Source organism: Vulpes lagopus, chromosome 7 (assembly GCF_018345385.1).
Source record: "Vulpes lagopus strain Blue_001 chromosome 7, ASM1834538v1, whole genome shotgun sequence".
NCBI lineage: Eukaryota > Metazoa > Chordata > Mammalia > Carnivora > Canidae > Vulpes > Vulpes lagopus.
In genome coordinates, this window is record NC_054830.1 from 1956636 (window position 1) to 2018195 (window position 61560).

Here is a 61560-nt window from a genome sequence, read left to right on the forward strand (position 1 = left end):
GGGAAGGCTGTCACTTACAGCTGAATACCAAGGGCCCACTGGCAAACGCGGGGAAGCGATCGGGGTACAAAGCAAGAGCAAAAGCTGCTTCAGGCAAGAAGCGTCCACCATAACGGCTTCCAATGATTCTTGCCTCCTAGTTTCCAAATTAATATACTGTGGTCCACTGGTGAAATGGGTGTGAAGATAAAAGAAAACAAGATAAGGAGAATAGAAGGTGCCCTGGGCAGACGTAGGGTGAGGTTTAATGTAGGTGGAGGTCGGGAGAGGCCACCCCGAGGAGGTTTCACTGAGCTACGATCGGAAGTATTAGAGGGAGTGAGTCAGAGCTGTCAAGGAGAAGAGTGTTCCAGATGGGCAGACAGCCCGTGCAAAGGTCCTGTGGTAGCCGGTGAGGAAGAGCAGGAAGATCTGTGTGGCTGGAGTGAAGGGCCTGTCATCGGGATTAATCAGAAGGGTGGTAAAGAGCCGCAGGGCCATTCAGCTCTGAATGGGAGTGAGAGCCTTGGGAGGAGATTGGGCAGGGGAGGGACAGGATTCCACTCAATGTTTAAAGGATTGTCCAGCTGCTTATTAAGAATATATTGTAAGGAGGGGGCGCCTGGGTGGCTCAGCGGTGGAGCATCTGCCTCTGGCTCAGGGCGTGACCTGGGGTCCCGGGATCGGGTCCCACATCAGGGTCCCCGCAGGGAGCTTGCCTCTCCCTCTGCCTGTGTCTCTGCCTCTCTCTGTCTCTCATGAATAAAAAATAAAATAAAGTCTTAAAAAAAAAAAAAGGATAGGGGATCCTTGGGTGGCTCAGCAGTTTGGCACCTGCCTTTGGCCCAGGGCATGATCCTGAAGTCCCAGGATCGAGTCCCACATCAGGCTCCCAGCATGGAGCTTGCTTCTCCCTCTGCCTGTGTCTCTGCCTCTCTTTCTCTCTCTGGTATACATAAAATCTTAAAAAAAATAAAATAAAATAAAATAAAATAAAATAAAATAAAGGATATGTCGTAAGGAGAGGGAAAAAGAAAGAAAAAGGCAACTAAATGCTAAAATGAACACCCCGAGTGTCCGCCACGTGGTGAGCAGACACACACAGCATGTCCACCACCCACGGGAGCATCACTAGGCTGGCAACAGGAGCGAGGGGGCCCACACGTGCCGCCCCAGGGATGGACTCCGAGCCCACGACACAGGAGGCCCCATGGGTGTGAGTCCACGTGTATGACACGTCCAGGACGGGCTTGTCCACAGACAGGAAGGGGGCCCGTGGGGGCTGGAGGCTGGGGGGGGATGGGGGTGACTGCTGATGGGGATGGGGTTGCTTTCTAGGGTAATGGAATGTTCTGGAATTAGATAATGCAATGGTTGCACAACCATGTGAATATACTTTAAAAAATACTGAATTCTACACTAAATAGGTTGATCGCTATGGGAATTATAGCTCAATAAGTTTCTTACTAAACAAAATCATGAGCAAAACAGAGGAAGAGGAGGCTGCAAACACCACCATCCAAGGAAAGGACGTTGTGAGCTACATATGCAACTTAAAATTTTCTAGGGGTGCCTGGGTGGCGCAGTCAGTTCAGTGTCCGGCTCTTGATTTCGGCTCAGGTCGTGATCTCAGGGTTCTGGGATCGAGCCCCACGTGGGCTCTGTGCTCAGCCCCGGGTCTGCTTGTGCCTCTCCCTCTGCTCCTCCCTCTGCTCCTCCCTCTGCTCCTCCCTCTGCTCCCCCCGCGGCTCCTCCCCCTGCTCGGCCTCTCCCTCTCTCTCTCTCCCTTGATCCCTAAAATGAATAAATAAAATCTTTAAAAAAAAATTTTTCCCCAGACACGTCTTTTAAAAAAGAAGAAAAAGTAAAATTAACTTTAACAGTATATTTAACCCAATTTGTCTGAAATAGTATCCTTTCAAATGCAATCAGTATGAAAAATATTCATGAGCATTTTACCCTTTTTCTTTTTGGTACAAAGTCTTCGAAATCCCAAGTGCATTACACACTCAACTCAGACACTTAATTGTCATTGCAAATCTTTGATCTGCATTTAGATTTCGTGAAATCAACCGTCAGACAATTAGATTTGCATACCCAAATTGTCCCAAAAAGAAACATTTTCCTATACGTTTGTGGTGACCACCCCGTCCCCGTGAGCCCAGCACCGGCCAGGTTTTAGCCCCGCACGTCCTGCCAGGCACACCGGGATGCTTTAGTTGCCCTAACCAAAGGTCATTTTATAAATTCAGATTTTAATTAATTTAATTCAAAGAAAATTAGACACCCAGGTACTGGGTTCTGCGAGCACATTTCGATGGCCACGTGGACCGCAGGGCTCAAACGACAGCGGTATTTACAGGTCGTGGTAACGGCAGTGCCCGGGGTCCATGAGCCCAGCAGGACGGTCACAAAGGGAAGCAGACGGGGAGACGGGGTTTGGAGTGATGGATCTGAGCCCTGCGCCCCCACTGCCGAGCCGTGGAGAGAAGCTTCTCCAGGGTCTCCGCACCGGCTGCATCTGCATCACCCGGGAGCTGCTTGGGCCCCTCCGCAGACCTGCCGAGTCGGGCCGCAGTGATCTGTGATTCAACAACCGCCCCCCCATCCAGGGATTTAGGTCCCTACCAGTTTGAGAACCGTTGCCTAGGGGGCACCTGGGGGGCTCAGCGATTGAGCACCTGCCTTTGGCTCAGGGCATGACCCCAGGGTCCTGGGATCGAGTCCCGCATCAGGCTCCCCACAGGGAGCCTCCTTCTCCCTCTGCCTGTGTCTCTGCCTCTGTGTGTGTCTCTCATGAATAAATAAAATCTTTAAAAAAAGAAAGAAAGAGAAAGAAAGAAACAAAGAAAGAAAGAAACCAAGAAAGAAACAAAGAAAGAAAGAAAGATGGATAAACAGAGAGACAGACTGGAGGGACAGGTCCCCACCCAGCACGGGGACCGCAGCGCTTGGCCATCCCAGACGCATGTGACTCCATGTGACTCCGGGGCTGCCGTGCAGGCTCCAAGGACCCTTCGGAGAAGGGAGAAGTGCCTGCCACCCGGAATCCCCCCATTTAGAAGCTTTCCCACTGCGAGGATGTGGGAGCAGCCGGGGCCCCACACAGAGCTGGTGGGAGAGCGAGCCGGTGCCGCCGCCGCTCCGGGGAAAGGCCTGGAGGCTCCGGGAAAATTAGACCCGTGATCGCACCGAACCTCCCGGTTCAAAGCAGAGGCATCCACGTGAGAGAGATGATCGCAAATTGCCGCGCACACACACACTCACACACACACACTCACACCTGTTCGTGGGTGCTCACAGCGGCCACGCGCGCGGCCACCCAAGCTGGAAACAACCAAACGTCCACCGCGGGCCCTGGAGCAACAAACCGGGGCCCGGACACACAAGGAAACACTCATCGGCAGCAAATGCAAGAAACCCCACATGGATGCATCTTAAAAAATCACGTTCGGGGGGATCCCTGGGTGGCGCAGCAGTTTGGCGCCTGCCTTTGGCCCAGGGGGCGATCCTGGAGACCGGGGATCGAATCCCACATCGGGCTCCCGGTGCATGGAGCCTGCTTCTCCCTCTGCCTGTGTCTCTGCCTCTCTCTCTCTCTCTCTCTCTTTCTGTGTGACTATCATAAATAAATAAAAAAATTTTTAAAAAAGTAAATCATTAAAAAAAAAAAATCACGTTCAGTGAACGAAGCCAGACACAAACAGACACATATTTATAAGCCCATTTATATGACGTTTCCAGAAAAGGCAATACTTCCTCCCAGCGAGAAAGCTAGGGACGTGAGGGAGGACGCTTCCGAGGTGGCTGCGGTGACGGTCGTGCAACCGGACAAGTTTACTGAAGACCCTGCAACAGCAAAGCTTGAACCCGGTGGGGACCCCGTGGGGAGGCCTGCGACGGCGCTGTCACAAGACGTGTGGCCAGCACGGGGCGCCAGAGACCACAAGTTCAACCCCTCCAGGCCGGGGTGGGTCTCCTGGGGATCCACCCTCCCCTCCTCCCACCCAGGAGGCAGTGAGCCCGACCCTCAGGAGGGGTCTGCAGCCTCTCCCTGCCTGGGGGTCTCACGGGATTCGTGGGCCACCTGGGAACCTGCTGGAAGCCTGCAGCCGCCCAGCGCTCCCGTGAACCCTGAACCCACCGTGGTCACTCTTGGTCCTAAATGCAGACCAGCCAGCTGGATGGGCGAGTGTCTACATGACAGAAGCCTTGGTACCAGGCCCTCCTCCACGTCCCGGGTCTTCCCCAAGTCCCACAGGAAGGCTCCTTTTGGGGTGAAGTGTAAATTGGGATGAATGTACACTTTGGGATGCATGTGACAAGGTCTACGGCTGGGGGGTGGGCAGATGATGACCTGGGACCACAGCCTGTCCCACTGCACGGAGAGGGAAGCGTGTCAGAACTGTGCCAGGTCCCAGGGAGGGCAAAGCCACTTGGGACCCTACAACTAGGACACAGACATCTGGGGAAAATAAACACGAAAGAGGCACATGGGTGGATGCAGGTGTTACCCACCCAGCTGTCCTTCTGGCTACGTGCACACACGACAGAGGAACTTAGAACAACAAAGCACCGGGTGGTGAGTCGCCCTGGCCCAGGGACACGGGAGACAGTGACGGGGCCTCGCTGATATTTTTTTTTTAATTTTTATTTATTTATGATAGAGAGAGAGAGAGAGAGAGAGAGAGAGGCATAGACACAGGCAGAGGGAGAAGCAGGCTCCATGCCGGAAGCCCGATGTGAGACTCGATCCCAGGTCTCCAGGATCGCGCCCTGGGCCAAAGGCAGGTGCCAAACCGCTGCGCCACCCAGGGATCCCCTTGCTGAGATTTTTTAATGAACTTCTGGATGGCAGAGCATGTTTGCTGGGAAGGGGGGGAGAGAAGCTGCTCATCAGCCCCCCAGATGTGCTCCGGCAAAGCCGCCCCCAGATTCCTGAGCACGAGAACCTGCATGAGATGACAAATGCTTCTCGTTGAAGTCACTAACTCCGGGGACAATTTGTTATGAAGCAGTAGCTAGCTCATACACCTGGATTTCTTTAGAAGCGAGAACCAGGTCCTGGAGATCCCGAAATCCACTCCTGGAATGGGTGCACCTTGCCCCAAGCTCAAGGCCACGGGTGGTTCAGCCTAAAGCCGCTACGTGGCAGTTCAATGGCAGGAGCCTAATTGAGATGTAGGCCTTATGGTGTCAGAGTTACGAGGATACTTCCCACAGCCAGGGTTCAAGTCCGGGCCTCACCCCTTCCTAGGTCCATGGCCCCGGAGGGGTCAGTTAACCTTTCTGGATTCATGGTGGGTTATAGCTACTTAACGCCCCCTTTGAGCCCTAGTAGGGGCTCCCCCTACTAGGGGGAGCCCCCCCTTGAGTGGGGAGTAGAATGGTGCCCTTCAAAACAATCCCTTTGAGTCCTAACCTCCCAATAGCTGGGAATGATTTCAGGTGTGATTAGTTAAGATGATATCATCCTGGAGCAGGGCGGCCCTAGATCCCACGACTGATGTCCTTTAAGAAGAGAGAAATTTAAAAAAAAGAGAGAGAGAAATTTGGGGGCATCTGGGTGGCTTAGCAGTTGAGTGTCTGCCTTCAGCTCAGGACATGATCCCGGGGTCCTGGGATCGAGTCCTGCATCGGGTTCCCCAAAGGGAGCCTGCTTCTCCCTCTGCCTGTGTCTCTGCCTCTCTCTGTGTGTTTCATGAATAAAAATAACGAAATCTTAAATGAATAAAAAGAAGAGGAGAATTTGGACACAGTCACGCGGAGGGAGAACCCCATGTGAGGACGGACAGAAAGATTGGAGGGATGTGTCTACTGGCCTAGGGACACCAAGGATCAGTGGCCACCGCGGAAACAGGAAGGACGGGGATCCTCCCTGAGAGCCTCCCGAGGGTGCACAGCCCCGCTGACGCCTGGATTTCAGACGCCAGAACAGAAGAGCGTAGACTGCTGTTGTTCGGGGCCACCAGGTTCGCGGTCATTGGCTGCAGCAGCCCCGGAAGTGAATTCGAGCCTGCATCCACCAGATGGCAGAAGGCAAACTTCAATCAATTCTGGGTAATTCAATCAATTCACTTTTCCTGGGGCTAGGTCCAAGTTCAAGGGCATTCCTGTGGCATCGGAGAGTGCGGCAGCCCAGAGGCATCCTGCCCCTGAGTCTCACCCAGCCCGGCCACCGGCCACCGCCTTTGGAGGGTGTCTGTCCTTCCGCCTCTTGATAATTCATCTGTTGACCGGACACCAGGGTCCTTCCTTCTACCTGCGGGGGCTCTGCAGCTGCTCCTTTACCTCGGGTCACTTGGCTATAGTCACTTGCCCATAGGGGCTACTGGGACGTCCTGGGGGGCGGGACCAGAACCTGCCACCACCTCCCTGTGGTCACTCCATAGCCCCCCTCTGCAGCCTGGGCTTTCCCTCGAGCCTGAGCCTTCGGTCTGGGCCTACGCCCAACCCCAGTAACCCTGAGCCTCTGGGAGCCTGGGTCAGCCAGGGCAAGCCAGGAATTGCAGAGCTTTGGAAATGCAAACCCCTGCTCTGTCAATCTTTCTTCCAGACCTTGGGCTTCCAAGTCTACCGACCACAACAACTCAAAAGCCAAGAAGCACATCTTTGCTGCCTGCCCTCCTCTCTACGGTGCCCTCGGCTCTTCCAGAGGGCTGGAGGCAGGCTGCATCCCTGGGGGCCAGCCGGGTTACGTGGGGGCCAGTGGGAGGCAGGAAGCGGTGAGCGCAGGCCAGCCGACCAGCTGCCACCCCACCTGCAGGTGGGGCTTCAGCAGAAGAAAGTAAAACAACCTGGGGGGGGAGGGGGGAGACGCTTCTGACCTCTCTGACCTCGACGTGGACCTAGGGATATTTCCTCTTCACAGGCCTCAGATCTGTGCCGTCCCCTGGAACTTTCAGCCAGGCTGGGAATGTTGTAGATTCTCACTGCCCTGGGGTGGATGGTCATCCCCAGCCTTGTGTGGCTACTGAGCGATTGACATGCGGACAGTGAGCCTAAGGAACTGAGTTTTTAATTCTATTTCATTTTAATTTGTTTTAATTTAAATAGCCACAGGTACCCAGTGGATCCCGTGTGAGACAGAGAGCCTCGGATAAACTGGTGTGCCCAGCAACCGCGAGAGGAGGAGAGCCAAGTGCACAGAAGGAGGCAATTAGCAGGCTGGCCCATAAATAAAATACACTTCAATTAAGGGCCAGTGGAGGGATCATGGGCGAAAACCTTTTTTGCGGCTCACACATGGCAGCCCTCACTTCCCCTCCATACACCAGCCACAAAACCCAAGTTGTGTGTTTACATTACAACCTCCAGGGGGGACTGTGCATCCCAAGATCTGAACCCCAGGGTGCCCCTACCCCAGACAAAGCACAGAAGAGGGGCCAGCGGAGTGTTCTCTCTCGCACTCCCCTGGATCCCAAGCCAGCACACCCACCCGGGCAGGGGCAGGCGGGCGCCCCGTGGCCCGTGCGAGAATGTCTGAGAATCCCATCAGCAGTTACCTGAATTTTGAACACAGCAGGACTTACAGCCACTGAGATTACCACGAGATTAGTGCCAATTCAAACCACGTTTGGAGAAAAATGAAATAAGAAAGGGAGGGTGGGGGTGGTGTTGGAAGTTCATTTTTAAAAGAGATGTGAGGGGAGACCTGGGGAGGTGGTGACCTCGGGGTAGACTGCTCAAGGAGGGAGCACAGCCGTGACTGTCAGGGGGAGACTAGTCCCCGTGGAGGAGGAAATGGTTAGTGCAAAGGTCCTGGGGTGGGCAGGACCACAGCACACCTCCAGTAAGCATTGCAAACCGGGCCAGAGAACAACTCTAGAATCCCTGGACACCCCCCTACCATCCCCATCCCTTATCTTTCTATCATCCCAGGCCTGGAATGCCCACCACCACCCCTTCCTACCCTGGCCTTGAAGCTGGAAAAGTTGTACCAGTTTCAAGGCCTCTGCAGCCCCTGCTTTGGGTTCTCAGATCCTGGGCTTGGGGAGCAGTTGGGAAAAATTCACGACAAAAATTCAGAGCCCAGGACTGGGTGCTGGATGAAGGGGAGCTGTTTTCCCCATTAAGGGGGCTTGAAGCTTCGCTTGCACTGCCCGTCATTCATATCGAGGAAAATGTTATCAGCCCCTATCCGGGGATTGGGGTGAAGGGGAAGGATTCGGGTCCCCTCTCCCAGCACCACCTCTCACCCTAAACCACTCCGGGGCGCCGCCAAAACTGATCCGGCTTTTCACCAAACAATGCAACCTCACACCGCCCAGCCCCTTCCGGGGTTGCGCCCTGTGACCCCAAGCCCCACGCCCTCCTTAAATATCCTCGCCCCCGCCGGGACCCCAAACCGCCCGCGGCTCTGCACACCGCCCTTCCCCACAGCGGTAGCGCAAGGGTTAAGCCGAGGCGCCGGGAGCGCTGATTGACAGCCGGGCCGGCGGCTGGGGGGAGCCGACCAATCAGCGCGAGCGGCCGCGGCCCACGTGGGCAGGCGGCCTCACGATTGGCCAGAGCCTGCAGCGGCCGCCCGCGGAGTCCGAGCCCACGTGCAGCGGCTGCTCCTTCATTGATCGTCCTCGTGGTGCAGGTGGCGGCGGGCGGGGCGGGGCCGGGGCGGGCGGGGGCGGGGCCTGGGCGGGCCGGGCCGGGTCAAAGGGCCCCGGGAGGAGGGGAGACGCGGAGGGGTGTTCTCTCCGGGTCTGAACTTGGTTGACCCCTGCAGCTTCGTCCCCGGGTACTGGGCCTCTATCCTGGGGGTGGGGGAGTAGGAGGGCGGGCCTCCGGGAGGACCTCCGCGCCCTGGGCCCGGGAGGCCGCTGAGGGCCAGAAGCCAAGCAATAAAGGGACTTAGGGCCGGAGGAGTGCCTGGGGTGGAGAGAGGTCTCTTTCCTCCTGCCTGAGAAATCCCTCCTAATTCACCTGGCCGACTCTTACTCATCCCTCAAAACCCTTTCCCAATGATGTTTACCCAGGCTCTGGGAAGTTGTCTCAACACTAAGGCTGAGTTTTAGCGTCCTTCCCCGGGGTCCCCAGCGGTGACAGCTCCTGGCAGGGAGTGTAAGTGTTTGGCACCGTCAACGTCCACCTCCTGGAATGACGCTCCTATGAGTTGGGGCTGGTGGAGGCAGCAGAGTTTGACAAATGAACAAAGGGCATAGGGCATGCAGTGGGGTGCCCGAAATCAGGGAGAGGGCTTGGGATCCAGGCCTGGGGCCTGCAGGGGAGGCCAGGGGTGGGGTGGGGTCAGTTCTGCCCCTGGCTGCCCGGCCTTCTGCCCTCAGGGACCTGCCATCTCTCCTTGGGAGTTCCAGGCTAAAGTCCTTTGGCTACTGCCCGAAGATGACCTCTTGGGACCGTTTCAGCCGCCAGCAGCACCCTCCAAGGATGAGGAGGCCTCCGGGAACTTTGGTGAGGAGAGTATTAACTGCGGGGGAAGGGGGCTCAGCTCAGACCTCGCTCTCCTGCTCCTGAGGGAGGGACACGGGCCGGTGGCCAGGCCTTTGGCTGGGGCCGCTGGCCCATCATACCTACTGACAGGTGCCAGGCCACTTTCTTTTTAAATTGAACCTGCTTCTCATCACGCAGGTGATCAAACACATGCCTACGTCTCCGGTTAATACTTTAGGAACAGAAGCCCCTCCTCCTCCAGAGAGGACCCTTTACAGTAGTTGAGGCCGGGGTGGGCGACCTTTCTCTCTCAAGGGCTCTCCAGAGAGTCTGTATTTGAGACTTTAGGCCAAGAGGCAAAACGGGAGAAACTCCGTGGGGACTTAAGTAACCAGAGAAAGCAAATTCCCTTCAGGTTTGGGTTTTTGCTTTTTATGATTTTATTTATTTGAAAGAGAGCGAGAAACAGAGAGAGCAGGAGTGGGAGGAGGGGCAGAGGGAGAAGCTGACTCCCCGCTGAGCAGGGAGCCCACGTGGGGCTGGATCCTGAGATCACGGTGCTCTCCTGACTGAGCCCCCCCAGGTGCCCCTCCCTGCAGGTTTTAGGCGGGTCCCAGCCCACCCTCTGGGGGGCTGATTGGAAATGTGGCCTGAGGGTGGGAGAGCGGGAGGCGGGGGTTCATCTACAGCCTCCTCTGACCTTCCCAGGCTCCTGAACTGAACTACCACGGTGTCCTGGGTCAGCTCCGAGAGCAGTTCCCCAGGTGAGGGTGGCTCTCAGGGGCCCGCGTGGAGGGGGAGAGACTCCCACCTGGTCTCTGGGTGGCCCAGCAGCCCCTGGTCCAAATGACGGAACTTAGTAACAAAGAGCCTTATTGGAGCCTGAAGCAAAAGGAAAGAAGCACCATTACCAATCCGGGCCTTCATTTGAATTTTCCAGTTGTCCTTGTGTTGTTTAGCATGAATTTTTTTGCACCGATTATAGGTTTAAAAACATTGCAGGGAAACGGCATCTCTGATGCCGCTTTGGGGTGGCTCCGTGGAGGGGTGCACAGGGGCCAGGCCTAGGTGGGGTAGTTCTGGCTCGGGTTCTGGGGAGGGGTCTTGAGGGCTCTTCTTCGGTTGCTTCCCCCCCCCCCGCCCCCACAGGTTATCCCCTCACCTGGCAGCGCAGGTGGACAGCATGTACCACACGGTGAGCCACCCCGGGCAGCCCCCAGGAGCCGGGCTTGGGGACACAGTCTCCTCCACTTGTTTCTGCTTCCTTGGGGCAAGCAAGGTCACCCGTGCAGGCCAGCTTCTCCAGGAGCGTTTTTCCTCATGTGTGCACACCTCGATGCCAAAGCTAGACATTCCATATTTAAAGGAAGGGTTTCTTTGGCTGACCACTCATCATCGAGGGATAGGTAACAGGAGCCCCTGCTCATGAGGAGTATATGCGCTGGTGTGGTGCTGGTCTTCTAGAACCTTCCGCAACGATGGGAATGTTCTATACCAACAGTACCCAATATGACATCCACTGGCTGCTTGTGGCTGTTGAGAACTTGTAAAGAACCGATTTTTTTTTTTTAAGATTTTACTTATTTATTCGAGAGAGAGCAACGGAAAGAGAGCACAAGCAGGGGTGAGAGGGAGAAGCAGACCCTGAGATCATGACCTGAGCCGAAGGCAGATGCTTAACTGACTGAGCTCCGCAGGTGCCCCAGGAACTGAATTTTTAACTTGATTAAATTTAAATAGCCACACTTGACTAGTGGCTAGCTCCACGGACAGGGCACCCCCAGGGCGAGGAGAGAGATAAGAAAGTAGAGAAACGGGCTTCACAAATTGTAACCTCTATAGAGGAGACAGAAGATAATGGGATGGAGTGGTACAGATACTGAGCTAAGCTAGTCAGGAAGGGCTAGTCAGGAAGGGCTTCTTGGAAGAAGTGGTGTTCACAGGGAGATGTGGAAGATAAGGAGGTCCTGCCATCCCAGAGAGAGTGGGGAAGGGGATTCCGAACAGAGGCACAGCCTGTGCAAAGGCCCTGGGGCAGGACTGGCCTTGGTCTGTTGGAGGAATAGGCAAGGGGGCCAGTGTGGTTGGAGCAGAAGGTGGAGGGGAGGAGCTGGGAGCAGGTGTGCAGGGCCTTGTGGCTGTGGGGTCTTTGTACTTCACGTGGAGAATGAAATCCGAGGGTCTCCTTGATTCGCTTCCACTCCGTGTGGTAGGTCACCTCCTTTTTGATGAGTGTAGTGACCAGAGAGGTAGAGCAGCTTTGCGGAGTCGCACAGTTAGGGAGAAGCATGCTCGCCATTCGACTCCTTGCTCTCGTCCACTTGCGACAGCCACCTCCGGGTGCAATCCTTGCTGTTCCTTGCAGCTCCAGAAGGTGCGGCAGGATCTCCAGGAACATCACCGGCAGGTGAGTGAGTAACCAGGAGCTGGGGGTATGGCTGGTCCTCCCTGAAAGGTAGAGGGGAGGGGGGAGCGCGGTGACAGTTGTCAGGACTGCAGGGAAGGTTTGGGGTTTTCCGCAAAAGAGGTGGGAGCCCTGGCGGGCTGTGGGCAGAGAGGGAGCGGGGATCGGTGGATGGATCTCTCCCTGCCATGCGCACGTGCACATGCACGCGCGCACACACACACCCACCCCCTACCCCTACCCCTACCCCTACCCCTACCCCTACCCCTTCCTGGTGCATCTCGGTCCGTCCATCCATCCTCATCCTCGTCCTCGAGGCTCTTCCCTCCTGGCCTGCTTCCTGGGTCCCTGCGTGGCTCCCATGAGGCCAGGGGCCTTCCCAGCACGTTGCAGGTCAGCTGCTTCCGCTCTGAAGGGCCTGCTCCGTGCCAGGCACACCCGGATTACAGTCTTCCGTGTGTCTGCGAGTTCTCAAGGGCCTGGATCACACGTGAGCGGGGGCGGGGGTGGGCCCAGCTCCCCGCACAGGGCGCCGGCCCAAGCTGAAGCACGTCCTCCACTCCCGCCCGTCCTCCCGCCACCTGGCCCCTGTCTCCTGGGTGCTGGCAGGACTTTCCGCCTGTGCCAGATGTGACTGGCAGGAGGCCAGGACCGTGTCTGCAACTTAGCAGGGCCTGGGGTGGGCAGTGCAGGGAGCAGGGAGGGACGGATCCAGAGTGATGGGGGCCGGGGGGGCAGGAAGCAACCAGAACACGGTTATTCATTCAACAGATATTTATCCATCACCTTCTTGCCAAGTGCTGTTGTAGGCGCCAGGGAAATTGCAGAGAAGGACACAGACCAACTTCTGCCCTTGGGGTGGCGGGAGCTTGGTAAACAGGAGTGTCAGATGGTGAAGGCTGGACAAGGTGCAGGACGGATTAGAGCGGCCCTAGGGGACTCCTGGGAGGGGGCAGGGGTGGGAAGTCTTGCTGAGGAGGTGACATCTGAGCAAACTTGAAGGCGACCAGAGAGGTCTGGGATGGGAGGACTGGAATAGAGGGCGCGGCCCATGCAAAGGTCCTGGGGTAAGACAGCCCCACTGCCGCCCAGTGTGTTGGAGAACAGAGGAGGCCCTGTGGCTGGAGCAGCGTGAGGAGAGGAGGACAAGGAGGGGGCAGGGCAGGTGCTCAGGAGCATGATGAGAGCCCCACAGGGGCTGTGGGCAGAGGGGGGGCACCTGACTTGGGCTCACGGGCCCTGGAGGATGGGTGAGCTGCTGGGCGCTGAGAGGCTTTGGCGGTAAGGGATCAGGATGTGGATGATCCCGACAGCACTTGCTGAGCGTCAGGATGTGAGGGGACAGGACCCCAAGTAGCTGCTGTTGAAGCCAGGAGCCCAGAGAGGCCCCTGTGTCCCCGCAGCCCCCCCCCTGCTCCCCAGGGAGGGCCCAGCCGGCAGGGGGGAGCAGCGCTTTTCACGCTGAGTGCATTCAAGTGCCAGTAAATTGCGCATTAACGAGCCAGGGCGAACGGGGGAAGGCTCCCCTGGGCCTGTGCGCGGGAGGGAGGCCCCGCTGGGGAACCATCACCACCGCCTGCCGCCCCTGGAGGGGACCAGCCAGGACGGGGGCTCAGAGAGGGGTCCCTGCTGCCTGCCCGGCCCCCCCCTCGCCGTCCTGCCTGCCCGCCCGCACCAGCCCAGGCTGCCCGTGGAAGCAGGTTGACGCCGCCTGGCCCCCCTTCCCCCCCATTCCTCCGGACTTGGGAAATTGGCTTTGCTTCCCGGGGCCTCTGTTTTCTCTCTCGTCTGCAAACTGGGAATGCCCGGAGCTGCCGCGAGACAGGACCGACCGCGTCGCCCTGGTCATTCTTTCTTGGTGAAGCACATGTTTTCCCAGGATCGGGGAGTCCGCCTGGGGCCAGGCAAGTGTGGGCCACTAGGTGTCTGCCACGGAGGGGTGTGCATCGACGAGGCCCAGGGACACCACTTTTTTGGGGTGCCGTAGGCCAAGACCAGACCTGCGCTGGCTTCTCCGGTAGCCACGGGGCACGTGTGGTTGTTTAAACTGAAGTTGACCGTAAACAAGTGGCCCCAGCCACGTTTCCGGGGCTCGGCAGCCGCGTGAAGCCAGCAGCTACTGCATCAGTCAGGGCCAGGGCGCGGCGATCGCTAAATATAGCTGCACACGCACGTTCCCAGGGAGCTCTTTATCAGGCCAAGGAGATGGGTGTCCCCGCTCTGAATTCTTAGGAGCACTGGCCAAGAGGCTCCAGCCTCGCCGGGCACCTGCCAGGGACTGCTCCTCTGGGTACCTGGGCCACCCACATCCGCAGCCACCAGCCCGACGTGGCTGTTGAGCACTTGAGTGGGGCTGGAGAAACTGCGTTTTTATCTTATTTAAGATTTTCTTTCTTATTTATTTGAGAAAGAAAGAGCATGAGCAGAGGGAGAGGGAGAAGCAGGGAGCCCGACGTGGGGCTCGATCCCAGGACCCTGGGGGTCATGACCTGAGCTGAAGGCAGATACTTCACAGGCTGAGCCACTGGGCACCGCCCCCCCCCCCCCCCCCCCCCCCCGCCTCCAAATTTAGTGGGACTTAACTTTCTGTGGCTGGTAGCTGCGTGCAGGGCAGGAGGGGCTCCGGGCACAGCTCGTAGCTGTGGCAGAGGAGGGAGCCCGTATCCTAAAAGGATGGGCAGATGGGAGCCTGCTGGTAGTGGGAGGAGGGAACCTGGATCCCGCAGCCCCTTTCAGGCCCAGGGAACCTGTTCACTTAAATTTGGAATTCCTGGTAGTCCTGTGGCCTGACGTTTAAGCACAGAGTGACGTTACGTGACCCTTCACAGGGCCCCCTCTTGTCCCGTTGCCCGCCCCCCTCCCTAGGAGGTAATCACTGGTTTCTTCGTATCCTTCCAACACCTGGCAAATTTGCGTGTCCCCGCACAGAGGGACAGACAGGCAAACGGAATCGGCTCCTCGAAGCCATTGTAAGCAGGGTGGTGTGGAGGCTTTACTTTTCTTTTCTTTTTTTAAGATTTTATTTATTTGTAAGAGATACAGAGAGAGAGGCAGAGACGCAGGTCTCTGAGAGAGCCCAATGCAGGACTCATCCGCCCTGAGCCCAAGGCAGATGCTCAACCACTGGGCCCCCCAGGTGTCCCTGAGGCTTTAGTTTTCAAGCAACCTAAGAAAAGCAGCTGGAACAGGAACCCAGACCTGACGGTACTCGGTACCCCCCTGCGAATGATGACCGGCGGTTAGGGTTAGGGTTAGGGTTAGGGTTAGCTGCTGAGTCCTGGGTGCTGGGAAGTTGCTTCGCACTCTGTGTAGGGGGCAGGGCTCACGAATCCACGAATCCACCCAAAACACGCTCAAGGCAGGCAGCGTGTCCCCATTTCACGTGCAGGACGAGATCTGTGCCCAGGCCGTCCCCACCCAAGGAAGGCCTAGCTGGGCTGTGTCATGTGTCATCTCCACCCCACCCACCCCCCCAGGCAGAAAGCTTCCTGCGGACCATGGAGATCTGGAGCGGGCCTCCGGGCTTGCAGCCAGGGGAGGTGGGTGCCTGGGCCCTCGGGAGGGAGGGGACCAGCTGGGAGCACGGGGCACGTCCTCCCGGCCCTCACCACCGTGTGCTTGTGCCACCAGGTGAGCCAGGGCCCCTCGGGTGTGCAGGCCGAGCGGGGCTCCTGGGGGCCGGCGAGCCCCAAGGCTTCCCCGCACCCCGGGGCCCCTGCTGCTCCATCCCCCAGGCCCCCGCGGCCGCGCTTGTCAGACGCCACGGCCACAGGGTCACCGCACTGGCCCAGGCGGCCCTCCTGGGACTCCGAGCCCCGCTTCTGGCAGGATGTTCTGACCGAGCAGCTGTGGCAGGTCTTTGCAGGGACCCACGAGGAGGGGGACCAGCCACGGCACCGGCGTGAGTGTCCCCGGGAGTGGGAGGCCTGGGGCGACCTAGGGCTGCTTGGGGGGCAGCACCACTGAACCTCCTACCGGCTTCCCCTCCGTCGGCACAGGGACAGGACCGGCGCTGGGCCCGGTGAGTGACCCCGCGGTCCCCGGAGGGGGGCTCCTGGCTGCTGGGATCCAGGTCCACGGCTCTGGTCCCGAGCCCTGGACGCCCTTAGAGGACCCGGGACTGTGCCCCGAGCCTGCAGCTCCACCTGTACAGGACTTGGGGCCTGTTCACGCATCTCGTCTACGCCGCCTTGGCCTCCGCAAGGCCTTCTGTGTCCACGACTGACCCGGGGCAGGTCCTTTGGTCGGAACTGATCGCCCCCAATGCCCGTGGCAGGAGAGTCAGGACCCAGGGCCACACCCCCCGGGACTGGAACCACGTACCGAAGACCCTCTGGGTAATCCCAGCGTGGGGGGCGCCGGGGGCAGCCGGCCCCGGGGACTCCACACCTGCCACTCACCCCTCATCTCTGCCCAGCTGCCAGCCCCCCCACGGCCTCCCCCAGCCCCCCCAGCTCCCCCGAGGGCTCCCGGGAAGGGAGCGCAGAGCCGGGCACCGGAGCCGAGGGCGTGTTCTCCCGCGTGGCCCAGGTGAGGCCCCATTCCACGTGGCAGGCTCCCCGAGGGCTGAGGACAGGGGCGCGGGGAGCTGGCATGGCTCAGCGGACCCTGGACCCCACAGGAGCCTGCTGGGAGAGCCTGTCCGTTCCTGAAGCCCATGTGAGTCTCTGTGCTGTCCCCTCTCCTCTGTACCCCATCCCAGGCGGAGAGGGCACCGGACATGCGGGTGTCTCCTCCTTCCCCACCACCGTGGGCAGTGCTCTGTCCCCAGAGCTCAGGGGTCTGGGTAGAAACGTGCTGCTCTGGCTGCACTCAGGCTGTGCCTCCCCACATAACCGGCTCTGGGTCCCAGGGATCTGGGGAAAGAACTCCCGTGGAAAGACGGTGTTAGAGCTGCATGTGGAAGTCCCAACCTTGTGGTCTGAGGCTGGGGGAGCCCCGACAAGGACAGGGACGCTTCCTGGAGGGAAGGGGCATGACGGTTAGGATCTTGCCGGATCAGTAGGAGTTTGCTAGGATGAGGCAACGCCTTCCCAGTGGGAGTGATGTTTGGTTATATGGAAGGGAGAATACTTGAAGGGGCATGGGTGCCCCCTGGGGGAAGCCCGGTGTAGTCGGGGAAACAAGGCCTGAGAAGGAACCCCAAATCTGAAAGATGAAGCTCTTCAGGCTCAGGGGGTGCCCCCTCTGGGCAGAGAGGCTCGCATGTAAGCTGGTGACCCCGCGGCCTCCCCTCCCAAGACTCTGGGACCCTGAGGACTTCGAGGACACGTGGAGGAGACCGGACGCCTTGCCCTGGCAGTCCAAGAAGTCAGCCCTCCCCCACCGAGCCCAGAAGATGCGGACGCTCCGGCACGGGGAGCCGGTGCTGGCCACGGCCGTCAGCAGCTTCATGCGCCACGCCTTCACCTGCGGCCGGGGCGGCGTCAAAGTGTGGAGCCTGGTGGGCCAGGGGCTGGAGGACAGGTGTCCTGAGAGCCACCTGGGTGTTCAGGTGAGGGAGGGGCTGGCTCGTGGGAGCAGGAGGGGCTCCCGCTGCGGAGGAAGTTCACCGGCCTCCGCCCTCGGCCTCCGCAGACCCACCGGGCCTACCTGCGCACCTGCCTGCTGTCCTCAGACAGCACGACCCTGCTGACGGGCGGCCACAACCTGGCCAGCGTGAGCGTGTGGGACCTGACCGCGCCCTCCCTGCACGTGAGCCGGGAGCTGCCCTGCGTGGGGCTCACCTGCCAGGCCCTGGCCTCCAGCCCCAGGGACAGCCTGGCCTTCGCCGGCTTCACTGACGGCACGGTCAGGATCTGGGACCTGCGGGACCAGAGCGTGGTCAGGTGAGGCCCGGGGCGGGCGGGCTCATCCTGAAAGCCCCTGCCTGCTTACGTTTGCACCCCAGGGAGCTGAAGGCCAGACTTCAGGTTCTGGCGGGGTTTTTTCCAAGCCCAGTAGTGGCTCTTAAGGTCTGCCTCTGTTTCTCCATCTGTCACCTGGGTGTGATGGAGCACGTGGTATTCCCACGGCTCATTCTGAGCCCTGATGCCCTCCTGACACCCCTTCTGGCCAGGGACCTGCCGGGCCACCCGCCTGGAGCCAAGAGCATTGCTGTCAAAGAGCAGAACATCTGGACAGGGGGTCTGGACACCTGTCTGCGGTGCTGGGACCTGAGGACCACCAGAGAGCCCCTCGAATACCAGTTCGAGTCTCAGGTATGCAGCTGGGATGGGCCGTGCACTAAAGCAGGAGGTGTGGATATTGCAGGAATGGGGTAGCGGGACCCCAGGTCTCTGGTGTTGGGAGTCCTAGGGTGGTGAGAAATGTCATCCCCACCACACCCCCCAGCTGCCCGGGGCCCCCAATGACATGGGACACTTCCATACTCTGTATCGGGCGCGCATAGCTAATAATCCCTGAGGTAGAGAGCACCAAACCACTTTGCAGATGGGCAGACTGAGGCTGAGAGGTACAAAGTTGCCTGTCAGGGCCTCGGAAGCCAGGAAGCTGGCAGGCGGTCCGCCCCCACGCAGGGTCCCTGTGCCCCTGTCCACCTCCCGGTCCAGGACCTGACGGGCCTCTTCCCTGCCGCCCGCTCCCCAGATCATGAGCCTGTCCCCCAGCCCCCAGGAGGACTGGGTGCTGGTGGGCACAGCCAACGGCCAGCAGTGGCTGCAGCCCACCCGAGGCGGCCAGAAGCACAGGGTGGGGTGTAAGGACGGCATCATCCTGGGTCTCAAGTTCTCCCCACTCGGTGAGCGGCCAGGAGCAGGCGGGGGAGTCCTCCCGGCGCCCCCACCCCCAGCGCCCCTCATCAGCAGAATCCACCCAGCGATGCTCCCCCCCAGGCCGTGAGGGGGGCGGGGCCCTGCCCTCAGCCGCCAGGTGTCCCCTCCCCCCTTCCAGGCCAGTGGTGGGTGAGCGTTGGCACCGACGACCTGCTCGGCATCTACGGCATGCCCGCGGGGACCCTGGTGTTCCAGGTACGGCAGGGGCCATGGGGGGCCGTGCTCGGCTCCTGTGCTGAGTGCAGGGTCCTGAAGCAAAGGCCCCGGGGCGGGGGGCCCAGGCGTGAACTGATGGGGAGGTTGGGGCGGGGAACCCCCTCAGCGCATCCCGGCCTCCCGCCTTCCCAGGTGCCCGAGGCTACCTCCATCCTGTGCTGCGATGTGTCCCCCAACAACCGCCTGATTGTCACGGGGTCCAAGGCCCACGCCTCGGTGTACCAGCTCACCTACTGAGGGCCCCGGCGCTGGCGTCTGCACCCTGGATCCTTTTTTTTTTTTTTTGTCTTTTTTCCCTAACAAGGTGGAGGCGTCGTGGTGGGTGGGCCGGGTGTCTTTCCCTTTGCACGACTGGGCCGGCGATCTTTGTCGCCTGTAATAAAGCAACTGGAAAACGCAGAGGGGTCTGTCGTGCAGCCCTTGCCGGGCCCTGCTGTGTAGAGAGGTCTGGAAGGACTTGGCCAGCTGGGTCTCCGCCTCGAGTCCACATTCCCTGAGCACCCCCTCAAAGCCGCTGACCTCCCTGCTGTTGGGAGTAGGGGTGGGTATGGACCACTCCTTCCTGTCCCGGTGAGCTGATCCCCCCTCACCCCTCCCGGATGGGGGTTCCCACCCAGGGACGGATGGGGTCCTTCACCCTCCCGAGAGCCCTGCTGCAGTAGGTGGGTGCATCTCACCTCGGAGTGGACCTAACCCCGGGGGGGCACATGGCAACATCTGTGAACTGGAGCCGTCATTGTGACTTTGGGGGGGAGGTGGCGTGCCTGGCATCGAGTGAGTGGGGAGAGAGTAGTTGACAGCAGTCGCTCGCCGGCTGGCTTCTCCTCCCCCACTCCCTGGGGGGCTTTCACAGCCTTTGCTGGCCCTGTCCCTCCGGGATAAGCGTCCCCGATGGTGCCAACAGGTCTGCTTTCCTTGCCCAGAGAAACTCTCCTCTGCGAAACTCCCCGGAGTGTGACGGGCTTCCCCCAGGGACCCTGCCATCTCCACCCAGGAGGTCCCCAGCAGTGTCCCTGCTTCACCACGGCCCCCCCACGGGCAGCTCCCTCCACAGGAGCTTCCAGAACCTAGACCTGAGGCCGGCCCCGCCCGGGCTGGCCCACGTCCATAGGCTCCCTCTGCTGCAGCCTGGGCTGCAGACCCCGCCGGCCTGGTTTCCACCGGCCGAGCTCCTTCCCTCGGAGCCTGTGCACACGCGGTTCCCTCTGGACCTGCACACTCAGGTGCAGCGGCTGCTTCTCCTCGTTAGCTCTCGGTTTACGCTCTACCGTCACCTCCTCTGGGACTGCTTGCTTACTAGCACCTCGGGGTGGGCCAGGCGTCCTTGTGCACCAGCCTGTCAGCATCACCTGTGGGGGTTGGAGGGAAGCACCCCAAAGAGCCACGTGCTGCATGCAGTAAGTCCCCTGTGTACGCGGGCGGCACCCTGGGATGATCCTGTCCCCTGGGCCGGGAGTGAGGTGCACAGCAGCCCTGGGCCCGAGCACGCAAGGCCGCGTGGGACTCCCTCCGCTGCTGCGCCGGGTGCTGAAGCCACGCGTCGTGACGGCGAATCTCCACCGTCCTGGAGCCCTGCCGTCTCCCAGATGGCGCGCGCAGATCGTGGGGGCCAGGCCTCGGTCCCGGGCATCACCTGCGCCGTGCGGCCCCACAGCACACCTGTCTCCCACCCAGCCTGCCCCCGGTCACGGCCGGGGGAAAGCGATGCCTTCCCCGACCCCCATCCTCCAGCCCAGGACAGAAAGGCAGTTGTGATAAATACATTTATTTCCCCAAAGTCCACCTGCCCATCCAGCCCCCCCGTGGGTCCAGTGAGGGCAGGTGTGAGGGAGGCAGCCAGAGGGCGGACGGGACGTAGCACTGGAAGGTAGGAGCAGAGGGGGGCCGTTGGGGTCTCTGTCCGGGACGCCCCTCCCCCAGGAGCCAGGCCAGGGCTGCAGGCATGGGGAGGTCTCAGTAGACCACCTCATACACGGTGGCCTTCTTGTCACCTGAGCCTGTCACAATGTACTTGTTATTCCCGGAGATGTCACAGCTCAGCACGGAGGATGATTCCTTGGACTAGGGACAGGGATGAGGGGAGGGAGAGAAGGGGGAGGTGAGGCGGGGCAGGTGGGAAGAGGCAGGTGCCTGCGGGGGTGGGGGGGGTCTCTGCCCCCAAGAATGAGCCTTGTTTCACCCAGGGACCCTGCCGTCTCCACCCTGCAGTCGAGGCTGGGGCCAGGATGGGACGCGGGATGGGGCAGCTGGCAGGGGTTCGGGACTCTCCCAGGCCAGGGGGTGGGGGGTGATGACAGGGGAAGCAGGGTGACACATTGTTCCAGGGGGAACATCCACCGAAACTGGGCCTCAGGACAGGTGACGGCGCTCCTGGGAAGGGCAGGACCTCTGTTCTCTTGACACCAAGAGAGATCTGAGGTCCTGCCCTCTTGGACGCTCAGAGCGTGTGTGCCAGGCACGAGGCCACACGGCACAGCGAGGGTGGCTCGCTAAGGCTCACCACGACGACCTACACCCGTAAAGGGCCCAACGAAGAGTTTTCAGGCTCTGCCAAAGGTCCAGATACATCTCTAGCCAACAAGTCCAGAGGCCAAAATAACCTGCGTCACAGTATTCTCCCTCTGCTGTACTGCCCTTTACAAATGTAAAAAAAAAAAAAAAAATCGCCCCACACGCACTAGGATGGCTACGAACAAAAAGGACACAATAACAAGTGTCAGTGAGGATGCAGAGACTCTGAACCCACGTGCACTGCTGGGGGGGTGGAGAGTTTGTCTAGAGGTTACACAGTTGTCAGCAATTCCACTCCAAGACAGCTGCCCCAGACATGAAAACGTGCCCACGGCAGCATGATTCAGTCGCCCAAACGTGGAAGCAAACCAGGTGCCCGTCAAATGGTGAGTGGATAAGCACCATGCAGCCCATCTATACTCTAGAATCCCACCCAGCCCCGGGGAGGAAGGGGCCCCGACCCCTGCCCCCACATGGACGGACCCTGAGGACACCGGGCTCAGGGCGGGGACCCAGACCCAGAAGGACACCTCCTGCAGGACCCCACTCCCAGGAGGTCCCCAGAGGAGGCCCGTCCACACCCGGGACACGATCCAGCCCCAGGAAGGAAGGGGCCCAACACCTGCCCCCACATTGACGGACCCTGAGGACACCAGGTTCAGGGAGGGGACCCTGCAGGACACCTCCCGCAGGACCCCACTCCCCGGAGGTCCCCAGAGGAGGCCTGTCCACAGAGACCGAGAGGAGGTGGTGGGAGCCGGAGCGGTGGGGGGTCCGTGTGGGGAGATGGAAGGTTCTGGAGGCGGTGGTGGGGGTGGGTGCAGGGCGGGGTGAGTGTGCTTCGTGCCCTGAGCTGCGCACTTAGAGTTGGTTACAATGGTGAATTTTATACGTATTTTAAAAGTTAAGAACACAAAAAAAGAACCCAGGGTGCATGCAGATGTGACGTGTGGCCAGTTTGCAGATCCTGCTTTTGCAGCTTCCTGGCTGGGGTGGGGGGACTCGGGGGACATGGTGTACCCACCAACCACCTGGGGGCTCCGGGACACCCTGCCCTGCCCTGGGGGCTGCAGACTGCCGAGTACCTGGAAAATGCTGGCTCCGTACGGCGTCCTCCAGGCATTGAGCAGGTTGTCCTTCCCGGTGCTCACGAACCAGCGCCCTGGGGAGGGGAGGGCCGGGGGAGTTCCAGGAGGGAGGAAGCAAAGACAACCCAGGGCCGGCCTCTCCCTTTCTCTCGGACACCCCTGCTCTCACGAGGGGGGCACCCCCCAAGGGGCTCGGTCTGGCTTCGAGAAGGGGGAGCCCCCGGAAGAGGGCTGCCGGATAAAATCTGGGATGTCCAGTTACATTCGAGTCTCGGGAAAATCACAAATCACTTTTAGTACAAAGGCGCCTCGAGCATCGTCATTTATTCTTTGTAGTCTACGTGCTTGGGATACACTTACACTAAAAAATAAGCCAAGTGATTTTTAGTGTAAGTATATCTCCTGAACACGTAGGCATTTACACAGCAGTGGCCTTTCCGTGTAAGTCTGTCCCGTGCAATACTTGGGAAAATCTCACACTAACGAGTGATCTGCTAAAATTCGAATTCCACCGGGCACCTGTGTCCTGCCTTGTGGGTTGCTAGTGCTGTGCTGTGTGTTGGCAAAGCCCGCCCCAGCGCCCCAGCACCCCGCCCAGCCCGAGCACCCACCGCAGGAGGCGAATTTGAGGGCGAGCACACAGCTCTCGTGAAGGTGCAACTGATACTTCTCTGGCTTGCGGACGTGCAGGACCTCCACGTTGCTGCTCTCCATGCCCACCGCCAGCCAGTCCTGGTTGGGGCAGTGGCCCAGAGAGAAGATCTGGGGGTGCAGAGGGAAGAGGGGGCATCAGAACCCGCTGCAGATATTGGAGGATGCCCAGAGGGGGCGGAGGGGGGAGGTCCGGCGCCCTCCCGCCGCAGCCCCGCATGGAGAGGCAGCTGGCCCAGGGCCTGGAACACAGCAGGCAACTGCATGTCAAATCATTAATATTAATCAGAATTACACGGAACCCTGGGGCCTCACATCCATTATCCGCTCCGAACGCACAACAGCTCTGGGAGGCGGGTGGGCGGGCGTGAAGCCGGCCGAGGACAGCCGCCCCCCTTGAGCAGATGGTGGAAGGCAAGCTGAGGCCCCCCGCTCGCTCAAGGTCACGCAGCCGTGAAGGATCAGGTCCTCGGACTCCCAGCTCGGAACGCGCCCCACTTGCCAACACCTCCTTTTATTTGGATCTGCAGGGGCTCGGGAGCCTCATCACCCCGCGCCCCAGCCGGAGCAGGCCCAGAGCAGAATGAGGCCTTGCTCTGCCCTAAACTTCTCACAATCTAACTGACGGGACACATGTGGCAAGAACCCTAAGTTGACAGCAGAGAGGAGACAAGGTTTTACGTGTTCTCTCCTGGCCGCACAGAAACATCCCTGTATAATAAAGACAGGTGGCCCAGTGGGATGGGAGATACTCACCACGGTGTCCCCAGAGAACAACCCATCTAAGTCTCGGGGGCAAGGGACCGGCCACCACATCCACCTGCACCCTGCCTTCCTTATCAGACACTTTTAAACTAAAGAGAAGGGAAGGTAGAACAGAAAAGGGTTTGGGAGTCAGCTACCCCCAAGCTTCCAGGAAGAGGGCAAAACGGAGGTGGGTTCTGAAGGATGAGCAGGAGCTCACCAATTGGTGAAAGGAAGGGGAAAGCGTGTCAGCTGGAGGGCACAGTAAGTGGAGCAGTCTAGAGGTGTGGCCGGGCATGATGTGTGTGAGACCAGAGCTTGGGGGTCTTAGATGTCAGGCCACAGAGCTCCCACCCTCTCCCAAGGCAGTGGGAGAGAGGACCTGGGTGACTGTGCCCAGCCCTGAGGAGCCCCCTGATTCTGTCCAGCCCTGTCGCTACATCCTTCAGCCCGAACTCCCACAGCGCCCTCGACAGACCTCTGTGCAACTTCTGTGTCGACCTCTGCCTGTCTCTCCAGATCAGTGGCTCCACTATGCTGAGTCCCAGAGGGGGGTGAAGGTGGTGGGGGGTAGGGGGTGGTCAGGAGATTGAAGGCCAGGGGGAGGGGGAACAAAGGAATAAGGGGGTGGCGTGGCACAAGCATCTGGGAAAGCGATCTGAGGGTCTTAGTGGGCTCACAGCTTCCTAGGAATCAGCTCCTCTGTGCTTCCCTGTAGCTGTCCTGGGAGAATTAAGGGGAGAGGCCTGTGGATTTGTCTTAAGGACAAACAGATGGACAGACATCAGGTATTTGAACCACTTGGCCTCTGGAAGTGAGTGCCTTGGGTGGAGAGGGGACTCCGGGTTCCAGAAACTTCTACGGCCCTCCCAGCAGACCCGCTGCAGCACCTGGGAGCTGAAGTCGTGCTGCTGCAGCTGGCGGCCCTCCCGCAGGTCCCAGCAGCGCACAGTGTTGTCCAGGCCCCCGGTCCAGAGCCGAGTGCCGTAGTCGGAGATGTCGATGCAGCTGGCGCCGTCGGTGTGGCCCTGGAACTGCCTGCGGGGAGAAGGGCCCGGGCGTCACTCCGGAGCTGCTTCCGCTCCAGTGCCCTCCCAGGCCACCCCGGGCCCCCACGGCACCCAAGCAGAGGGGGCAGGACCACCCACCTGACCATGGTCTGGTTCTGCAGGTCCCAGACCACGATGTTGCCGTCGCTGCAGCAGGAAAAGCAGACCTTGGCGTCGGGGCTGACCGCCAGGGCGTAGCAGGCGGGGGCGGAGGAGGTCAGCTCGGCCTTGATGCGCGGGGTGGGCGCCGCCAGGTCCCAGATGGACAGGGTGCTGGCCTCGCCGCCCACGATCAGGCTCCGGCCATCCGGCAGCAGCTTGCAGGAGCGAATGTAGTTGTCCCGGTTCTGGGACAGAAGAGAAGCGAGGGCGTGGGGCTGGCCCTCCCGCCCCGGCCTCCCAGCGCCCCCAGAGCGCCCCCAGAGCACGGATCAGATCACCATAGGCTGCGAGCCCCGCCCCCGCCAGACAAGCCCCGCCCACACTCTCCAAGCCCCGCCCTGCCCGACATATCCCGCCCCCAGGGCGCCAGGTCCAGTCTCCATAGGCTGCGAGCCCCGCCCTGCCGGACAAGCCCCGCCCATACCCTCCAAGCCCCGCCCCACGGGGCAAAACCCGCCCCCAGGGCACCAGGTCCAGTCTCCATAGGCTGCGAGCCCCGCCTTGCCGGACAGGCCCCGCCCCCACGGCCCCAAAGCTCCACCCTGCCGAACAGGCCACGCCCCTCGCCGAACAAGCCCCGCCCCGCGCGGCGGCGGGCCCCGCCCTCACCAGGCAGTCCAGCTGCGCCACGGGGGTCTTGGCGCCCGGCTGCCCCACGTCCCACACTTTGACGCAGCCCTTGCCGCCCGTGTACACGTGCTGCGTGGAGCCGCTGATGGTGACCGCGCAGACCACCTCGCCGTGCGCCAGCGTGTGCAGCTGCCGCGCGTGCCGCGGGATGCCCGCGCCCACCAGCGCGTCCGAGGGGAAGGGCACCGGCTGCATCTGCCCGTCGGCAGATACGTGGAAGGAGTAGGCCCTGGACAGGAGGAGGACCGTGACCGCGGGGAGGGTCAGCCCTGGAGGTGGCACCCTCGTGCCCCCGCCCCGGGTGCCCCCACGCCCTCGGGGAAGGAACCCCGTGATCACAGGTGACCCAACAGTCAGCGGGGTGCTAAAGGCCTAGCCCGGTGCCCGGTGCGCGAGCCCTGGGAGATGCCTGGAGGGCTCCCGAGAACGGGGCCCAGGGGTGCCACCAGCCGCGGGCGGCCAGTTCAGCTTAAATACATTTACAACTCCGGTTCCTCAGTGGCCAAAGCCACAGGTGGCTGATGGCAATCAGCCTGGACAGCTGTAGGTACAGAACGTTCCGCCATGGCAGGAAGTTCCTGGGTACTTGGGGCCGGGGCCAGTCTGTGCGCTGCAGGGCCTGCAGCAGGATGGCTGGCCCCAACCCACGAGAGGCCGGATGTGGGCGTGGCAACCCAAAATATCACCAGACAGGCCAAACGTCCTGGGGTGGGGGTGGGGGTGGGGGTGGGGGAGGCAAAACCCCCCTCCCAGCGCCCCCCCATTGAGAAGCAACGGTCTACATCTTGCTTGTTACATAACCCCTCTCTCCAGAGCCCCTCAAAGAGACCTTCTGGAAAGGCAGCTGGGAACCCCAGCCCCCCACCCCACGAGGTAAGCACCTGACAGGAGCCCCGAGCCAATACTCACGGCTTTCCGCCAGGGATAGTGGGCAGGGAGGAGGAGATGGATGACCCTCGGAGATGCGGGTGACACTCAAATGCCATCTGCCAAAATGCCAGAGGGGGTGTCACAGGGCAGGGGACTGAAGGCCACCTCTGCCCTCCCCCAGGCTCACCTGCCGTGTTTCTGTTTATCAGAGGATCCCTCACCGCTCACCAGCCCCTCCCCAGGAGGAGCCCCGTCCTCCACCCATACTGCAGATAGGAGAGCAGAGGCTCCCGCCAAAGTCTCCCTGCCCAGGGAACCTAGAACCCCACAGTTGGCAACCTCTGGCCCCCTGCTTCTTTTTGTAAATAAAGTTTTATTAGCACACAGCCACACCCACTCATTTATATGTTTTCTGAGGAGGCTCTGAGCTGTGAAGGCAGAAGCGAGGAGCTGCGACCTGTGACACAGACCACCCGGTCTCCAAAGTCAAAACTACTGTCTGGCCTCTTGCGGAAAATACTTGCTGAGCTCCGTTCTACAACATCCCTCCCAGGTGCCACCCAGCCTGGGGGCCGGGATGTCCCCAACGACGGCATTTTCTTCTCTCTGGAGGCATCCTGGTCCACTTCAGCCATCTGTCCCCGTACTGCCCTCTGGGGCCCACAGGGGTCTGCCCCCTGCACCCCAGCTCACAGGTCTCATGCCCCATTCCTCCCACTCCTCCTGAGACCCCACTTCTCGTCCTCTCCCCAGTCTAGTCTTTCGTCCGCAGTCTGCTGGAATCATTACAGTCCCTGAAAACAGGACTAGCAATGGCACGTCCTCTGCCAGGGGCCTGAAGGGGACCCTCAGCCCTGGGGCGGGGGCTCTCTGCTCCCGACAGTGCAGCACACTCACTGTTGTTTCTTTGTATTCAGCTTGTGGGCCACTGGGACCCTCGGATCACCCTCCCACATGCATATGCACTTGCCAAGCGGGGCTTCCCGTCCCTTTCCCTATTCCCTTGTCTCTCCTTATGTGATTGGTTTCTCCTCCCGGCCCCCCGCCCCCCGTATCCTGCCGCCCCCCGTATCCTGCCGCCCCCCGCATCCTGCCGCCCCCTGCATCCTGCCGATAGCACCTGGTGCCCCCACACCGAGCACTCACCATGGGGGACCGTCCATACACTACAGAGCCGCTGACCTGGGGGGACAGGTGGAGGCTGACGTAGGAGCTGGGCACAGAGAGGTCCCCGTTAAGGGCGCTGTGGGAGCTCAGGCTGAAGGATGTGGTGAACGGACTGGACAGTGTCAGGGGGCTCCTCAGGGCTGAGTACGAAGAGACAAAGACAGGTCTTCAGACCCCCCGGACCCAGACCCGGCCTTCCACGGCCTTGACCACTCACTGGGGGTGGCTGTGCCCTGGTCCAGGCTCCACCACACCGTGTCATATTTCCAGATGTTTGAGAATCTTTCCCTCTGGCTTTCCTTCCTCAGTTGCTGAGCTCCTACTCACCCTTCAAAACCCCGGGCCGATGTCCAGCAACATCATCAAGCCTCCCCACCCCCACCCCCGGCCCATTTTGCTTCCCTCTGTCTATGCTAGCGCGGGTCACACACGCCTGGGAGCTCCTCAGGGCAGGTCCCAGGGCTGATTCTTTCTGGGGTCCCAGAACCAGCCAGGGCCAGGCCACAGGACAGAAACGGAGAACAGCGGCACCCCCACGTCAACGATGGGGAATCTGAGGCTCAGGAAGTTTGACTCGCCCGCCCAAAGTCGGGCTGATGAGTACCCGAGGCTGGCCTCAAACCCCAGGCCGTCTGACCCCAAGGCCTCTCGGCCCGTGCACTAGGGCTAAAGCTCCTGAGTAAACCAGGGCCTCTCTGGGCCTCGGCCTCCCCACCTGTCAAGCCAAGACCCTGAGGAGGCCGAGGCCCAGAGTGAGGCAGCACTGGGCTCTGAGTCCCAGAAAGGGCCAAGGCCAGGCCAGGGACAGATTCTGGCCTCCCGCCCCTGCCCCACCCCTGGCATCTTCTAGAACCCCCCAGAGAAGAGACCTGGTCTGGCGGGCCCCGGCCCACGCTCACCAACACTGTCGGTGCAAGGCGCTGGCTTGGCAGCAAGCTGGCGGAGGTGACTGGCTGAGCTGGGCCCGGGGGTGGACGCATCCTGGGGCGGGGAGGAGTCGCAGGACTTGGGGGCGGGGGTGCTTGCAGGAAGGTCGTTCTGGGGAGAAAGGTCAGGACTGAACACCCCTGTGCCCCGCACCTTGCTGCCCACGCTCTGGTGAGAAACCAGGTGGGAGGAAGGAGCAGGTGTATGCGAGCTAGGCCCGGGCTCACGGGACGTGCCTGCGCGCCACGGAGCTCCCCGCTAGTGCCCCTCTGCCGTGTCAGGGACACGCAAGGGTCCGCACACTGAGAGTGGCAGGCCCACAGGGGTACAGCGGGCGCAGGGAGGGGCACTCACACCTGCTGCCAGAACCGTGCACGCGTATGATAAGGCATGCAGTGCGTTACACGGCTAGGGGTTACAGGGTCACGAGTGCGGGTGTAGACTGGCCTTGAGCAAGGGGCACACCTGCAGGGAGAGGGCGCACTGCGAGAGAAGGGGGCAGGGTGTGGGGCGGGAGAGCACAGGGTGTGCTCCTGGATAGAGGACAGGGACCCAGGACAGAGGACCCGCACCGGGGGAGGACAGGCACCGGGAGGAGGACAGGGACCCAGGACGAGGGACTGGCACCCAGTAGGGGCCTGCCCACCCTGCTTCTGGGGAGCGGTGTCTCTCGGGGAGGGGTGGACACCTGAGCAGGGGGGAAGCGACCTCGGGGAGGAGCTCCTCGCCTGTCCTCCTGCTGAGCGTCCCCCACCGCCAGGAACCTGGCGACCTCGCTCCGTCCTCGCCTCCCCAAGCCCGCCTTCCGTGCCAGCCGCCCGGGCGCCCACGAGGGCCGTGGGTGGGGACCACGTGGACAGGGAGGCCGCGGGCGCCCCTCCCCCTCGGCCTCCTGGAGTGGAGGAGGTCACAGAAGATGCCACGTGAGCCCCAGCCTCGGCGTCGCCATAGCAACCTGCTGGGAGGGGAGGCCTAGAAACCGGCGCCTCTCCCTCTCCCTCTCCGCCTCTCCCTCTCCCTCTCCCTCTCCGGGTAAGTGGGTAAGTGCCGGCCGGGCCTGGGGAAGATTTGGGGGAGGGGGCGGGACAGATGGAGCCCCGCGTGGGTGCCAGGTGCCAGGGCGCTTCCTACGCGGAGAAAGTTGTTCCCATAGTAATCCTCCTGCCCGGACCTCAGGTGGGGCTGCTGCGCCTCCAGCGCCTCTCAGGGGCAGGGGCCGGGACACTTGCAGGGCGGGAGTCAGCCCTGGGCCCCGATTCGATGGTCACTGGGCTTATTTCCGGGGCTCCCTACTTAAGCAAGCAACCGTCTCCCCAGAAGATGGAGAACGTGTATGTGTTTGGTGTGTGTTTAGGCCCGACGGAGCCAGCCCGCTCGGGAGAAGGACTTGGGCAAAGTCGAGGCGGATTTTAGGAGGGTGACAAATAAGCACAAAGGACAAGCCTCTGGACACCCCGGCCGGGCCGGTTTCCGCCCCCCTCCACATCTCAGGTGTCGGCATCTGTTTCCAGGTCCCCAGGATGCACGAAGTGAGTTTCCAGGCCTCCCCCACTCCTTACCAGGACAAGCTCCTTGGCTCGGGGGAGTGGCGAGCCGAGGCTCGAGGCCAAGGAGGCCGGACTGTCCACGAGGTCCCGACGGGCAGGGACGCAGATGGGGGCCTTTCCACACGGGGTGCTGGCAGGGCTGGGGGGCTCCGACGGCTGGTCCTGGGTTTGAGGAGGTGAGGTTAAGTGGAGAGGAAGCAGGTAAAGAGGGCGAGCCCATCCCTGTACCCCCCCAGACCCCATCCCACCCTCCAGGCTGGGCCCCTGCGATCCACCCCATCCGATGGGATTGAGGATACCTGCACCATAAGCACACATGGCAACGTCTACGTCAGGGCTTGCTTTTGGTGTCCCCCCCGACTGGGGAGCCAGTGAGGCCGGGAAGGGGGCACAGCGCCCCGTCACACAGCGAGGGCGCTTGAAGCCGCTGCCCGCCCCCCAGGGTTCTTGGGGCCTGTGCTATGGAGGGCAGGTTGTCCCGAGCTGTCCCCTCATCCCAGCCACCCTGAACCGAGAGGGGGCCAGGACGCCCCCTTCCCTCCACGTCCAACACTCTGCCAAACCTGCCACTCGCTGTGCCCAGACCTCTGGGCCCTGCCGTCAGACGCTGGACCCCGACTCACCTCGTCCACCACCAGATTGTAGTCACTCTTGTCTTCGTCACTCTCCTGGGCGGGGGGGACAGAGGAGAGGGAGAGAGCTTACTGTGGCCGTGCCCCTGCCACGTCCCCTTATTCGTCCCCAGGAGTGGGGGCGGACACAGGTCTGATCAGGGCTCTGGGGGCTCCAGAGGCCCCTGTACTTGGTTCGGAAAGAAGACTGCCATTTGCTCGGGTCCAGGGGGGCGCTGGGGAGGGGGCATGAGTCCCTCGTGGAGAAAAGTGAGGGGGGTGGAGCTGCATGCCCACGACGTGCTGTGGGGCCCTCCCCGGGTCTCAGTTTCCCCACTCTGTGCAGTGTGGGGAGAGCCATGGCCTCGGCCCTTCCTCAGGCTCCTGGCCTTCAGCTTGCCCCCTCCAGGCAGCCCTCCAAGCTTGCCCGAGAGGGATTTTCTCCTGACGCCTGCCCCTACATCAGTTCTCCCTCCTTGTGCGGCTCCCCACGGCCCTTGGGGGAAACAGTGCTGTCCAGGGCTGCCCCGTGTCAAGCGGAAAGGCCAGGAAGACCGAAGGTACAGCCTGAAGCCCACGTCTTCCCAGCAGGAGGGGCTTCTCTGACCCCCTCCCACCGACCCCCAATTATCTTCTTTAAAAACCAAAGGAGTTGCTGACATGTATAGAACAGCTGTTCCGATTCTTAAAGAGCAAAGGCATCTGTGAGAAACAGAGGAGGACCTGCGGGCTCTGGGGCTGCCAGGCAGGTGGGACCAGGGTGAGGCTGGCCCCGGGGACGCAACAAGTGCTCCCCCTGCAGCCCCAGCCCCAGCCTCCACTGCGGCCCTGCCCTGTGGGGGGGCAGAGGTAGAGACTACAGGTGCGGGGCTCGGGGTCATACAGTGAGGGAGGGGTCCCAGCCCTGGAGGGGGCGGGGGGCCAGGGCCAGCCTCCTGCAGGACAGAACATTCTGGGCCTCCTAGAGAGGCAGGGGAAGGGGAGTCACAGAGGGCTGCACGGGCCGGAACAAAATCCAGGAGGGGGGGCATCGGCTGCCTGGTCCAGGGGCTTCAGACACAAGAGCAACTAGAGCTGGGCTCGGCCCGCAGGGGTCTTCTGATTGCCCCGCGCTCCGTGGGCAAAGGGGAGCTATGGAGGGCCCTGGAGTGAGAGAGTCACGGCCAGAGCTCGGCTCTGGTCAGCTCTGAGCAGCAGGGCTGGGGGCCCGCCCCAGTCTTCTGCTTGCCCCCCACTTACATAAGGTCCCGACAGATCTTTGTCCTCAGCGCGCTGCTTCCCGCTGCCGGCCGGGCCACCGGGCCGCTCCTCTTCCACCACACTCTCAGGGGGTGAGGGAGATGCGCTCTGCAGAGAGACAGGGCCAGGTGGGACAGAGGGTCAGAGCCCCAAGGCCCCAGACCCCATCCTGGCATAGCCAAGCCCGAGGGTCCCCAACACTGTTATTGGGATCAGGGTCTCAAGTTTCCCATCTGGGAAATGGGACCTTCCAAGGGCAGAGTCAATGCTCAGTTCTTGACGCCCCACAGCAAGCTTGTGGGGGGAGGTGATGGTTAATCCCATTATACAGACAGGGAAACTGAGCCCAAGGGAAGGCAGGGCTGTGCCGTGAAGGAGGGGCTGAGACAGGACTCAAAGCCAGCCCACAGGCGCCAACAGTCTGGCCTTCGAAGGTCAAAGCCTGGGTCAGCTGCATCCCCGTCCCCCAGCATCAACCTGCCTGTGGGCCTCAGGCAGTCGGCTCCTTCCCTGGGACTCAGTCTCCCCATCTGTATGACCCTGGGGTCCTAGGATCAAGTCCCACATCGGGCTCCCCGCAGGGAGCCTGCTTTTCCCGCTGCCTGTGTCTCTGCCTCTCTCTGTGTCTCTCGTGAATACATAAAGTCTTTTAAAAAAGAAAAACAATTTAGAAATAATAAAAATTACACACAGGGCTACGGGGCAGCTCTGAGAGACAACATCAGCTGGATGACGGACGCGTTGATGAACGGAAGGGGGGGTGGAGGCTACTCCCCGCACGTTCACTTATTCATTTGCAGAAAGAAGCTCAAGGTGGCAAACTTTTGATAAAAAGAAGTCTAGGGGCACCTCCCACAGCAAAAGGCTCCGGGCGACGCAGCCAGACAGCTGCTGGGGGTCTTGCTCTGAGGACCCCATCAGCTCAGAACCCCCGGCTCCAGCCACCCACGAATACAGAGCGAATGTCACACGAGTTCCTGGGCGTCCTGCAACTTACCCTGCTCGGGGCTCTGTCCACTGGCAGGACGCAGGGGAGGCGAAGAGAGAGGGGAGACAAGGTGAGGGTTTCGTAGCTCGTGGTGCCAGGGGCGTGCCCCTCTGGAGTTTATAGGGCCCCCTTCCCAGCTCAGAACCCCCCTCCTCCTTCCTACACCCCCGTCCTCCCCTGAACATTCAGACAGGTGTCCAGAGACGGGCAGTAGCTCGCCCAAGAACACACAGCGGCTGGGAGGAAAGCTGACCCCAGGCCGGGCGGGCCCGGTCACTCGCTCCCTGGCGCTTCGGGGAGTCTGGTGCTCTGGACAGCCTGGCCTGCCAGTCCCCCTCCGCACCCGGGCTCCCCTGGCCAGCGCCACCCTGTGGGGCCCACTCACCTCTGGGTCCCTCGGCCTCCCCACCTGCCCGGTCTTCCTTGGCGGCCGCAGCCAGCTGAGCCTGCGCGGCCAGAGCTCCGGACAGGGCCAGCAGCCCCGTGGCACTGCTGCCCACCAGGCCAGCAGGGCGAGGGGTGAGGGGTACAGGGGGGGCATGGTGGGACAGCGGCTGGAGCTGCTGCTGCTGGAGAGAGGACGGGTGGGCCAGGGCCGGGCCGCAGCCCAGCAGTGCCCCTGGCCCGAGAGGCAGCAGAGACCGGCACCGGGTGTGGGCATAGGGGGGCGCCCCGAGGCTCCGGGGAGGCCAGAGCCCCCTCCAGCCGCCCACCTGGAACCCCCAGCCTTAGCACCTCCAGGGTGCCCAGGACCGGGAGTGGGGTCTCCCCGGGACAGGGTAGGGGCGGGGAGGACTCACCCCGATGAGGCTGTTCAGCTCCCCCACGGTCACCTGCTTGGCCCGCTCCACGGCCTGTAGCACCTGTTGTTGATGCTGGGAGGCGGGGGTACCGGGAGGGGGTGCTCGGGCTCCCTGTCTCCGGCAGCCCCCATCCACCCCCACAGTGTCCTCCAAGGCCCCAGCTCCCCCCATCCTTGTCCCCAGCGCTCGCTATTTCCAGCATCCCTGGCCCCCACCCCCTCGGTGCCAGGAGCACCCCCAGTGTGACAACGCAAATGTCCCGTCTAAATCAGCACCCGGGGAAAACAGCAGCAGGTCACAAAGTAGAAATTGTTGTCCCTAGTAGCGCGGGGGCCTCTGCCCTGCCACCCTTCTTCCTGCCTCTCCTTGCCTCAAGCAATGACAACACGTCCTCTGTCCCCACTGTGGGGAAGCCACCGGCCGCAGGTGGCTACTGAGCACTTAAGATGCGGCCGTGCAAGTGACGAAGGAACCGTTTCACTTAATCTCATTTAATACAAATTTAAGTAGAAACGTAATGTAATACGTTCAAATAGAAACAGATGAATGTACGTGTGAGTGTCCGCACGGCTGTGGATCCACACGCCCGCGTGTAAGCGTGTCTAGGCCGAGGGTTGGCCTAACCACTTTTTCTGTAAAGGGTCACAGAGTAAATATTTTCGGTTCTCTGCGGCACCTTCTCTCTCCGTATCCTGCCATGCAGACCGTGTGCCTGAACGGGCCTGCCGGTGTCCCCATAAAACCTTATTTATAAGGTGGGGTGTGGACCCCGACCACACCGTCCCGACCCCTGGGCTAGAATGGACTCGCTGGGGCACCTGTGTGTGTCACTGTTCACTTCCTGGTCCGTTTACCATCTTTCTTCCCGTGTTGCTCTTGTCACCGCGGCCACTCGGTCCCCACCCTCTGCTCCAGACACCATCTCTACAGTCTCACGCCAGCCAGGATATCCCTCCTTCCCGAGCTTCCAGAAAATCTCAGATTTGGCGAGGTCCCATCTGAGATGAGCATCTCCCCCTGTTTTTGTTCGCTGTCACAACTAGGGGGGGCTCCATTTACCCACCCTGCAGGGGGACCTGCCCTGGTGTCTCTTGTGGATGGAATGTTCCAGACAGGAAGCAGGGACAGCTGCTGCAAAGGTCCTCAGGCTGGCAGGCCCTTGGAGAATTCTTACAAGGGCTAACTTTTTTTTTCCTTTTAAAGATTTTATTTAAATTTTTAGAGGGAGGAGGATCCCTGGGTGGCTCAGCGGTGGAGCGTCTGCCTTTGGCCCAGGACGTGATCCTGGAGTCCCGGGATCGAGTCCCACGTCGGGCTCCCTGCATGGAGCCTGCTTCTCCCTCTCCCTCTGCCTGTGTCTCTGCCTCTTTCTCTCTCTCTGTCTCTGTGTGTGTGTGTGTGTGTGTCCCTCATGAATAAATAAATAAAATATTAAAAAAAATATTTAGAGGGAGGAGAAGCAGACACCCCACTGACCCGGGAGCCTGATGTGGCGCTTGATCGCAGGACCCTGGCATCATGACCCAAGCCGAAAGCAGACGCCTAACTGCTACCTGAGCCACCCAGGCACCCCACCCCCGCTTTTTTTTAAGTTTCAGTGAGGTGCTCACACTGCTTATTATGTCATCTGCCCGGTTCTACCTTTTTAAAATTATTATTGTGGTTACAGATACGTACGAGTCACCATCTTAACAGTCTCTAAGTGCACAGCTCAGCGGCACGAAGCACACTCACATCGTCGTGCACCCACCCCCACATTCCATCTCTAGAACCTTCCATCTCCTCACACGGAGACTCCCCATCTCCTCCCTCAGCCCCTGGCTCCCACCACCATCTCGTCTCTGTCTCTGTGCACGACGAGACTCCTCTAGGGACCTCCCGGGAATGGAGCTGGACGGTATTTGCCCTTTCGTGACTAGCCAGCTGCACTGAGCACACATAGGGCCAACTCTTCCTGGGTGCTTGCTTAGCACCCAGTGTCGCCCTGGCGTGTATCAGCTTGTCTAAACATGACCACAAAGGCACAGACAAGGCAAGCAGCCAAGGGCACAGAGCCACGACTCGGACCCAGGCGGCCTGGTGGCCGGGCCGGAGCCCCCACTCCTCGCCCTCAGCCTCCACCTCCGTCCATCCCTGAAGCCCCTGCCCGGTCCCCCCTCCCCGGCCCCCCGGCGGAACCAGTCCCCCCTCTCCCAGTCATCCAGCTCCCCGTCTGCCCCCACAGGCCCACTCACCTCCTGGGTCAGGAAGGGGATAATCTGAGCACAGATACCACTGAGGCGCTTCACAATCTCGGCCTGGCAGGAAACAATAGGGAGGAGGCTTGGGCGGGGGGACCCTCACTCCAGATGTAATAAGCCTTGGCAAAGCCCGGGAGGTAGGGGGCCGTCACCAGCAGGTGCAAAGGGGGCCACGCTGAAGCCAGAGAGGCAAGGCTCGGGGGCGGACGGCGGGCTGCGGAGGACGCGGCCTGCGGAGCTGATGCCCAGGGCAGCCGGGAGCCGGAAGGCCGGGACGGATACAGACACAATCAACAGATTCCCAGGAAGCAGCCACCCAGACGCCCAACTCAGATGGGCACTGAGGGGCCGTGGGGTCATCGCAAACAAAGCAGTGGCCCTCCCAGGCCGTCTCTGGGGGGCACAGGCTCCCTCTGCGACCTGGGCCACTGCCAGGCCGAGATCCCAGTGCACCACGCACAGGGGAAGGGCTTTGTGGTGTTGGGCTAATAAAAAGAAACATATATCTTGTCTTTGTCCCACATCCTGGTACAGAGGAGCCCCTAAAACTCTCAGAATTTCCCAGTGATGGGGCGGGGAGCATCTTGCTGTTCTCAACACCTGAGTATGTTAGAGGGATGGCGGTCGAGTTAATCAGCAACGGCGATGATGTAACCAATTGGGTCTGTGCAATGAAACCTCCCTAAAAATCCCTAACGGAGTTGGTGGGGAGCCTCGGGTGGGTGACCGGGTGGGTGACCGTATGGAGGTGCTGGGAGGGTGGCGCACCTGGGCAGGGCATGGAAGCTCTGCGCCCCCGCCCCATGCCTCGCCCCGCGCCTCTCTTCCATCTGGCTGTTCCTGAATCCGATCCTATAGGATAAGCGGGTAATCTAACAAGCCAACTGTTTCCCTGAGTTCTGGGGACTGTTTGGGCAAATTATTGAACCTGAGGTGGGGATTACGGGAACCCTCAATTTATATATAGCTCAACGGTCAGACGCTTGGGCCAGAGACCCAGACTTTTGCTTGGCATCTGCAACAGGGGCAGCCCGGTGGGGCCGAGCCCCGCACCTGTGAGGTCTGAGCTAATTCCAGGCAGACAGTGTCAGAATCAAGCTGAATCGCAGGACATCTGCTGGTGTCGGAGCTGAGAATCGGCTGGTATGCGGGGAAGCCCACACGTTTGGGCGCAGAAGTACAGGGAGTGGGGGGGAGGCTGTGGTTTTACAAGCGGGTGTCCTCGGGGACAGGATCTGAGCCAGGGGAGCCCCGAGAGGCTGAACAGAGTGAAAGCTGCTGCGTGGGGGCCGGGGAGAGGGGCAGGTATGGCATATCCAGGTGTGTGCAGGGTCAGGCTATGCTTTGCCTCTGCTGGGGTTAGAGGGGTGCTGTGTGCCTCGTGCATCTGGACGGGGCTTGAGTTCCCACTGGGAGGGTGGGGGCCGGGCCCTAGCACCTGCCTGCCCCCTCCCACCCTGTAGGATGGTCTATTTCATGCACCCCCAGGACCACGCCCTACTCCAGGCAGGTCAGCCCCCCGCCAAGGCCCACACCAGAGCCAGCAGAGCCCACGCATACCCAGAAAAGCACACCAGGGTGGGCACCCTGAGGCAGCCCACACTCTCAGCCCACTCCCCCTCCTCTTCCCACCCACCCGGAAGGAGTGTTGTTTTAGGCTCCACCCCCCTACCCTGTTCTGATAGTCTCAGGGACAGAACCTAAGACCCCATCAACCTCATAATCTTTCAGGGTCCCTCATCTATCGGAGAACCTTGAGGTCAGTGTCAGGTTCTTGGGGTTCATTTCTTTTTGTTTTTTAAAGTAGGCTCGGTACCCAGCGTGGAACCCAACACAGATGGGGCTTGAACTCACGCCTCTGAGATAGAGACCTGAGCTGAGATCAAGAGTCGGATGCTTAACCGACTGAGCCACCTGGGCGCCCCGTCTTGGGGTTAATCTTGAACAACTGGAGTCAATTTGAGACCCTTCTGGTCTGAGAACCTTGCATCACACTCAGAAGCTGATGAGAGTCTCGGACCCTCAGGGCACTAGGGCCAATCTTACATCCTTTAAAGCATCAACAGCAGCTTGGGGTCCAGCTCAGACCATCAGGATCCATCCTCCAAACATGAGACTCTCTGGGCTGAAAGGACCTCCCTGGGCCGGAAGTCACCTCCACTGCCTGCCCGACCTGGCTGCCAGCCTCTGCCGCAAGCCCTCCTTGACGGGGACACCTGGCTCCTGCCCACTTCTCACCTCTGCTGGACCCTGTCTCCAGAAGTTCAGAACTGTTTTCCTTCTGTGAGGCTGAAATCTGGCCCCCTGGTCCCAGAGATTTCAGGGTAAGACCCGGACTGCCTGAGCGCTGGGTCTCTCTCACAGCTTCCAGACCCTCACCCTTCCTCCTGAACACCCCCCGAGCCCCAACAGTTACCTGTTTATGCATTTCGATGTTGAGCCCGTAGGACATCTCATAATACTGCAAAGGAAGAGCCAGTTGGGAATGTCTACTGTGCCAGTTGGTGCCCAGCCCTGAGCTGGGTGATGCTGGGGCTTCCGGGGAGCCCCCAGGCTGGGGGAATCACAGCAGGGCACAGAGCCTCCCCCCAAGCCCAGAGGGGAAGACCAGAGGAGCAAGCAGGGAGGGCGGCAGGAGGAGGTGCCCAGAGACCCCGGCCCCTCGGAGATGCCCATGGGAGAGGGGACATCCTTGCCTCATTGTTTGTAGGATGGCCAGGAATCCCAACCAGCCCCGTTTACAAGACAGGGAAAATGAGGCCCCGAGGGGCAGGGTGAGCGGGGAGCCAAACCCCCAGCGCTTTCAGTCACAGCGGAGCCCCCTCCCCACCGCCCGCAGCTCCTGGCACCCGAAGCCCCTCACCATGACATAATGTCGTTGCATTTCTGTCTTCTCACTGGCCAGCTTCTCGCATTCCAGCTTGAGGCTGGGAAGGAGAGGGGCATGGGGATCCCACCCTGCGCCCCACCCGGCACAGGCACAGGACGCAGAGATACCCGGTCTGGGCCAGTTTCCAAAGTGATGGCTTTGGCTCAGTCCCCCGTCCCCACTTCCTGCTCGCCGCCCCACCTCCCGTCCAGTCCCTTCCCGCCCCTTCTCAGGCTCCAAGCGCCCCCGTGCTGAGCGTCCCCAGCCACCTCACCTGCGCTTCCACCTGGAAGCCCTCCCTCGGCCCTGCAGGGGGGGCTCCCTCCTCCCCGCACCCTGGAGGCCCCGCCCCCGCCTGGCTGCGCCCGGGGGCCCCCCGGGGGCTCCCAGGTGAGCTCCCAGGTGAGCTCCCAGGTGAGCTCGCGGCTCCCCCGGGGCGCGGCGCCCCCGCCCCCCTCACCTGTGGTACTGAGCCTGAAGAAACTGGAATTCCTCTTTGATGCGGTCGCAGATCTCCAAGATCGAGAACTTGAAGGGCTGGCCCGACTGCAGCGGGGTCTGCGGGGGGCGCGGGGCTGAGCTCCGGGCGCCCGCCCCCACCCCGCCCCCGCGCCGCCCCCGCCCCCGCGCGGCCCGGGCGCCCACTCACCGGGTGCCTGCCCTGGGGGTACATCCTGGCGAGGCGGAGGCCCCCGCGCCGCCGGGGCCCGAAATCCCGGGGAGGGGGGGCGGCGGGGCCGGGGCGCCCGGAGGCAGCAGGAGGGGCGCGGCGGCGCGGGGCCGGGACCCGGAGCGCCCGCGCCCCCCCGAGCGCGCGGGGCGGGGGCGGGGCGGGGCGGGGGCGCGGGGCGCGGGGCCGGCGCGGAAGGTCGCGCGAGCCGCGGCCGGTGTCGGCGGAGGCGCGGGCGGCGGGCCCCGCGCGGAGCCGCCTCCCTCCGGCGGGGCTCGGCCGGGAGCCGCGGGCAGAGCCGCCTTAAGGTGGCGCCGCCGCCCCCCGGCCCGCCCACCCGCCCGCCCGCCGCGCCCCCGCGCCTCGGGCCCGCGCCCCGGGACCCCGCCCCCGGCCGGGCCCCGTGGGGAAACTGAGGCCCGCGCCCAGTCCCCCGCCGACGCCGCCCGCTCCCTCCCTGGAGAGACGAGCGGGGAAGCCAGAGACACCTCGGCGGGTGGGGGGCAGCGTGCTGGGGAGGGGGCGGTTGGGGGGAAGGCGCCCTCCCAGGAGAGGGCTGAGACAGGCTCTGGAGGAGGCCGGGAACCTGCCCCGAGGAGGGCAGACCCCGCTCGCCCCCTGGGCCTCAGTATTCGCATCTGTAAAATGGCAGAGGCTGCAGCTGTCCTTTAATGAGATGGGGCCTGAACAGCCCCCAGCCTGGCCCTGCACGAGCAAACTCCCGCAGGTGGGACTCGGACTCCCCCTGCCACCAGCAGCAGACTGCGAGCTCCTAGAGGGCAGAGCAGGCCCTGAGAAGGGCGGCCCAATCCCTGCCACCAGACCCAGGTCGCTGGGGGCAGGCGCTCCACTCCGGGCACAGACCGCAGCCAGCCTGGGAGCATCCCCCACACTCACCTGGGACATCGCACCTCCTTGCTCCCATCTTGCGTAGGAAAAACCTCAAAGTTTGTTAAGTCGGTCACCAAGCATGCCTGGAGCACCTCCTGCGGACCAGACACAGCTCTAGGCACCGAGGAGCAGCGGACGCAAAATAGAGAGAAACCCCTGCCTCGCGGTGATGCCTGCCCCTGTGTTGGAGGCGGGGGAGCCAAAGTAGACGAAGCCCTCCTGAGCGGATCAGCACCGCCTTCCGGCCAACACATAATTTATTGAGCATCTATTAGGTGCCAGGTATCCTTCCAGGTGCCAGGAACATGAGGGTGACTGAAGGGGAAGCGATTCTGGCCCTCTCCGAGCTCTGCGGACAAGGCACGATCACAGCTTGGCGATTGGGGAACTATTTGTGTGTACAGAGAAAGACTTTGGGGAGCAGTGGTGGAGACAAGAGGGAACCTACTTATCTGGGGTGCCTGAGAGACATGCGACCTACCCAGGATGGGAGCGCAGGGGAGAAAGAGATCCTGAGGACAAAGATGTGTGTGTGTGTGTGTGTGTGTGTACTAGAGTGTTCAATGGCTCCCTATTGTCATCAAAATAAAATCCAAACTCTTCTCTTTTCCCACAAGGCCCTGCACAAACCTCATCTCTGCCCTTCCCTCCCTGGACCCAATTGCCTTCATCTTCACTCTCATCCCCTCTGCTTCCGACACTCTGGCCTCTCCACTCTTTTCCTAACCCACCAGATAGGGGCCTGCCTCAGGGCTTTTACATTTACTGTTCCCTCTGCCTGAAATGCTGTTCCCTTGCTTTGGGTCATTCAAGTCTCAGCTCAGAGGTCACCTCCTAAGAAAGCCCCCTCCAGGCCACCCATTTATACGGTCATTCACTCATCCCACCTGGTTATTCCCAAATCCTGTATCCCGTTCTCCCTCCTTCGAGGTCCCGCCAGAGTGGGTTTTGTTTCGCCAACACCACATTTCCCTGCGGGTTGTTCTATTCGGCATTTGTCTCCTCACTAGGCCGTGTGGGGACAGAGCCGTTTCTTGCAGAGCCTGGCACACAGCAAGTGCTCAATAAACGGATGGGCAGAGGAGCTGGGGAGAAGAAGCAGCTGATCAGCTCAAGCCAGAAGTCAGTGGCCGCACTCCTGCTGGGAAGGGCTAAGACCCGAGTTCCACCTTTCTACAACGCCAGGAATCCCCGGTTCTGGGGTGGGGGTCTGTGAAGTCCTAATTCCAAAACCTTTCCAGGAAGCGCCATGTCACTAGGTGTAGCACCTTCCCCCAGACCTGGGCCCTGGTCCTGCTCCCCCAAGACAGAGCATTGGCCTAGGCCTAGCCCTTTCCCTCCCCTGCACCTGCTCCCTCAATCGTGCTCCCTATCCACATAGCGCCCCCCTCGGGCCTGAGCCCGCTCTTCATCCTCCCCCCTCTGAGCTCCAGCCCCAGCGGCTTTAACTCTCTCGCCATCATTTTTGGGCCTGGCCCTCCCGCATAAAAGCTTCCCATGGGGACACCTGGGTGGCTCAGCGGTTGGGCGTCTGCCTTCCGCTCAGGCTATGACCCTAGGGTCCTGGGATCGAGTCCCACATCGGGCTCCTCACAGGGAGCCTGCTTCTCCCTCTGCCTGTGTCTCTGCCTCTCTCTGTGTCTCTCATTAATAAATAAATAAAAACTTTAAAAAACAAACAAACAAAACCCTTCCCATGGCTTCCTATGGCAAACTTCCTCAGGACAAACCCCAGATCCTCAGGCTGGCCTCAGATGTCCTGCAGCACCTGGCCCGGCCTGGCTTCACCTCCCTCCACCCCTTCACCTACTCCCTCTGCTCCAGCCCACGCCAGTCACATTACCTACTCTGCGTTCTCTCCCACCTCCGGGCTTTTGCTTGTGTGGTTACCTCTTCCTGGAATTTCCTACTGCTCCTTCTCTGCCTGGAGAAAATCCATTTTTTCAAGGCCCAGCCCCAAAGCATCTCCTGCAGGCATCCTCTCCTCCGGAAGGTACCTTCCCCCTCCACACAGTGAGCACAGGCTGTTCAGGTGGGTATTTATTCTACAACCCACCCTCATGCTGGAAGGCCCTGGGGCTCCTAGAGACCCCTGGCCCAGGATAGGGAAGTGGGGGGTGGACAGAGTTAGGCACTGACTCCTGGGTCACGGATGGAGTGAGCGCCTGCAGACCGGAGGGACAGGGCTTCTGCCTGGTGAAGCCAGAGAGGCTTCCTGGAGGAGGGGACCTTGAGGCAACAGGCTTTAGACATTTCTACCAGGCGCACTCCGCAGGGGAGGGTAAATACAGATTTGTGGATTGCCCAGAAGCCACAAGACCACACACACACACACACAGGATCGTGTACGTGATCCGCCAGGAGGGAGGAGACCGTTTGCTGTGAGCTCTGCTTTGGGGGCAGCTTTGAGAATTTGGGGGGCTCAGCTGGGAGCGGTGAAATGGGGGACCCACCGCACCTCGCTGAAATGCACACGCGGCCGGGGCAGGCCGGGCCGGGCGAGGACCGCCGCGGTGGGTTCCGGGCTGGACAGTCTAGCACGACCCTCTCGTTACCCCAGAAGCCTGCGCCCCGCGAACTCGCCCGCCCCCGGCCCCGCCCCCGCCCCGCCCGCCGGGGCTGCACGCCCCACCTGCAGAACCGGGCAAGAAGCTGCAAAATGGGGGAAGGGACTTCACTTCTGATCCCCCTCCTCCCGCCGTACGGAACGGCTCAGCCCCAGTCCCTGCCTGGGTTTTTATGAGGTGGGTTTTTTATTTTTTATTTTTTTTTTTAAAGGAAAAAGCCGAGAAGCAGCGCTGGGACCCCGGATTGCTCGGACCACCTTAAATCAGCCTCTCCGCCTCGGCTACTGTGGAAATTCCTCTCTCCGCGGTGGTTGGCTGCGCGCGCCAGCCAATCGCCTCGCGGCGCTCCCACATGGGTTCGTGACGTCACAATGGGCGTCGGCCAATGGCGATCCAGGAGCCCGCAGCCAATGGTAGGAGGCACTGGGACGGGCTGGGCCAATCAGAGGGCTGCCAGCGGGGTAGGAGCGTGTGGCTCCCCCCGCCCCCGCCAGACGCGGAGAGCCTCGTGGACGCCCGGCCTCGGTGGTGCCGGGGCTGGGAGTGGGCGATCCGGTGCCGTCAGGCTCCGAAACCCGGGGTAGGGAGCCACCCCCAGCCCGGCGGGCCCCTCCTCAAATGCCAGAGCCCCTCGCCCAACATCCTGCCCTGCACAAGCCCGGCCAGCTGGCGCCCCACGGGGCGCCTCTCGCCCTATTTCACAGATAGGTAAACTGAGGTAGAAGGCCCCTTCCCACCCCCCACCCCCGGGAAGAGCCGAGATCTCGCCCGGGGCTGGAAGCTCTCTAGCCCGCGTCAGTTTTTGCCCCCAGGCCAGATGGGGGCAGGGATAAGCCGACGTGGAGGCGGAGGGGAGGGAGGTGCGGGAGTCCCGTGCCTCGGTTTCCCCGAGCGCAAACGCGAGAGGAGGCGGGAGCGGGCCTCTCGGAAAGACTACGATCCCCAGAAGGCGTTGCGCGGCGCCCGCCTGGGCTGTCAATCAAAGTAACGTGGGTCCCTCTCGGGCCGCGCTCCCCCGCCCGCCGCCTCGCTCCTGCCAGCTCCCGCTCCCTCCCCGCCGGCTCCGGGCCCGGCGCGGTATAATTACAGCCCATTGATCCGACCCGGGCCGGGAAAGCGGCTCCCTCGGGGAGGCCAAGCCTTTGGCTTCCGACTTCGCCAACCTCTGCCTCCCGCCCCCCCGCCCCCCCGCCCCCAGCCGAGCTGCTGGGCCACCAGCCAAGCCTGTCCCCTCCTGCCGGCCAGGGCTCTCAGGTGACCTCTGAGCCTCTGTTCCTGCCAAGGTTGGCGCGGAGCCCCCCCAGAAGAGTCACTCACACGTCGCCCTCCACCTGGGAACGTGGGAGCCCTGCCCGGGCTGCTGGCGCCCCCCACCGTGACCTTAAGACGCTCGCGGGCCTCTCTCTGGGCCTCAGTTTACTCACTTGTACAGTGAGATGGTTGGAAGCGACTTGTTGGAGAAACCAGTGCTCTCTGCTGTCCCCAGGGTGAGCAGCCAGGCTAGGCCATGCTGGGGATTCAGGGAGGGGCTCCCAAGTTGGGGACAGCAAGGGGGAGACCAAGCAGAAGACCCTCTCAGCCCCCTGTAGTCAGGGCTGAGGTGCAGGGACCGGGACTGGTGGGAGCAGAGATGGAGCTGGAGCAAGGTCCCTGCTTGGGAAGTTGGGAAGGCTTCCTAGATGTCAGAGGGGGTGTTGAAGCTGGGGTTCCGCAGAGTGCATAGGAGCTGCCTCATAGAGGAAAGCTGGGACAGTGTTAAGTCTTCCCCTGGGATTGAGGAATCATGGGCTCTGACGCCTCACCTTGCAGGGCTCGCCTCTGGCCAGGCCCACGCTGTGAAGTTGCGGGTTGGGGGGCAGGGGGACATGGTCAGGCCCCATGGGGTGAAAGGCCCCAGCTACTACTTTCACGAGGGCCTGCAAAGGCGCGATGGGCTCTGACAGTGGGAGTCAGGGACTGGGCAGCCAGGGGCAGGAAGGAGGCACTAGGATTGGCTGAAGGCTCCCAATACCAGCCCCTGAAGGTGCAAAAGAGAAAAGAAGGGGCCACAGGGAGTCCTGGATGGCCTCTGCTCCGCTCCACGGGGCTCCCCACCTGGAAACTGAGGTTGAGGACAGAATCTTCCAGGAGGTGAAGGCCAATCAGGTATTTTAAAATAACTCCTAGTAAATGGTCCATGTTGGGAAGCCACTGTCCGGCCATTGTGGCCCAAAGGCCTTCTCTCCCTGGCCTCCCGCTTCACAGGGGTCTCTGCATGCACCCTCCCTTACCCCCACCTGTGTACCCTTTAAAATGGCTCAGTCTGGGGCACCCCTGATGGCTCAGCAGTTTAGCGCCGCCTTTAGCCCAGGGCCTGATCCTGGAGACCGGGGATCGAGTCCCATGTCTCCCTGCATGGGGCCTGCTTCTCCCTCTGCCTGTGTCTCTGCTTCTCTGTCTCTAATAAAAAAATAAAATCTTTAAAAATAATAATAATAAAATCAAATAAAATGGCTCAGTCCGTAGAGCATGCAACTCTTAATCTCCGGGTCTTGAGTTCAAGCCCCAGGTTGGACATGGATATTTACTTAAAAAAAATATTTATCTGTCTATATACGCGTATGATCAGACCCCATCCTTTCCTCTGCTCAAGAATCTTCCAGAGGTCCCCATCACCCTCAGAATGAAATCCAAACTCCCCCCTTTGTCTACATGATCCAACCCCTGTCCTCTCCTTGTCCTCATCTCCTTCTCCCTCTCCCTCCCTCCCCTCTCAGGCCTCTTGGTTGTTCCTCTAATGTACCAGGCAAGGTCCTGCCCCCGGACCTTTGTATAGGCTGTTTCCTTTGCCTGGACCACGGCTGACTCTTCTCCCCTTCCAGTCTTGGATGGAGCATCACATGCTAGTGAGGCCTGCTCCGGCCAGCCGGCCTAGGGGGGCCCTCAACCCTCCTACTTGGTCAGCCGCCCTCATTTGAACACTCATCTCTGAGCACTTACTGAGGATTTTACGGTCCGCCCAGGCCCAACACAGAGTCTGCTCCATGTATTTGTTGGGAGCAAATAAAGAGGCAAGCCTAGGGAGGGACAGAGCCCATCCCAGGTCACCCAGGACTTGGGGCAGGGCCCCGGAGCCCCTGACTGCCTGCCCGTTGCTAACCTAGCTTGCGGGGATCAGGGGCCACCTGAGGTCACACTTCCCTTGAAGGCCTGGGTTCAGATCCTACCTTGCTGCAGTGTCCCCGTGATTCTGTGAAAGGAGAGGTAGGAACTTCCTCCTATCGTCACAGGATCCAACAGGGGCTCAGGCAAACCGGCTTTGCCCATCACTACTGTGCCGGTGTGTGCAGGGGGCAGCCCAGCCGGCAGGAGCAGGCACAGGAAGGCAGCCTCGATTTGGGGAGCCCCCTGGTCATTGCCCATATCCCAGACCCCATACCACACACACCCCCTCCACCCTGAGTCTGGGCCTCACCTCTACGCTGCGGCTGCCACGTGCCGGATCCCTGTGAACCCTGCCTCCATCCCTACTCTTGGGGTGCTCCTTGCTGGACCCCCGATTCAGCGTCCCCAGGGGGTGGGGCACAGATGTGTGTGGAAAAGACCATGTGGCCCCATTGGCCTCTGGTTTGCTGTGAGACCTCTTACTCTGTCTGGGCCTTAGTCTGCTCATCCGACAAAGGGGCTGAGCTGCCCTGACAATGCTCCCTCCCGCTGCCCTGAGTGCTGCCCCCCTTATTCCCTCCCCCCATTCCCCCCACCTTGCCTTTGATGCTCACAACAGGCCTGCAAAGCCTGGGATGAGAACCTGCCCAGAACAGGCGGTGCTGCCTCTGTCTGGGCTTCTGCCTGCAGCGCCCCCCTCCCCTTAGCCATCTTCCCTGGAAGGCTCCTGTCATCCAGGTCTTAGCTCAGATGTCACCTCCACGGAGAGAGGCCCCTTGTCATTCTCTGTCTCCTGCCCCTGTTGGATTTCTTTGTAGCCTTTGACTGTTCTCTGAAATTATCTTATTTGCTAGTTTATTTGTTATCTGTCTTCCCTGGATGCTGTGGGCTCCATGAGGGTCAAGAAGTGCTCTGTCCTGGGTCCCTGGGCACCCACCCCAGAGCCCAGTACACAGCAGGCGTCCAATAAATGCCTGCGGCCAGTCCATCTGGCTTGGGAGCCGTGGAGTGGAGTGGAGGCGGCCAAGTCTAGAGACGCCTAAGGACCTGCCCAAGGTCACACAGCCCCAGGGCTTGGGGTGGGCTAGCCCTGTTCAGGGCCCGGGGCCACCCCCTCCCCGCCGCTCAGGTGGGCAGACCAAGTGCCAGGCCACCCGCCGCCAGGGCGGGGAAACCCACCATTCCCCGCGGGGGCGGGTCAGCCCTTACCCAACAGGCCCGATCAGGCCCAGCAGGGCACCGGGAGCGGCCCCGCCTCTCCCCCAGGCCGGGGAAAGAGGAGGGGTGAAGGGGAGGGGGTGTGGGGAGGAGGCAGGGCTGGGGATGGGGAGGAGGGGGAGGAGGGGGAGGGCGAAGGGGGTGGAGGAGGAAGGAGCGCAGGCGAGGAGAGAGGGGGTGGGAGGGGGCGGAGGGTCAAGGGCGGGGGAGGGGCGGCTTCCAGGCCTGGCTGGCGCCCAGCAACTTGGCCCAGGGGCCCCGGTGGGTGGGAGAGGCCTGTGCGGGGGAGGTGGAGGGGGATGGAGGGTGGGGGCGGCTGCAAGGGGAGGCTCCGATGGCAGGGAGGGGTGCACAGAGTGGGGGACACATGGGGAGAGTAGGAGGGAGAGATAGAAAGGGAGGAGAGATCTAGAAAGCCCTCGAAGGATGGTGGGGGGCGGGGCTGCAGAGAGAGAGAGAGAGAGAGAGAGAGAGAGAGACTCTGGGACATCCAGAGCCAAGGGTGGAGACACAGGGAAATGCTAGGATACTGGGAGGGACCCTGGGGAGGGGGGGAGGTGTCCCTGGCGGGTGGGCGGGTTGGGCGCATGGGCCCCTCCTGCAGTTCCCAACGTCGGGCAGCATCTAAATGGGAAGGCCAGGCAGGCAGGCGCCCCCTGAGCCCCTCCTCTGCACCAACACCTGCCGGGGCTCCGGGGGGCTGGCTCCGGGCCACCTTCTCTGCCGCTGCCCGAGGCTCCCGGAGCCTCCCCTGCCCGCCTACTGCGTGCCCGCACCCTCTCAGCCTGGGGCCTCGGCCACCACCGCCTCAGACCCCATCCCTTTTGTCCGGGAGGGAGCTCAGAGTGAGGGGAGAAGGAGAACAAGGGAATATCTGTGGACTTAAGTTGTGAGCAGTGATTGATGCCGCGAAGATAAAGCGGGAGAGGGGGTGTTGATGGCCGTGATGGCAGCGAGTGCCCAGCTCTGGGGACAGCATGTTCCAGGCGGAGGCAAAGGCCCCGAGGTGGCATCAGGGTTGCTCACCCCCCCAGGCACGGGGAAGAGGCCAAGAACTGTTGGGATGGAGGCCTCCACGGGAAGGGGGGCCTCAAGGAGCACCCTCGCCGCCCCCCCACCCTCCTCAGCCCAGCCCCTCTTGCTGGCCCCTGACCTGCTGGCCACCCCATCCTTGAAGCCCCCCCCCCCAGCACTGGCTCCCAGAAGCTCTCTCTTTCTCTTAGACACAATGGCGAGGATCCTGGACCCTGTGGATGGGACCTCCCTGCCTCAGGATCCAGGTTCCCGGCTGTGAAGCTCTTGGGCAAGTCACTACCTGTCCTGAGCCTCAGTTTATCTGCAAAATGGTCCTCCCTTCACAGGTATTTTCAAGAAGTAACAGAGATGAGGTGCCTGGCTGGCTCAGTCCAAAGAGCACGTGACTCTTGACCTCTGGGAGGAGGGGGTTCGAGCACCACACTGGGGGTAAAAATGAATAAACATAATAATAAAAATGAATATATATATACATTTTTTTAATGAATTAGACTAGTCCAAACCCTTGGCCAAGGCTGGGGCTGTGACAGATGTTCACATCGTGGCTGTTGATTTGTCACCCTTGTGACTTGCTTGGCCTTCCTGATTATTTCCGGTGGCTCCTTGTGGGGCTGTGAACCCCTTTACCACAGTGCAGGGGACCCACCTGCCTCTTCTGTGGCCCCAACAACGTGCTGCAGTTTTGCTGTCTGCAGAATGGGCCCGTGACAGCATTTCCAGGTCCCAGGCTCCACCAGCCCTGGCAGCAGGGCCTCTTTCTGTTCCCCCCCAAGACTGAACCGCGGGTGTACCGGGCCCCGCTGGACGGTGGCCACCTCCTGTGTCAGGCCTGGAGTTCCAGCTCCCCCCGGGGGAGGAGGGTTGGCTCTCTGGGGCTGGGGGCTCCCAGACCTAGGTGTCCCCGGAGGTACGGAGGGGCCTAGGGGGACAGGGGAGGCGGGATTCTCCAACACGGAGGACATTAGGACCATTGTAGGGACAGGAAATCGAGGTGCAGGGTGTGTGGGGGGCGCACACCCCTGATGCTCGCAGATCCCCCAGCTGAGAAGCCTGTGCGTGAAAGGGGAGTGGCAGGGGAAGGGGGGGCCTTGGGAGAGGGCAGGGGGCTCCCCTGCAGGGACGCTGTCTGAGAGGGGGTCGGGTGGCCAGATGGGGGCGGCACCCCGCCGCTCCCCGTCCTCAGTCCTGGGGCGTCGCCCCTCCCCCTCCGCTCCCGCCCCCTCCCTCCATCTCCGCCCTCCTCCCCCCTCCTTCCACCCCCTGGGCTTCCTCCTCGCGCTCCCCCTCCCCCTCCCCTCCCGCGCCCCCTCCCCCTCTCCGCGCCGCTCTCCGGGGCCCCCCTGCGCCCTCCCGCCGCCCCCGCCCCCTCCTCCCGCCTCATTAGGCGCGGCCGCGGCGCGGGGCCCATTAGCGGATCAATTAGCCGAGGTCGCCGGCGGCGCGGTCGTTAAGCGCGGGAGGCCGCGGCGGGGAGGGGGCTCCGGAGGCCGTCCCTGCGGTCGCCACCCCCGGGGCCGCCCGGCACCCCGCCCCGCCCCCCCGCCGGAGGGGCTCCTGGGCCCTCCCCAGGTGGGGGCAACCAGCCCTGCAGCGGGACTGGGGGGCCGAGCCCCAGAGGGAGACCCCGAGGGCGCAGAGCCCACCCCCGTGGCTGCGCAGGGCGCCCCGTCTCCGGAGGAGCCCCCTGGCTTGGGGGTGTCGGGTCGTGACCCCCCTCCCACGGCGCCCTTCATCTGCCAGCAGCATCAGGGATCACAGCATCCGCTGACAGCTCGGGCCCTCGCAGGCTCCCTGCTAATTCTCCCACCGATTTCCCAGAAAGTGACATCAGACAAGTGACTTCACTTGCCTCAAATCTCCTGTTAGGGTCTGAGACGGTGGCAACCCAGGTCAGCCCTCAGTGAATGTGCTAACATTTATTAAGTTGCTCCTATGAGCCAATTAAGAAAAAAAAAAAAAGAAAAATCCTGCCACCAACCCTCCATCCCGGCCGGGCCTCGCTCCCTATCCACACCACGTGCTGACACACTCTCTATTTTCCTGGTTATCTGTCTTTTCCAGCCAGAGGGCAGGGATTTATGTCTTCGGGGCCCTGGGGGGCTCGGAGGTCTCAATAGATGAATGAATGAATGTGCCCAGAGCCGTAAGCCTTTCCGCGGATTAAATAATACGATCTTCATAAGAGGTTTGTTCTGAGATCCTACCCATTTTACAGATGGGGGATCCAGGATCCACGGGGGTGGAGCTGCTCGTCTACACTCTCCAGCCATGAGAGCAAGAGCCGGGATTTAAATCGAGGCTGGAAAAAATCAATCAATCAATCAATCAATCAATCAATCGAGGCTGGAGACTAACCATCTTCCTGGAACCATCATGTGACATCATGTGACATCATGTGACATATTAATATGTTGTCTGTGCGGGACCCGGGTGGAGGGGCCCCAGAGTCCTGCTTTGGGGGAGGGTCAGGGGACAAAAGGGACATCTGGAAGTCTCGGAGGATTACAACCCTGGGGAGGAGGGGGAATAAAGAACAGGGTTCCAGACAGAGGGAACAGCATGTGCAAAGGCCTCTAGGCAAAGGAACAGCAAGATGCTGGTCTGGCTGCAGCCTGCTGAAGAGGGATAACTGGGAGGCTCGGTAGCAGGACCAGCTGCCATGGAGGCCCCCAAAACCTATTTTTCAGGATTTTTTTTAAATCGTGAATTGTAACACACAAAAGAGCGCACAGATTGTAAGCGAACAAGTTGATGATTACAAAGCGCACACTCGTGTCCTGAGCCCCCCAGTTAAGAAATGAAACATGGGCAGCCCCGTTAGAAGTCCCCCTGTGGCCCATCCCCCTGCCAAGGGTAACCCCATGATACCTGCCACTGTAGGTCACCTGGGCTTGACTTTGTTCTTTTTTTTTTTTTTTAATATTTTATTTATTCATGAGAGACACACAGAGAGAGGCAGAGACCCAGGCAGAGGGAGAAGCGGGCTCCCTGCGGGGAGCCCGATGCGGGACTCGATCCCGGGGCCCAAGGCAGACGCTCCACCGCTGAGCCACCCAGGGATCCCTTGACTTTGTTCTTGGTAGAAATGGGACGTTCGGTATTTAGGCGTTTGTACCCCATTTGCCTTGTTAAAAGGTGCGCGAGATGCGGTGGGCGGTGTCGGTGGAGCCAGGCCTCGCTCTTCTTCGCAGCTGCATCGTGTTCCAGGCACGATTCGGTCACGGCTCGTCTGTTCTGCTGTGGTTTCCGGTCCAGGGAAGCGGTGACTGGGGACAGCAGCTCTGAACGCCCTCATTCGTGTCTTTGTGGGGCCAGTGGCCCGGCGGTGGTGGCCAGTCTGCCGGGACACAGATCCAGGAGCAGGGGAATCGCGAGGTGGGGCCCAGGTAGCCTTCCAAGTAGCTGTGACAACTGGCGCTGCAAAGGGTTTACGCTCTCCCAGTGTGCTGGGTGAGTTTGGGCTTTCGGCACAAGGATGACTGGTAGGCAGGGAGGGACCCCAGCACGCTGGCATTTCTGGAGGTGCTCTCGCTGCGGTGGTGGACGGCTGGGGCACAGCAGGCAGCTGGTGGGACCACCGGGTCACACGCCCCCCTCGGCCTCTCTTTCCTCGGGGACCTGAGCCACTTCCCCAGAGGTAAGCAGTCCACCCCAACCCCCCTCCCTGTGCCTGTGGTCCAACCTGGGAACCCACTGGATTGGGGGCAGGTGGGAGTTTCTCGGAGTCCAGAAGTCCCCTGGGTGCCCGGGTCCCTTAGGGTCTGCATTCTACACTGCCCGCCCTGCCTCATCCTCAGCCTTGCCCCGTTCCCTGGGTGGGCAGCCGGAGGCCTCTTGATAGCCTTCCCTCGGGGTTCCCCTGGGTGGCCCAGCTGGGGCATGGCAGGGACGCCTTGGACAGGTCCTCGGAGGGTCGGGTTCAGCTGGGGGGAGCACTGTGTGTTCTCTGATCTGGCCAAACGGGCAGCGTGGGGATGCAGTGGGCGTGGGTCCTGCGGGCTCAAAGTCTGGTCTCTAAGGGAAAAGAATGGCACCGAGGAGCCCTGTGGCCTGGGGATGGGAAGCCGGGTCTGCTCCGCTTCAGGCCCCTGGGCCGGGCTGTGTGACCCGGAGCCTCCAGCTGCCCCTCCGGTCTGGGCATCAGTTCGGGAGACAGACTACAGGGACAGGCCGGACCCCCCACCCCAGCTCAGACACGAGGGAAGCCCCCTCCTCCCCTGGGAAGGGGGGCACCGCGGCAGCCCACAACACAGAGGCAGGAACAAGGCAACCAACCTTCTCACATCTTTATTTGAAAGGCACAGCTAAGCCCACCCTCGGTACAGCAGTCTCCCTTCTCTCCGCAGCGATCAAACGACTCTACACAACAAAAGCTGACAAGTCTAAAAGGCTATATACAGACACAGGTGTGGGTGTTGCTTGTTTTTTTAAAACATTTTTCTGTCCTTTTTTTCTTTTTTTTTTTTTTAAATATCCCTTTTCTTAAAAGACAAGCTAGTGTACTGGAAAAAGGAAAAAAATAAAATAAAAACCAAGACAACTTGAGTACCCTCATCTTTATTGGGGAAGGGGAGAAAGGGAATTCTGGGACGCCCGCCCGCCCCCACCCCTGCGCCTGGCTAGGCTCCCTCTCTCCGCCCCCTCTCCTGCGGGCAGGGGAGAGGACCGGTGGGCGTGGGCTCTGGAACTAGCCTCACGGAGGAGGGGAGTGAGGGGGGAGGGACGCGGGGTGCCCAGGGCGGGAAGGGGCAGCTAGCAGTGGTGTTTGCATGCAGTGCCAGGGTGGGAGGCTGGGGGCGCGCCCTGAGGGGCCCGGCGGGCGCGGGCGGGGAGGTGCGGGGGGGTGCTGGGCTTCTGGAGGCTCTGCTGTCTTCGGGCCTGGCCTCCCCTGTGCGCCTCCAGGCCTCAGCTTACCTCCCGGGTGGAATGGGCAGGTATTGGGCCCACTCCGGCTGCAGGGAGGGTGGGGAGGAGGGGAGAGGGAGGAGGAGGGAGGCTGGAGCCGGGGGTGTGAGAAGCTAGGGGCGGCACACAGGCAGGGCTAGGACCCCAGCAGGCGGCTACCATAAATACTACCGAGTTCAGCCAATCCCGAGCTACACTGTGTCTTGCGCTACATGTTCCTCTCTCTCCGTGTCTGTGTCCCCTCGCCCCCCCACCCTCCCCACCCCGCCACCCGCTAATCCGACTTCTCGCCGTCATCCTCCTGGTGGGTGTCACCGTCGTGCCCGTTCTTGTCTTCCTTGGAGAGATGGGCCTGGGAGCCCAGCGCAGACAGCGAGAGGAGGCCGGTGCCGGCGCTGACGGCGGGCAGCGAGGGCGGCTGCAGCCCCACGGGCAGTGGGGTCAGGGGCAGGGCCAGGGCCTGCAGCTGGGACAGCTGATGGGCTTGGAGCTGCTGCTGCAGGGCAGACGGAGGGAAGCATTAGCTGCCTGGGGCCCCTGCCCACCCAAGGCCCACCCAAGGCCCACCCAAGGCCCACCCAAGGCCCAGACGTACTCGGATGATGGAGTTCAGCTCGGGAGCAGTGACCTGCTTAGCCCTCTCGATGGCTCCCAAGACTTGCTGCTGGTGCTGGAAGGGGGATGGGGTAGAGACAGAGGAGCCAGGTGCTGTGCCCCGATCTCTGTGCTGGTTTGGGGCACAGAGCCCAAGAGGAGCCACCCTCCCTGCCCCCGAAATACCCCTCCCTCCAGCCGCTTCTGTTCACCAAGCCCCAGTCTCTTCTTCTGGAAAATGGGGACAAATGACAGATTCAAGAAGACCCAAGGGGATTGGTGCCAGATACTGAAGAAAATGCCATTAGGGGAGTCTGAGAAAAACCCCGGACCATGACCTATTCAATGCCATGTGCAAAGCAGTTAATGAACAGTGCACAACCTGGCCAACCATACAGAGAAGTCCTGATCCTAAGAGCCTGCAGCCTGTGCCTCTGAGATCTGCTAATTCAAGATCCTCTCCTTGTACAACTGGGGAAGGCCCAGTGGATTCTGGGTTCAGGGCAATCCCTCCCACACCTGAGCACTCCCTGAAAGTCTGTCTCTCCCGCCATCCAATGCTAGAATCCATCAGTTTCCCTTTTTGCCTTTCCGACCAAGAAGCTCCTGTCATGAAAGGAAAGCACAAGTCTAGGTCTATCAGAGCCCCAAGAATCCCCTTCTCTAGGGTTTTCATAGTATCCTTCTAGAATTGTCTCTGGCCAAGCAGGTTACCCAAAGGGCCCCAAGACATGGTCAGGAATTCAAGAGGAAATGATAAATTATGGACAGGAAGCCTGGCAGAGGGCAGGAATGGCTCTGGTAATGGAATGGGCCTCACACCAACAGTCTTAAAACCCCAAAAAGCCGGGATGCCTGGCTGGCTCAATGGTTGAGCATCTGCCATCGGCTCAGGTGGTGACCCTGGGGTCCCAGGGTCGAGTCCCAATTGGGCTCCCTGCAGGGAGCCTGCTTTTCCCTCTGCCTGTGTCTCTCAGGAATAAATAAATAAAATCTTAAAAAACAAAAAACAAAAAGCCAAAGCAAGAGGTCAGTGCGTGGTTCCCCGGGGTGCGTGTCCACACGTCCCTGCGTTCATGTGCGTGCAGAGTCTGCAGGTGCACGTGCGAGCCTCACTATCTGTGTTGCGCCCGTGCACTCCTGCCTCTGTGTGCACGTGTGTGTGCAAGTGCCCTCCCCGAACATGTGGCCCTGGTTTCTGGCCTGAGGCAGCCCCCAGGGGCCTGGCACACAGATCTCAGGAGGGAAAAAGGCAGAAGCAAGAAAGGGAAAAAAAAATCCTTGGTGCAGCCTTTGGCATATCTGACGTCTTCACCCACGAAATGACTCACTCAGGCTGGGAATTCCACAGCAGGGTGAGGCCCCTCCCTGTACTGCCCTGTGCCCCTGGGGTTCCTCCGATCTGCGGATCTTCTGTGTCTGGGAGGTCCAGAGAGGGGAGGCGTGTGCCCTGGGCACCCAGCAGCTGCTGCCCCAGAGGGCCGTGGGCGGGGGTCGGGGTGGGGGGAGGCCCGGGCAAGTTCATGGCCCAACCACCTCCTCCTCCCTTCAGCCCCGGGGGTGCCACTCACCTCTTGGGAAAGGTAGGGTAGGACCTGGGCACAAATCCCATTCAGCCTCTTGACGATCTCGGCCTGCAACACACAGAGGCTTCAGTGCAGGGGAGGCGGCGGGGAGGCGGCAGGGGCAGGTGCAGACCAGCCCCAGTAGCCGGCGGGGTTCCGGCTGAGAGGAGCCCAACTGGGCCCCGGGTCGCATCAGCACCTCAAGCCTATGGGCACCCAGTCGGCGGCAAAGGTGGGCTCTGGGGCCAACCGGGAGTCCAGGCTCGGGGACTGGGTGGCCCTGGGAAGATGCCACCCAGCATGGGGGAGAGGGTGGCCCACAGCACAGTTCTTAGGACATCCCTGATATTGGCCGACCTCAGGGGGCCGGAGGGCGAGGGGCAGTCTGGGGGTTCTCAGTGTGCTGGCATGGCACCCCCTCCCACAGGAGTCAGCCGGGTGGGGGTGGTAGTTTGGGGGAGGCCGGAGAAAGAATAGGGAGAGGGGTGTGGAAGGTAACAGGATGGGGGGTAGACCTGGGGGTCACCAAGGGGCGGGCCCACCTGCCTGGGGTGGTGGCCTACCTGCTTGTGCATCTCGATGTTCAAGCCGTAGGACATCTCGTAGTACTGCGTGGTGGGGAGACAGAGAGAAAAACGGGGTGGGCCAAGGATGGGAAGCACAGCGGGGGAGGAGGAGGGCAGGTGGGGCGCGCATGCAGGAGCAGGGTCTTGGCCCCTCATGGGGCCACTTGCTGGGATCTGGGGAAGCGTCAGGGCCCCTGCCTGGCCCCAGCCTGGCCGGGCTCCCCTGGCTTCTGGAGTAATTATCCAGCCCCCTCTCCAGCACACATACATTCCAGGGCGCCTAATCTTTTATCTTTATGTGTCTTGTCTGCGGGTGGCCCCAGACTCCAGGGAAGTTGGCCTTCCTGGGTATAAATAACCAGGATAAACAAAGCCTGCTGGGTCTGACTCTGGGGTCAGCAGCACCCCCCTCACGCCCCAGATCTGACCCTGCCTCCTCCCCTCCTCTAAACCCCCTCGTGGCTCCCCATCATCCCTGGGGGTGGGGCAGGGGCAGCCAAGTTCATCCCCAGGACTTTCCGTGGTTTCTTCTTCTCTGTCCAGCAAGCTCCTACTCATTCTTCAAGACCCGAGCTGCAGTGCCCCCGCTTGGGGCAGTGAGCCCCCCCTCGGGAATCCCCCAGTCCCCCGCGGCTCTCTTTCACCCCCTCCCTATCCCTCTAGGGCCAGGAGGGTCAGTGCCCAGCCAACTCTGGGAGAGCTGGGCTCTGGGCTGGGCCAAGGAGTGGGGCTTTTAGATGTAGGGACTGCCACCTGGCGGGGATGGATCCAGGCAGGATCTCAAATGTCAGGCAAAGAATGTGGTGTCACCCCTTCCCTCCCCCTCCCAGGATGTCAGCTTCCTGCCTGGCTGCCCCCCCACCCCCAGTCCTCCTGCTGAAGCTCGGGACAGGGAGGGGTTAACCGCCGGCCTGTGGGGGCAGGGAGGGATCCGGCCGCTCCCCCAGTCAGTTCCTGGCTTTGGCTTCCACAGCAGCGGCCTCCTCTGCTGCCAAGGACAGCCGGGGGACCTGGCAGGCCCGGGCTGCAACCCGGTGGTTTGGCACCTGGGCCACTGGCTGGGCGGGCGGCCAGGCCAGCGAGGCGGCCTGGGCCAGGCCCCAGGGCCGGCTGAATGGAGCGCGGACCCCGATCCTCGTCCATCCCAAGGAGGTGGCCAGGGTGCAGGCAGCTGCCAGGGCGGGTGGAGGAGGGTCCAGGGTCACCCCGCGCCCCCCTGCCCTGCCCACTGCCCAGGGCCAGCTTACTCACCATCACATAATGACGCTGCATCTCGGACTTCTCGCTGGCCAGCTTGTCACATTCGAGCTTCAGGCTGGAAAAGAACAAGATGGGGGGGGGGTGGACTGAGCCCCCTGTTGTGCGGGGAGAAGGCCATGTCCCCCTCTGTGAAGAGGGGAGGGGAGGGGAGGGGACGTGTGTGCCCTCAGGCTCCCTAAGTGTAAACCGGGGATCCTGCAATCAGCCTTGTGGCTCTGGTGGCGGAGAGAGTAACGGGAATAACACAGATAAGCAGAGTCGAGCAAACACTCCGGGTCAGCCGGGGACTCCGAGAAACTTCTCTGCGCTCCAGACGCTCGATGAGATCAGAGATACCAGCGTCATCCTCGTTTCACAGATGATGCAACGGATGCCCAGAGAGGTTGAGTAACCGGCTCAAGGTCACACAGCCCCGGAAAGCTGGCTTCAGAGGCCACAGTCGGAGCCACTGGGGAAAACTATCCAGCCAGGGACGAAGGACCAGAAGCCACAGCGGCCGGAGAGGGCGGAGGGGGGAGGGCGGAGGGCGGGCTGGCGGGGCCCTGGGCCCGGCTCACCGAGGGGTATCCGAGGGGGCCCGGCCTTGATTTCACTAGCGGGGAAGAGTCCACTGTTGGGTAACAGATGGCGAGCCGCTGGCCTCTCTCAGGCCCCGGCTGCGGGGACGGGCTCCGGGCACCTCCCAAAGCCCCCCTGCCCACCCCAAGGGGGCGGGCAGAGAGAGACCTAGAAAGCTGTGGGCACAGACCCCAGCTACATGCGGTGGCTTCGGGGTTCAGGCCCGCCACCTCGCTGCTGTGTGGCTCTAGGCAAACCCCTCTACCTCTCTGGGCCTTGTGTCTGCATCTGTAGGGACCGACCTCCCAGGGTGGGGGTGCTGAGAAAAGGAAGTGGATGAAGACCAGAGAAGCTTCTAGAACAGCGCCTGGTATACAGGAAGCACCTGATACGTGCTTGACCTTCTGGTCAGTCATCCCAGGGGCCTGGCGTCTTTGCTCCACCAAAGTGCTTACGACGGGTCTGCCACTGTGCATGTGGCTATGGGCCCCACGTGTTTTTTCTCCCCCTTTCCTTAAAAAACGTTATTTGCGGATACCATTGGGGGGGAAAAAAAAACAATCAGGCAATTTCATGCCAAACTCTGAATTTCTGGCCCTGTTTGAGGGTCTGGCAACTCCTGTGTGTACCCACCCCATGGGAGGACCCCTCACAGTCCAGAGAGAAGCCCAGGTCCACCGGGTGCAGACCCCAAGGTTCAGAGAGGGGGTCGGGCTTAGCTGAGGACACACAGCCCTGTGACGGCCCTCTGACCCCTGGCTCTGGGGTTGTCGGGCCCCAGGGCTCACTATGAAGCGGGGGGCGCTCTGGAGGGGCTCCGAGAACCCAGGCCTGCCCAGCCCAGGCCCTAAATGCTCCACATCAGGGACCACAAACAAAGTTCCTGGGGCCTGCCTTCAACTGCCAGTGCCTCAGTTTCCTTGTCTGAGAAATGGGCACAGTTAAGAGGCCCACAGCGGGGAAATGCTACAAGAGGACATTGGTTCAGCATCTAGCACATGGGGAGTGAGGATAGTCGCCCTGAAAGGTGAGATTTTTTTTTTAAAAATCTATCTAAAGATCTGGATCTCGCTATTTTTCTTTCTTAAAACCCAGAATCTGTCTTGGAACCTGTCTGCGCAGGCCAACAGGCCTAGAGAGCTGCTGGGGTCTGCGACCGTGACTGAGGACTCCGGCCCGATTCCCAGGCAAAGCCCCCCGCCCCCCAACAGCCTTGAGAATCTGCGATCCCCAACCCAGAGACTACGGGCTCATCTCGGCCTGGTCTCCGTGCTGTGCATCCCCCGGAAATCTCTGCCCTCTCTGGGCTTGACGCTCTTAAAGCAGGAGACAAAGACAGCGCCAACCCCCCCCCCCCCCCATGCTGCACTGGGCAAGCCCTTTAGGGCTCCAGAACGTTAAATTCTGGGGAATGTTTTCTTTCCGGGGTGGGGGGTCCATCCTCCACCCGCTCCTTGGGAGGTCTTTTATCCACGGGGGATTGGGGTGGGGGTGGGGAGACGGCTCTGAAGCCACACACCCCAGTCTCTGGACAAATAATTTAACTTTCTGTGCCTCAGGCTTCTTACCGGTGAAATGGGTTGTCTTGAAGTCTACGAGTTTAATATCCGGAAAGTGCTCAGGACAGGGCCTACCCGTACCAGGACGCTCTCGGCCTCCATTTCTTCAAATAGGTGTATGAAGCAGTGACCACCCCCAGGCCTGGGGGGCCCCCCCCCCCACTGCCCGGGCCTCTGGCCCCAGCTCACCTGTGGTACTGAGCCTGCAGCAGCTGAAACTCGTCTTTGATGCGGTCGCAGGAGTCCGAGGTGGTGAATTTGAGTTGTTGGGGTAGGTGAGAGGAGCCCTGCGGGGAGGGGGCGGCCGGGTCAGGGCCCCGCGGGGCGGGGTGACCCCCGGGGCAGGCGCAGCTGCAGCGCCCCCCCCTCGCCCCGCTTCCCGGGCCCGTGTTTACAGCCCCTGGCGCGGCCCCCGCCCTCGCTTCCTGCCCCCGCCTCTCCCGGGGAAGGCGAGGGGGTGGGTGCGCCCGGGCCGCCGCGCTCCCCGCCACCCCCGGGCTGTGGGGGCGCCTCAGCAGGTCCGCCCTCGGCGGGGGGCGGCGCGCGCCCTCTACGCCCCTCGGCAGCGCGGGAGGGGGGTGCACCCGAGGGCCCCCAGTGCCTCTGCGGGAGGGGCCCCCCAAGTTGGCGGGGGCGCCCGGCCTCCCCGGAAGGTCCCCCGGCGCCCGACATCACCCGGGGTCCTCCGCGGTCTTCCGGGAGGGGCGCGCCTCGGCCCCCCTCACCCCAGGCCTCCAGACCAGCCCCGGAGCTCGCGGGCCCGGCGGGGCTCCCGGGGTGCCCCAGGCCCGAGGCCAAGGCCGCCGAGGCCCGGCCTGGCTGGGGGGGCTGCCCGGGGGCCGGGGGAGGGGGAATCCGGGCCGGGAGCCGGGGGGAGCGGGCCTGGGAACTCGGGGGGGTCCGCGCCGGGGACCTGCGGGGGCCGGGGGCCCGGGCGGTGGGGGCGGGGAGCAGCGCTGGGCCCCGCGCCGGAGTCGGGGAGGCGCCGAGCGCGGAGCTGGGGATGGGGGCGGCGCGGCCGGGCGCGGGGATGCGGGGCGCGGGGCCCCGACCGGGGGCGCGCCGGGCCGTCGGGCCCCGCTTACCGAATGCCTGCTTTGTGGAAACATCATGTCAGTCGCGGCGGGGGGCGCGGGCTGCGCCCCGGTCGTGCGCCCCGGCTCGGGCGGCTCGGGCGGCTCGGGGCGCCGGGCGGCCGCGCCTTTGTCCCGGCGCCGATCGGCAGCTCCCGGCGCCGCCGCCGCCGCCTCCCGCGCCCGGCCTCGCCCGCTTCCTGCGCCCCCTCCCCGCGCGCCCGGCCCCGGCGCGCCCCGGGCCCCGCTTCCTGCGCGCCCGGCGCCCCTCCCCGCCCCTCCCCGCCGCCCGCCTCCCGCACGCCGGGCCGCCGCTCCTATTGTCTAATGGCGGCGGCGCCGGCACTGGCCGCGGCCTCGGCTCGCGGAGGCTCCGGCTCCACCTGCTGCCGCCGCCGCCGCCGCCGCTGCTGCTTCCCGGGCCCCGTGCGCGCCGCCGAGGGGGGCGCGCGCCCGGGGAGGCCTGCGGATCCCCACCCAGCCCGCCTCCCGCCGGCCGGCGCGGTGACCTTGGGCTCGGCGCGCCCCGCCCCGCCCCGCCAAGGCCCCTCCCGGCGGGGGGCGCGGGCCGCGGGCCTCGGGGTCCCCGCGCGGCCGAGGAGGGCCCCCGCCCCCGTCTACACCGCCGGCGCCGTCATGGCGCGACCTGGACGCGTGCCAGGGACGTGCTCTAACCTTGGCCCGCGGGCCGGCTGCTGTGCGGGGAGGCCGCGCCGCCCCCGCCGCCCCCACCCGCGCGCACGGCGCCTACTGTGTGCGGGCCCTGCTGGGGGGGGGGGGCGTGTGTGTGCGCGCGCGTGTGTGCAAAATCCCGGCGGCCGGTGGACATGGCAGGACACAGACCGAACCCCCAGCTAGGGGGCAAATGAGCCAGCGGGGAGGGCCAGGAAAGTGCCATTTGAAACAGAGGAAGGTCAGAGAGGCCTCCTCAACCGCAGACGACCTGAAAGTGAGACACAGCCCTGGTGGGGGGGACGGGAGGCAGGAGTAGCAAGTGCAAGGGCCCTGAGGCAGGCCCAGCCTAGCACTGGGGCCCGCGCAGGGAGGCAGGCCCAGCAGCTTCACGCCTCGGTTCCCGCTGGAGGCCTGCGCTCTGAAGG

At 61.9% G+C, this 61560-nt stretch overlaps 3 protein-coding genes across 7 annotated transcripts; 1 reads left to right on the plus strand and 2 right to left on the minus strand.

Moving 5' to 3' along the window:
• Nucleotides 1-9116: 9116 nt before the first annotated feature.
• TLE6 (TLE family member 6, subcortical maternal complex member) lies at nucleotides 9117-19122 on the plus strand. 2 transcript variants are annotated; one of them, XM_041764434.1, is made up of 16 exons: nucleotides 9133-9387; nucleotides 10075-10130; nucleotides 10516-10561; nucleotides 11732-11773; nucleotides 15247-15309; nucleotides 15401-15671; nucleotides 15769-15791; nucleotides 16047-16107; nucleotides 16188-16300; nucleotides 16392-16429; nucleotides 17012-17264; nucleotides 17348-17598; nucleotides 17829-17970; nucleotides 18359-18509; nucleotides 18662-18738; nucleotides 18892-19122. In XM_041764434.1, the coding sequence occupies exons 1-16, from the start codon at nucleotides 9319-9321 to the stop codon at nucleotides 18994-18996; spliced, it is 1761 nt and encodes a 586-aa protein (XP_041620368.1). In that variant the 5' UTR covers nucleotides 9133-9318; the 3' UTR covers nucleotides 18997-19122. The 2 variants fall into 2 exon arrangements, 1 of the variants encoding a protein (XP_041620368.1); XR_005989115.1 differs by lacking the exon at nucleotides 18359-18509 and having other exon boundaries at nucleotides 9117-9387; nucleotides 18892-19031.
• A 1386-nt stretch (nucleotides 19123-20508) lies between these two features.
• TLE2 (TLE family member 2, transcriptional corepressor) lies at nucleotides 20509-39663 on the minus strand. 3 transcript variants are annotated; one of them, XM_041761860.1, is made up of 20 exons: nucleotides 39505-39663; nucleotides 39316-39413; nucleotides 38850-38913; nucleotides 38403-38447; nucleotides 35981-36043; nucleotides 33744-33818; nucleotides 33329-33512; nucleotides 32953-32972; nucleotides 31956-32063; nucleotides 30729-30773; nucleotides 30118-30267; nucleotides 28531-28669; nucleotides 27611-27771; nucleotides 26504-26580; nucleotides 25574-25823; nucleotides 24902-25149; nucleotides 24644-24791; nucleotides 22970-23120; nucleotides 22356-22432; nucleotides 20509-20820 (listed from the first exon to the last, which is right to left on the minus strand). In XM_041761860.1, the coding sequence occupies exons 1-20, from the start codon at nucleotides 39526-39528 to the stop codon at nucleotides 20713-20715; spliced, it is 2235 nt and encodes a 744-aa protein (XP_041617794.1). In that variant the 5' UTR covers nucleotides 39529-39663; the 3' UTR covers nucleotides 20509-20712. The 3 variants fall into 3 exon arrangements, with proteins under 3 accessions (XP_041617794.1, XP_041617792.1, XP_041617793.1); XM_041761858.1 differs by having other exon boundaries at nucleotides 33329-33509; nucleotides 39505-39659; XM_041761859.1 differs by having other exon boundaries at nucleotides 27647-27771; nucleotides 39505-39659.
• A 12989-nt stretch (nucleotides 39664-52652) lies between these two features.
• TLE5 (TLE family member 5, transcriptional modulator) lies at nucleotides 52653-60976 on the minus strand. 2 transcript variants are annotated; one of them, XM_041761862.1, is made up of 7 exons: nucleotides 60473-60976; nucleotides 59577-59674; nucleotides 57262-57325; nucleotides 56008-56052; nucleotides 55451-55513; nucleotides 53881-53955; nucleotides 52653-53778 (listed from the first exon to the last, which is right to left on the minus strand). In XM_041761862.1, the coding sequence occupies exons 1-7, from the start codon at nucleotides 60497-60499 to the stop codon at nucleotides 53560-53562; spliced, it is 591 nt and encodes a 196-aa protein (XP_041617796.1). In that variant the 5' UTR covers nucleotides 60500-60976; the 3' UTR covers nucleotides 52653-53559. The 2 variants fall into 2 exon arrangements, with proteins under 2 accessions (XP_041617796.1, XP_041617795.1); XM_041761861.1 differs by having other exon boundaries at nucleotides 52653-53781; nucleotides 60473-60961.
• Between the last annotated feature and the right edge of the window lie 584 nt (nucleotides 60977-61560).

Coding starts and splice junctions, on each gene's coding strand:
- TLE5 (XM_041761861.1), bottom strand. CDS start 60,499: ATGATGTTTCCACAAAGCAGGCATTCG. Junction 57,326..59,576: donor CTGCAGGCTCAGTACCACAG/GTGAGCTGGGGC, acceptor GTTCTTTTCCAG/CCTGAAGCTCGAATGTGACA. Junction 53,782..53,880: donor AGCTGAACTCCATCATCCGA/GTACGTCTGGGC, acceptor TCTGCCCTGCAG/CAGCAGCTCCAAGCCCATCA.
- TLE2 (XM_041761860.1), bottom strand. CDS start 39,528: ATGTACCCCCAGGGCAGGCACCCG. Junction 28,670..30,117: donor GAGCCAAGGAGCTTGTCCTG/GTAAGGAGTGGG, acceptor CTTTCTCCCCAG/AACGACCTTCCTGCAAGCAC. Junction 26,581..27,610: donor TGTATGGACGGTCCCCCATG/GTGAGTGCTCGG, acceptor GCATTTTGGCAG/ATGGCATTTGAGTGTCACCC.
- TLE6 (XM_041764434.1), top strand. CDS start 9,319: ATGACCTCTTGGGACCGTTTCAGCCGCCAGCAGCACCCTCCAAGGATG. Junction 15,672..15,768: donor GGACCAGCCACGGCACCGGC/GTGAGTGTCCCC, acceptor CCGTCGGCACAG/GGACAGGACCGGCGCTGGGC. Junction 18,510..18,661: donor TCTCAAGTTCTCCCCACTCG/GTGAGCGGCCAG, acceptor CCCCCCTTCCAG/GCCAGTGGTGGGTGAGCGTT.